We start from the raw sequence: 72089 nt of genomic DNA on the forward strand, positions 1-72089 counted from the left end.
GCGGCAAAGTGCCAAAACCCGGTGGACTGCCGGGTATGCATGCTCTCGAGCGTTTGCCCGATATACGGGGCGTTGCTGGCGAGGGTGCAAGCTAGACATTAATGTTTAGCTTCATCCAAGCGAACTGTGGCCGAGGCCGAGCTGCGACCATCGAGCTCGGAGTCCGACTCAGGAGATCGGAGTTTATGTTCGCGCTGGTGCAGGAGCCGTATCTCGGCGGGGACGGAATGGATGTGCTGCCTGAAGGAATGAGAATTTTCACCGACCGGCGAGGGAAGGCAGCCATCCTAGTGGATCATCACGAAGCCATCTGTATGCCAGTGGAGACCCTCACCACAGATTATGGCGTCTGGTCGTTAAAGGGAGTTTTGGCTCAATCTTCCTTTGCGCCGCATACTGCCAGTTCGATGCACCTCTGGAACCGTACCTCCGGTACATGGATGCGGTCCTGCTGCAGGCCAGCAGAACCCCCGCAATCCTGGGCCTCGACGCGAATGCAGTGTCCCCCATGTGGCTTAGCAAACTCTCTCGTCATGCCGAGGGGCAAGCTAACTACAGACGGGATGAGCTGCTGTCAGAGTGGATGCTGGAGGCAAGAGTCGCCGCCCTAAACCAGTCAACAGAGGTGTACACGTTCGATAATCACAGAGCTACTAGCGATATCGACGTGACAATCGTCAATGAGGCAGCATCTATGTGGGCCACATATGAGTGGAGAGTGGACGAGTGGGAATTGAGTGACCACAACATCATTACTGTTGTGGCCGAACCAACTACCGCGCGCGCAGTTGAGAGCATAGCTCCTGTGCCGTCCTTGAACTTCTCCAATGCACGTTGGCGATTGTTCAAGGAGGAAATGGTGAGTAGAGCAGCCGAACTTCCGGAAAACTTTTCAGAGTCGCCGTTGGACCAGCAAGTTTCGACCCTGCGCAGTGGGAAGGAAGTCGATTCGATCGCCCAACAGGAGAGCACGTTGGTGGACTGCCGACCTCTGCGATGCAAGGCGCGAAGTCCGGAGACTTCGTCGCCTACTCCAAGATGGAAGGCGTCGTGATGACGGTGCCGCTATAGAGCGTGTAGTGGTCGAGCTGAGGCGGGCCTCAGCCAACTACAAGAAGCTCATTGGGAGGGCGAAAATGGATGACTGGAAACGCTTCGTGGGAGATCATGCCGACGACCCATGGGGGCGCGTCTACAAGAATTGCCGAGGCCGCAGAAAGTGCACGGAGATTGGGTGCCACCGCGTGCATGCCGAGCTGATCACTGATTGGGGTGACTATGCACGAGTGCTCCTCCGCAATTTCTTCCCAGTTGCGAAGTCCGAAGCACCGACAGCCATCGCGGAGGAAGTCCCACCGGCCCTCGAAGTATTCGAGGTTGATGTATGTGTTGCCCGGTTGAAGAGCAGGCGCTCTCCCGGCTTGGACGGCATCAATGGCACTATCTGCAAGGCAGTCAGGCGCGCCATACCCGAGTACCTAGCATCGTTGTTTTCCCGATGCATCCGATTAGGATATTTTCCCGCCGAGTGGAAGTGCCCACGAGTTGTCTCGCTGCTCAAAGGGCCAGATAAGGACAAGTGTGAGCCCTCCTCATATAGAGGAATATGTTTGCTACCAGTCTTTGGTAAGGTGCTCGAGGCCATCATGGTGAATTGTGTGAGAGAAGTTCTTCCGGAAGGCTGCAGATTGCAGTTTGGATTTCGCCAAGGACGATGTGTGGAGGATGCGTGGAGGCACGTGAAGAGCAGTGTTGGTGCCAGCCCGGCGCAATACGTGCTCGGCACATTCGTGGACTTCAAAGGAGCATTCGACAACGTCGAATGGAGTGCTGCACTCCGCCGACTAGCCGACTTGGGATGCCGGGAGATGGGCTTGTGGAAGAGCTTTTTCTCCGGCCGAAGAGCAGTGATCCGAAGCAGTTCCGGTACTGTGGATGTACCGGTAACTAGAGGCTGCCCGCAGGGGTCAATCAGCGGCCCATTTATCTGGGACATACTGATGGATGTACTGCTTCAGCGTCTCCAGCCGTATTGCCAGCTGAGTGCATACGCGGATGACTTGCTGCTTCTCGTCGAGGGAAATTCCCGAGCTATGCTAGAGGAAAAAGGAGCCCAACTGATGTCCATCGTAGAAGCGTGGGGAGCGGAAGTTGGCGTTGCCGTCTCGACCAGCAAGACGGTAATAATGCTGCTGAAAGGTGCCTTGAGACGTGCGCCTACGGTGAGGTTTGCTGGAGCGAACCTTCCGTATGTGCGTAGCTGTCGGTACCTTGGCATCACGGTCAGTGAAGGAATGAAATTCCTCGCTTCGCCAGCGGATGACCGGAGACGTTGGAGCATTGGCGCGTGTGCTTCGAGCCGACTGGGGTTTCAGTCCTCGAGCCAGGCGGACCATATATGACGGACTCATGGCACCTTGTGTGCTGTTTGGTGCCCCGGTATGGTATGACACCGCCGAACAAGTAGCCGCCCGGAGACGACTAGCCTCCTGCCAGAGGCTAATCCTGCTTGGATGCCTTTCGGTATGCCGAACAGTGTCCACAGTGGCACTGCAGGTACTTGGTGGAGCTCCCCCGCTTGACTTGGCTGCTAAGTTATTAGCGGTCAAATACAAGCTAAAACGTCGATACCCGCTGGAGGAGAACGACTGGCTTTACGGCGAGGACATTGCGTGTCTAAGCTGGAAGCAGAGGAAGACTCGCCTAGATGAGTGTTTACTGCAGAGTTGGCAGAACAGATGGGATGATGACAGCGAACCAGGACGGGTGACGCATAGATTTATCCCATACGTCACTCTCGCCTATCGGGATCCAAGTTTTGGATTCTCGATGAGGACGTCTTTCCTGCTGACAGGGCACGGGTCTTTCAACGCATTTTTGCACGGGAGAACCCTCAGCGATACCACCGCTTGCGCATGTGGAGATCCATATGAGGACTGGATGCACGTATCGTGCGCTTGCCCCCTATATGCAGATTTACGGAACCTTGATGGACTTGGAATGCAGCGCTTTGGCGAAAACTGGACCTTCGAGAGAATCCTGAATGATCAAGAGAGGACTGAAGGGCTGGCAGTGTTTGCGGAGGAAGTGTTCCAGAGGAAGAGGGGTGTTTAGCCCCTATTTGCCCAACATTTAGCCCTACGTTTGCTGGAGTCGACGGAAGGAGGAGCCACCATCGGAGTAATGCCGATGGGGAGCGACAGCGGGGCGAGTGCCTTGAGCAGATGCAGTGCCTCGAGGAAAGGCAGACGAGGCAGGCGTAGAAACCATCTGGCCTCTAAGAGCTCGGCGCCAACGCAGGCGAAATTGGTTGCCCTGGCATCGAATGGAGTGCCAGAACCCGGTGGTGTACTGGAGGAGGCGTTTTCGTTGCTGGAGGACGCCCGAGCGGCTACATCAAACGCTGCCATCGATGCTGCCCCCCGCTCCCCCCCCCACGCTGCTGACCTGCCAGCTGCTGCCCCCGCTGCTGATCCCACTGCTGCCCCTGCTGCCGACCACACTGCTGCCTCCGCCTTTTCCACTGCCGTTAAAATTGTTGCCACCACTGCCGCTACTGCTGCCGCCCGTGCTGGGCAAGCAGCCATGATGGCAGAGCTGTCGGCCACCCAGCGCATGATGAGAAGCAGCTTCCGCAGCCTAGGATAAGTGGACACGGAAGAGCTCTCGTATGCTATCAGCCGCTACGATGAGCTAGTGTTGGCGTTAATGCTACGGTGTGGAGAACTGGAGACGCGGCTCGCTATGCCGCCACCGCCGCCGCCGTCGTCGAATCCGTTGAAGAATACGGCCGCCAATGCTTCCCAGATGCAGCAGGTTGCACCCACCGCTGCCCCGCGGACCACCAAGGTCCGCGAGACGTGGTCAGCGGTGGTGAAGTGCGACGGCCATGCGCTATCGGGGAAAGCTATAGCGGAAAAGGTGCGAACGATGGTTGCACCCTCTCTCGGAGTCAGAGTACATGAGGTACGTGAGCTCCGTCGAGGTGGTGGTGCGATCATTCGTACTCCTTCAGTTGGAGAGCTGCTGAAGGTGGTAGCATCAAAAAGATTCGCTGAAGTTGGACTGAATGTGGCACGGAATGCGGCTGAGAAGCGGAAGGTCGTCGTCTATGACGTCGACACAGCTATCGGCCCAGAGGAATTTATGAAGGAGCTCCATGATATCTTCGATAGCGAAATGACTCTGTCCCAGTTTAAGAAGTCCGTGCACCTGGTGACCAAGGCGTGGTCGGTAACTGACGGCGCCACAGTAAATGTGACGCTAGAGGTAGACGACCGGGCGATGGCGAAGCTTGATGTAGGTCGTGTTTACATCCAGTGGTTTTCATTTCGATGCCGATCACAGGTCCGCACATACGCCTGCCACAGATGCGTGGGTTTCGACCACAAGGTCAGCGAATGCCGGCAGAAGGACACTGTTTGCCGCCAGTGCGGGCAACAAGGCCACACCGCGGCAAAGTGCCAAAACCCGGTGGACTGCCGGGTATGCATGCTCTCGAGCGTTTGCCCGATATACGGGGCGTTGCTGGCGAGGGTGCAAGCTAGACATTAATGTTTAGCTTCATCCAAGCGAACTGTGGCCGAGGCCGAGCTGCGACCATCGAGCTCGGAGTCCGACTCAGGAGATCGGAGTTTATGTTCGCGCTGGTGCAGGAGCCGTATCTCGGCGGGGAAGGAATGGATGTGCTGCCTGAAGGAATGAGAATTTTCACCGACCGGCGAGGGAAGGCAGCCATCCTAGTGGATCATCACGAAGCCATCTGTATGCCAGTGGAGACCCTCACCACAGATTATGGCGTCTGGTCGTTAAAGGGAGTTTTGGCTCAATCTTCCTTTGCGCCGCATACTGCCAGTTCGATGCACCTCTGGAACCGTACCTCCGGTACATGGATGCGGTCCTGCTGCAGGCCAGCAGAACCCCCGCAATCCTGGGCCTCGACGCGAATGCAGTGTCCCCCATGTGGCTTAGCAAACTCTCTCGTCATGCCGAGGGGCAAGCTAACTACAGACGGGATGAGCTGCTGTCAGAGTGGATGCTGGAGGCAAGAGTCGCCGCCCTAAACCAGTCAACAGAGGTGTACACGTTCGATAATCACAGAGCTACTAGCGATATCGACGTGACAATCGTCAATGAGGCAGCATCTATGTGGGCCACATATGAGTGGAGAGTGGACGAGTGGGAATTGAGTGACCACAACATCATTACTGTTGTGGCCGAACCAACTACCGCGCGCGCAGTTGAGAGCATAGCTCCTGTGCCGTCCTGGAACTTCTCCAATGCACGTTGGCGATTGTTCAAGGAGGAAATGGTGAGTAGAGCAGCCGAACTTCCGGAAAACTTTTCAGAGTCGCCGTTGGACCAGCAAGTTTCGACCCTGCGCAGTATAGTACATAATGTATGTGATTAGCGCTGGGAAGGAAGTCGATTCGATCGCCCAACAGGAGAGCACGTTGGTGGACTGCCGACCTCTGCGATGCAAGGCGCGAAGTCCGGAGACTTCGTCGCCTACTCCAAGATGGAAGGCGTCGTGATGACGGTGCCGCTATAGAGCGTGTAGTGGTCGAGCTGAGGCGGGCCTCAGCCAACTACAAGAAGCTCATTGGGAGGGCGAAAATGGATGACTGGAAACGCTTCGTGGGAGATCATGCCGACGACCCATGGGGGCGCGTCTACAAGATTTGCCGAGGCCGCAGAAAGTGCAAGTGAAAGTGGGTGCCTCCGCGTGAATGGCGAGCTGATCACTGATTGGGGTGACTGTGCACGAGTGCTCCTCCGCAATTTCTTCCCAGTTGCGGAGTCCGAGGCACCGACTGCCATCGCGGAGGAAGTCCCACCGGCCCTCGAAGTATTCGAGGTTGATGTATGTGTTGCCCGGTTGAAGAGCAGGCGCTCTCCCGGCTTGGACGGCATCAATGGCACTATCTGCAAGGCAGTCAGGCGCGCCATACCCGAGCACCTAGCATCGTTGTTTTCCCGATGCATCCGATTAGGATACTTTCCCGCCGAGTGGAAGTGCCCACGAGTTGTCTCGCTGCTCAAAGGGCCAGATAAGGACAAGTGTGAGCCCTCCTCATATAGAGGAATATGTTTGCTACCAGTCTTTGGTAAGGTGCTCGAGGCCATCATAGTGAATTGTGTGAGAGAAGTTCTTCCGGAAGGCTGCAGATTGCAGTTTGGATTTTGCCAAGGACGATGTGTGGAGGATGCGTGGAGGCACGTGAAGAGCAGTGTTGGTGCCAGCCCGGCGCAATACGTGCTCGGCACATTCGTGGACTTCAAAGGAGCATTCGACAACGTCGAATGGAGTGCTGCACTCCGCCGACTAGCCGACTTGGGATGCCGGGAGATGGGCTTGTGGCAGAGCTTTTTCTCCGGCCGAAGAGCAGTGATCCGAAGCAGTTCCGGTACTGTGGATGTACCGGTAACTAGAGGCTGCCCGCAGGGGTCAATCAACGGCCCATTTATCTGGGACATACTGATGGATGTACTGCTTCAGCGTCTCCAGCCGTATTGCCAGCTGAGTGCATACGCGGATGACTTGCTGCTTCTCGTCGAGGGAAATTCCCGAGCTATGCTAGAGGAAAAAGGAGCACAACTGATGTCCATCGTAGAAGCGTGGGGAGCGGAAGTTGGCGTTGCCGTCTCGACCAGCAAGACGGTAATAATGCTGCTGAAAGGTGCCTTGAGACGTGCGCCTACGGTGAGGTTTGCTGGAGCGAACCTTCCGTATGTGCGTAGCTGTCGGTACCTTGGCCTCACGGTCAGTGAAGGAATGAAATTCCTCACGCACATAGCTTCGCTTCGCCAGCGGATGACCGGAGACGTTGGAGCATTGGCGCGTGTGCTTCGAGCCGACTGGGGCTTCAGTCCTCGAGCCAGGCGGACCATATATGACGGACTCATGGCACCTTGTGTGCTGTTTGGTGCCCCGGTATGGTATGACACCGCCGAACAAGTAGCCGCCCGGAGACGACTAGCCTCCTGCCAGAGGCTAATCCTGCTTGGATGCCTTTCGGTATGCCGAACAGTGTCCACAGTGGCACTGCAGGTACTTGGTGGAGCTCCCCCGCTTGACTTGGCTGCTAAGTTATTAGCGGTCAAATACAAGCTAAAACGTCGATACCCGCTGGAGGAGAACGACTGGCTTTACGGCGAGGACATTGCGTGTCTAAGCTGGAAGCAGAGGAAGACTCGCCTAGATGAGTGTTTACTGCAGAGTTGGCAGAACAGATGGGATGATGACAGCGAACCAGGACGGGTGACGCATAGATTTATCCCATACGTCACTCTCGCCTATCGGGATCCAAGTTTTGGATTCTCGATGAGGACGTCTTTCCTGCTGACAGGGCACGGGTCGTTCAACGCATTTTTGCACGGGAGAGCCCTCAGCGATACCACCGCTTGCGCATGTGGAGATCCATATGAGGACTGGATCACGTATCGTGCGCTTGCCCCCTATATGCAGATTTGAACCTTTAACGAAAACTGGACCTTCGAGAGAATCCTGAATGATCAAGAGAGGACTGAAGGGCTGGCAGTGTTTGCGGAGGAAGTGTTCCAGAGGAAGAGGGGTGTTTAGCCCCTATTTGCCCAACATTTAGCCCTACGTTTGCTGGAGTCGACGGAAGGAGGAGCCACCATCGGAGTAATGCCGATGGGGAGCGACAGCGGGGCGAGTGCCTTGAGCAGATGCAGTGCCTCGAGGAAATGCAGACGAGGCAGGCGTAGAAGCCATCTGGCCTCTAAGAGCTCGGCGCCAACGCAGGCGAAATTGGTTGCCCTGGCATCGAATGGAGTGCCAGAACCCGGTGGTGTACTGGAGGAGGCGTTTTCGTTGCTGGAGGACGCCCGAGCGGCTACATCAAACGCTGCCATCGATGCTGAGACGTGGTCAGCGGTGGTGAAGTGCGACGACCCTGCGCTATCGGGGAAAGCTATAGCGGAAAAGGTGCGAACGATGGTTGCACCCTCTCTCGGAGTCAGAGTACATGAGGTACGTGAGCTCCGTCGAGGTGGTGGTGCGATCATTCGTACTCCTTCAGTTGGAGAGCTGCAGAAGGTGGTAGCATCAAAAAGATTCGCTGAAGTTGGACTGAATGTGGCACGGAATGCGGCTGAGAAGCGGAAGGTCGTCGTCTATGACGTCGACACAGCTATCGGCCCAGAGGAATTTATGAAGGAGCTCCATGAAAATATCTTCGATAGCGAAATGACTCTGTCCCAGTTTAAGAAGTCCGTGCACCTGGTGACCAAGGCGTGGTCGGTACCTGACGGCGCCACAGTAAATGTGACGCTAGAGGTAGACGACCGGGCGATGGCGAAGCTTGATGTAGGTCGTGTTTACATCCAGTGGTTTTCATTTCGATGCCGATCACAGGTCCGCACATACGCCTGCCACAGATGCGTGGGTTTCGACCACAAGGTCAGCGAATGCCGGCAGAAGGACACTGTTTGCCGCCAGTGCGGGCAACAAGGCCACACCGCGGCAAAGTGCCAAAACCCGGTGGACTGCCGGGTATGCATGCTCTCGAGCGTTTGCCCGATATACGGGGCGTTGCTGGCGAGGGTGCAAGCTAGACATTAATGTTTAGCTTCATCCAAGCGAACTGTGGCCGAGGCCGAGCTGCGACCATCGAGCTCGGAGTCCGACTCAGGAGATCGGAGTTTATGTTCGCGCTGGTGCAGGAGCCGTATCTCGGCGGGGACGGAATGGATGTGCTGCCTGAAGGAATGAGAATTTTCACCGACCGGCGAGGGAAGGCAGCCATCCTAGTGGATCATCACGAAGCCATCTGTATGCCAGTGGAGACCCTCACCACAGATTATGGCGTCTGGTCGTTAAAGGGAGTTTTGGCTCAATCTTCCTTTGCGCCGCATACTGCCAGTTCGATGCACCTCTGGAACCGTACCTCCGGTACATGGATGCGGTCCTGCTGCAGGCCAGCAGAACCCCCGCAATCCTGGGCCTCGACGCGAATGCAGTGTCCCCCATGTGGCTTAGCAAACTCTCTCGTCATGCCGAGGGGCAAGCTAACTACAGACGGGATGAGCTGCTGTCAGAGTGGATGCTGGAGGCAAGAGTCGCCGCCCTAAACCAGTCAACAGAGGTGTACACGTTCGATAATCACAGAGCTACTAGCGATATCGACGTGACAATCGTCAATGAGGCAGCATCTATGTGGGCCACATATGAGTGGAGAGTGGACGAGTGGGAATTGAGTGACCACAACATCATTACTGTTGTGGCCGAACCAACTACCGCGCGCGCAGTTGAGAGCATAGCTCCTGTGCCGTCCTGGAACTTCTCCAATGCACGTTGGCGATTGTTCAAGGAGGAAATGGTGAGTAGAGCAGCCGAACTTCCGGAAAACTTTTCAGAGTCGCCGTTGGACCAGCAAGTTTCGACCCTGCGCAGTATAGTACATAATGTATGTGATTAGCGCTGGGAAGGAAGTCGATTCGATCGCCCAACAGGAGAGCACGTTGGTGGACTGCCGACCTCTGCGATGCAAGGCGCGAAGTCCGGAGACTTCGTCGCCTACTCCAAGATGGAAGGCGTCGTGATGACGGTGCCGCTATAGAGCGTGTAGTGGTCGAGCTGAGGCGGGCCTCAGCCAACTACAAGAAGCTCATTGGGAGGGCGAAAATGGATGACTGGAAACGCTTCGTGGGAGATCATGCCGACGACCCATGGGGGCGCGTCTACAAGATTTGCCGAGGCCGTAGAAAGTGCAAGTGAAAGTGGGTGCCTCCGCGTGAATGGCGAGCTGATCACTGATTGGGGTGACTGTGCACGAGTGCTCCTCCGCAATTTCTTCCCAGTTGCGGAGTCCGAGGCACCGACTGCCATCGCGGAGGAAGTCCCACCGGCCCCCGGCCCTCGAAGTATTCGAGGTTGATGTATGTGTTGCCCGGTTGAAGAGCAGGCGCTCTCCCGGCTTGGACGGCATCAATGGCACTATCTGCAAGGCAGTCAGGCGCGCCATACCCGAGCACCTAGCATCGTTGTTTTCCCGATGCATCCGATTAGGATACTTTCCCGCCGAGTGGAAGTGCCCACGAGTTGTCTCGCTGCTCAAAGGGCCAGATAAGGACAAGTGTGAGCCCTCCTCATATAGAGGAATATGTTTGCTACCAGTCTTTGGTAAGGTGCTCGAGGCCATCATAGTGAATTGTGTGAGAGAAGTTCTTCCGGAAGGCTGCAGATTGCAGTTTGGATTTTGCCAAGGACGATGTGTGGAGGATGCGTGGAGGCACGTGAAGAGCAGTGTTGGTGCCAGCCCGGCGCAATACGTGCTCGGCACATTCGTGGACTTCAAAGGAGCATTCGACAACGTCGAATGGAGTGCTGCACTCCGCCGACTAGCCGACTTGGGATGCCGGGAGATGGGCTTGTGGCAGAGCTTTTTCTCCGGCCGAAGAGCAGTGATCCGAAGCAGTTCCGGTACTGTGGATGTACCGGTAACTAGAGGCTGCCCGCAGGGGTCAATCAGCGGCCCATTTATCTGGGACATACTGATGGATGTACTGCTTCAGCGTCTCCAGCCGTATTGCCAGCTGAGTGCATACGCGGATGACTTGCTGCTTCTCGTCGAGGGAAATTCCCGAGCTATGCTAGAGGAAAAAGGAGCACAACTGATGTCCATCGTAGAAGCGTGGGGAGCGGAAGTTGGCGTTGCCGTCTCGACCAGCAAGACGGTAATAATGCTGCTGAAAGGTGCCTTGAGACGTGCGCCTACGGTGAGGTTTGCTGGAGCGAACCTTCCGTATGTGCGTAGCTGTCGGTACCTTGGCCTCACGGTCAGTGAAGGAATGAAATTCCTCACGCACATAGCTTCGCTTCGCCAGCGGATGACCGGAGTCGTTGGAGCATTGGCGCGTGTTCTTCGAGCCGACTGGGGCTTCAGTCCTCGAGCCAGGCGGACCATATATGACGGACTCATGGCACCTTGTGTGCTGTTTGGTGCCCCGGTATGGTATGACACCGCCGAACAAGTAGCCGCCCGGAGACGACTAGCCTCCTGCCAGAGGCTAATCCTGCTTGGATGCCTTTCGGTATGCCGAACAGTGTCCACAGTGGCACTGCAGGTACTTGGTGGAGCTCCCCCGCTTGACTTGGCTGTTAAGTTATTAGCGGTCAAATACAAGCTAAAACGTCGATACCCGCTGGAGGAGAACGACTGGCTTTACGGCGAGGACATTGCGTGTCTAAGCTGGAAGCAGAGGAAGACTCGCCTAGATGAGTGTTTACTGCAGAGTTGGCAGAACAGGTGGGATGATGACAGCGAACCAGGACGGGTGACGCATAGATTTATCCCATACGTCACTCTCGCCTATCGGGATCCAAGTTTTGGATTCTCGATGAGGACGTCTTTCCTGCTGACAGGGCACGGGTCGCTCAACGCATTTTTGCACGGGAGAGCCCTCAGCGATACCACCGCTTGCGCATGTGGAGATCCATATGAGGATTGGATCACGTATCGTGCGCTTGCCCCCTATATGCAGATTTGAACCTTGATGGACGTGGAGTGCAGCGCTTTGGCGAAAACTGGACCTTCGAGAGAATCCTGAATGATCAAGAGAGGACTGAAGGGCTGGCAGTGTTTGCGGAGGAAGTGTTCCAGAGGAAGAGGGGTGTTTAGCCCCTATTTGCCCAACATTTAGCCCTACGTTTGCTGGAGTCGACGGAAGGAGGAGCCACCATCGGAGTAATGCCGATGGAGAGCGACAGCGGGGCGAGTGCCTTGAGCGGATGCAGTGCCTCGAGGAAATCCAGACGAGGCAGGCGTAGAAGCCATCTGGCCTCTAAGAGCTCGGCGCCAACGCAGGCGAAATTGGTTGCCCTGGCATCGAATGGAGTGCCAGAACCCGGTGGTGTACTGGAGGAGGCGTTTTCGTTGCTGGAGGACGCCCGAGCGGCTACATCAAACGCTGCCATCGATGCTGCCCCCCGCCCCCCCCCCCCCCCCCCCCCACGCTTCTGACCTGCCAGCTGCTGCCCCCGCTGCTGATCCCACTGCTGCCCCTGCTGCCGACCACACTGCTGCCTCCGCCTTTTCCACTGCCGTTAAAATTGTTGCCACCACTGCCACTGCCGCTACTGCTGCCGCCCGTGCTGGGCAAGCAGCCATGATGGCAGAGCTGTCGGCCACCCAGCGCATGGTGAGAAGCAGCTTCCGCAGCCTAGGAGAAGTGGACACGGAAGAGCTCTCGTATGCTATCAGCCGCTACGATGAGCTAGTGTTGGCGTTAATGCTACGGTGTGGAGAACTGGAGACGCGGCTCGCTATGCCGCCACCGCCGCCGCCGTCGTCGAATCCGTTGAAGAATACGGCCGCCAATGCTTCCCAGATGCAGCAGGTTGCACCCACCGCTGCCCCGCGGACCACCAAGGTCCGCGAGACGTGGTCAGCGGTGGTGAAGTGCGACGGCCATGCGCTATCGGGGAAAGCTATAGCGGAAAAGGTGCGAACGATGGTTGCACCCTCTCTCGGAGTCAGAGTACATGAGGTACGTGAGCTCCGTCAAGGTGGTGGTGCGATCATTCGTACTCCTTCAGTTGGAGAGCTGCAGAAGGTGGTAGCATCAAAAAGATTCGCTGAAGTTGGACTGAATGTGGCACGGAATGCGGCTGAGAAGCGGAAGGTCGTCGTCTATGACGTCGACACAGCTATCGGCCCAGAGGAATTTATGAAGGAGCTCCATGAAAATATCTTCGATATCGAAATGACTCTGTCCCAGTTTAAGAAGTCCGTGCACCTGGTGACCAAGGCGTGGTCGGTAACTGACGGCGCCACAGTAAATGTGACGCTAGAGGTAGACGACCGGGCGATGGCGAAGCTTGATGTAGGTCGTGTTTACATCCAGTGGTTTTCATTTCGATGCCGATCACAGGTCCGCACATACGCCTGCCACAGATGCGTGGGTTTCGACCACAAGGTCAGCGAATGCCGGCAGAAGGACACTGTGTGCCGCCAGTGCGGGCAACAAGGCCACACCGCGGCAAAGTGCCAAAACCCGGTGGACTGCCGGGTATGCATGCTCTCGAGCGTTTGCCCGATATACGGGGCGTTGCTGGCGAGGGTGCAAGCTAGACATTAATGTTTAGCTTCATCCAAGCGAACTGTGGCCGAGGCCGAGCTGCGACCATCGAGCTCGGAGTCCGACTCAGGAGATCGGAGTTTATGTTCGCGCTGGTGCAGGAGCCGTATCTCGGCGGGGACGGAATGGATGTGCTGCCTGAAGGAATGAGAATTTTCACCGACCGGCGAGGGAAGGCAGCCATCCTAGTGGATCATCACGAAGCCATCTGTATGCCAGTGGAGACCCTCACCACAGATTATGGCGTCTGGTCGTTAAAGGGAGTTTTGGCTCAATCTTCCTTTGCGCCGCATACTGCCAGTTCGATGCACCTCTGGAACCGTACCTCCGGTACATGGATGCGGTCCTGCTGCAGGCCAGCAGAACCCCCGCAATCCTGGGCCTCGACGCGAATGCAGTGTCCCCCATGTGGCTTAGCAAACTCTCTCGTCATGCCAAGGGGCAAGCTAACTACAGACGGGATGAGCTGCTGTCAGAGTGGATGCTGGAGGCAAGAGTCGCCGCCCTAAACCAGTCAACAAAGGTGTACACGTTCGATAATCACAGAGCTACTAGCGATATCGACGTGACAATCGTCAATGAGGCAGCATCTATGTGGGCCACATATGAGTGGAGAGTGGACGAGTGGGAATTGAGTGACCACAACATCATTACTGTTGTGGCCGAACCAACTACCGCGCGCGCAGTTGAGAGCATAGCTCCTGTGCCGTCCTGGAACTTCTCCAATGCACGTTGGCGATTGTTCAAGGATGAAATGGTGAGTAGAGCAGCCGAACTTCCGGAAAACTTTTCAGAGTCGCCGTTGGACCAGCAAGTTTCGACCCTGCGCAGTATAGTACATAATGTATGTGATTAGCGCTGGGAAGGAAGTCGATTCGATCGCCCAACAGGAGAGCACGTTGGTGGACTGCCGACCTCTGCGATGCAAGGCGCGAATTAACGAGTGAAGCCTTCCAGTGTCTTCCTTCTGTGGTCCTTTGTGTTTCTTTTCCCTCTATTGTTTCTTCCCGATTTTAATTAAAAAGGTATTTCCCTTTAAGGTTGTGATTTTATTTTGATCTCACTCTCATCGAGTGTAGCTTAAGACTGACTTATTACAAAGGAGAATCAAGTATTATGTATGGCTCTGTGTTGTCGCGAATCTGCTGACCCAGCGGATTTGGGGAATGCCTCCGTTTTGCTGAGCTGTTTCCGCCTACACTGTTGCAACATGAGGGGACAACGAACTAGCGGCTCAGCGTGGAGGTTTAGGGGGGTGGGGAAGTAGTGGCGTGGACTGCTGATGTGGTCAGATGTGGGCCAACGAACTAATGGTTCTGGCGTGGAGGTTTAGGGGGTGGGGAAGTAGATGTAGATGTGGTAACTCCTCCCCCCCTTGAATAAAGTGACGGCCATAACGAAGGAATAGACGGAACGTAGTTGACTGAGGTAACAGGGTTGGGCAGGTAAGTAGTGTTTCTCCTTACTGCTAAAGCATACAGTATAAATATGACCAGGATGATACTTGATGCGTAGGTTAGGAATCGAAGGTTAATCGTAGATTCCTTGACTTGGAATATTTTAGCTTTATTCTCTTGAAGATGCAGTACTATTTTGCTTAGGCTTAAATCCTCCGATGTTGCATTTATAGATATGTTCTTCGTTACTGGTAGTGATAATTTAATCCTTTCTTGGTAGAACAATTCGCTGTCATCGTATTTGGTACCGTCTATAAATATGGAACAGTTTATGTGATTGATAATCGTCGTTCCCTCAATAGTGAACGGTTCAGCACAACTTGGTTCAGCCCTTAGTTGATTCTTGCTGATAATGACAATCCACTGTTGTTCCGGTTCTACTACCGCCTCGTCCGTGTTGATATTCTTTGCCTCGCAAACAGGGTTCATTCCTTGCAGCACTTGTTTTACGCACTCCCTGTTGTCCATGTTACTTTCCGCAGTTCCGGGGTCGCAGATGTAAGTGCCATGTATTCTTGAACATTTTTCTTGAAAACTTAACATATAATTAAATTTATCATCGTACAATATATATTTGGGTAGAGTGAGAAAATTCGTGCCATTGATAGGTAATTTAATTAGGTGAGAAAGTGTGTAAGTGTACTTATCAAATATTGGAATCTTTATATGAAATATTATTTTTGTTTTTTCGGATTCTATCTCTATGTTGAGTAGTCTGTAAATATGCTCTTCTGAATTAATAGAAAAATTTTGAAGTTTAAAAATCTGTGCAATATCTTTCAATTCTTGTATAGGTAAAATAAAATTGGGAATTATTTTGAATTTAGCCAATAGTATACTTTCAGCTATATCATGTATGTGGTTTTGGAGAATATCTATATTATTATTTATTATATTCAATATTTGTAAAATTCTAATTTTCTTATCTTCTACTATTAATTCCTTAGAAATGCCATTTTTAAAGTTATTAATGTACCTCTCAATTTTCTCCTGTTCTTTATAAAAATGATCAGACATATTATTAAAATTTACGATTATGTCGTTGTTATAAGAAATTTGTTGCCCGAGGTTCTTGTTAATGTTTTCTTCATTTTCAAATACTTGCTTAAATTTTGTCTCGATTTTAGCTGCGTCCTCTGCGTCCATGTTCCCAGTTACTTTCTTTATAACATTACCTAGACCGTCTATTAAGCCTCTCTTTTCTCTTCGGTTTGGGGTCAAGGAATAGATCTTTTCTCTTGCTTGGTCTATCTTTCTTTGTATGGGTGTTATTGAATCATTAGAGTCTTCATCTTGTAAATTTTGTAGACTTGATTCTAATTTATTCAAATTATTTTTTAACTCCGTTAGTTCTATTACATGGGCCACTGAACTATATGTTTTAATGGTCCTTGCTTCTCCCAGTTTGATCTCTGCTAGGGGGGTATTTTCCTTAACATGTTGAACATGGAGCAGTTGAGCTGCTATCATGTATAACCTGAAATGATATTATTATATATTTATCTACTATTTTGTCTGATTCTTTTTTTAATTTTTGATTTATGTATTTTCTGTCTTTTGTTCGTTGTAAAGGTTACCCCGTTATCATCAGCTACTTTGTGTTGGGTAAATCTGGGTGTTAGCTTATTTCTCCTATTTTCCTTTCTAAAAACAGTATCTCCTTCCTGTACCGCTATTGGTAATACTCTGTCCTCATTTAGTTTTAGAATTTTGTTGAGTTTTTGTCTTTCAAATTCTTCCTTTACTTCTACATATAAGTTGTTCTTATAACTTTCCAGTTCCCTCATGTAGTCTTGTTGACTGACTGCCTTATAATTTTGTTCGAAAATATGGGTTCGTCCTGTAAAAACTTCATATGGAGTCAATTTTGTAGACGAGTGTATGGCGTTGTTGTACGTTATAAATGTTTCTGTTAGGATACAATCATGGTCTAGGTTGAGTTTTAATGCCTTTTTCTTTTCGAAAATTATCCTATAAATTTCCGTCAACGATGAATGTAATCTTTCAACTGGGGCATTACTACTTGATTGTTGAAAAGATGTTACATGTAAAGTTATATTGTATTGATTACACAATTCTTTGAAAATAATTCCTGCAAATTCGGGGCCTTGATCGCAAACTATTGTTTTGGGAATACCATGGGTCTTGAAGAAGAACATCATATGTTTAGTGATGTTAATGGAATCTCGAGATGGAATAGTGTAACCTTCTGCAAATTTTGAAAATTTGTCTATTATTGTTAAAATGGTTTTATTGTTAATTGAGTATAGATCTATGTGTACAATGTCTAGTGGTTTATTAGGTGTTTCTGTTAGCTGAAATATTGGTTTCTGAGGTTGTCTATCATATTTGAGGGTTTGACAAATGTCGCATTTGTTTATCAGTTGGGAAACCCTCTCTTTTAAACAGGGGAAATAAATCTGTCGTTTAATATGACTAACGGTTTCGTCAATGCCCCTATGGTTGTTCTTGATATGGTAGTCAGATATGTATTCGACCTGTTCTTCTGGTGTTCGGAGTTCATCTAAATATGTTGTACACCTTATAATTTTATATGATTTACTTGGAGCGAAAAATGCTGCATAAATTTTTTGCACTGATTCGAAAATTGTATCAGTGGTATAAATTGCATGCGTCTTATTTGATCTTAGTGCCGTTTTTAATACGTCTATCATTGTCTGATCGTCGAACAGAGGTCTGGAAATAATTCGTCTGAGTTTATTTTTAAAAGGTGTTTCCAATAAGTCGTTTGCACAATCTGCAATCTTTAATATGATCTGAATTGCAAATTCATTTATTGGTCTGTTAGAGGTTAAAATTTCTGTATCTGAGGTTATTGGTCTGGCTTCATTAGTGTTGAGTTCGACAACAATTCTGCTTAATGCATCTGCCACCACGTTTTGAGAACCTTTTTTATAAATGACTTCACAGTCATATTCTAAGAGTTGGAGTTTCCATCTCACTAACATGGAATTAGGCTCTTTTAGGTTTTTTAACCAAACTAAAGGCTTGTGATCAGTGACCAGTAGAAATTTGTTTCCAAATAAGTATGGTCGAAAATATTTCACTGCCCACACTATTGCCAGTAATTCTTTTTTTATGGTGGCATAATGCGTTTCGGACTCCGATAGTGTCCTACTTGCATATGCTATAGGTCTATCATTTCCTACAGTTCCTTGGGACAACACTGCTCCTATTGCTACATTACTAGCATCTGTTGTTAAAATAAACGATTTAGTGAAGTCGGGATACTGTAGTATGGGGTCATTACATAAGAGTGTTTTACAAAATTCAAATGTTTTAATATAGTTATCGTCGATGGTCACGTCTGACTTTCCTTTAAGTTGCTGAGTTAGAGGTTTAGTGATTTTGGCAAAATCTCTGATAAATCTTCTATAGTAACCCAGCAACCCCAGGAATGACTTAATTTCTTTTCTGGTTTTAGGCATAGGGAAGGCTTTAATAGTTTCAATTTTCTTTGGATTCGGCTTAACGCCTTTTTCGGTCACTATGTGGCCAAGATATTCTAATTCCTTCTTGAGGAATTCCGATTTATCTGGCTGAAGTTTTAAATTTGCCAGAGTGAGTTTTTTGAAGATCGAGCTTAGGTGGTTGATATGTTCTTGTAAGGACGTCGAGAATACTATTATGTCGTCGAGATAAATCAGACAAAATTTGCCATTGAATTCTGCCAAGACATTATCCATCACCCTTTGGAAGGTTGCGGGTGCATTAGATAAGCCGAATGGCATTCGGATGAATTCGAAATGACCACCTACTGCGGAAAAGGCTGTTTTCGATCTATCTTTAGGCTCCACTTCAATTTGGTGGTAACCACTTGCTAGATCTAGGGCCGAAAAATACTGAGCTCTCCCTAGTTTGTCTAGAATTTCATTGATGTTGGGCATTGGGTATCTATCTTTGATCGTCTTGTCATTTAATTGTCTGAAATCTACAACCAGTCTCCATTTCTTCTTATTTGAAGCGTCCAATTTCTTTGGGACCAGAAAAACTGGAGCACTCCAAGGTGAATGGCTGTGCCTAATTATGTCCTGCTCTAGGAGTTTGTTAATTTGGTCGGTTATTTCTGTTTTTTCTGCAGGACTGTATCTGAAAGGTCTTTTGTGTACTGGTATTTCGTCAGTGGTTTTAATGCTATGTTTGACTCTATTAGTGAATGTTAATTTGTCTCCTTCTTTGTAGAATATATTAGGAAATTGTTTGCATAATTTTTTGAACGCCGTTGTTTCTTCTGAATTTAAAAGTTCTAATCTTAGGGTACTGAACTTTTCTTTTTCCTTTTCGGAGTTTGTCGTACCATAGTCTTTAATATCATTTACTATATAGAATTCGTCCGTGTTAAAGTGATTTACCTCTATTGGTGTTTCTAGGTATAATTTTTCTTGCTTCTTGGAATAGTTTACCACCTCCATACAACTGTAATAGTTGTGGGCCGTGTACAGGCCTCCGGTAATAAACAAATTTCCTGAAACCTTTTGGTCTTCAAATAAAAATGTACCCTCCTTAATTGTGACGGGTAGCATTACCAATATCTTGGATGCTTCTTCTATGTTAAATAATTCAGCTTTTTGTTTTACTTGCTGCAGTAATTCAAAATTGAATTTGGGTGTTGATAAGATTTTACTTGGTATATCTATTACTCCTAAAATTTTATTCAACGTGTTCATGCCTATAAGACCGTCAAAATAATTATGAAATTTGAAGAGAAGTAACGGAAAGGTATCGTTACAGTTGTGTTTAGTAAATAATTTTATTTTGGCTATCTTGTTTACTTTATGAGAGCCTAGTGCTGTTGTGATTAAGATTGGTGTATTTAGGGTTTGTTGGTTATGTTCCTCAATAAGTTCTGGATTAATGAAGGAAGAAGTGGCACCTGTGTCCACTAGAAATTTTAGTGGACTGGTTGGACCGAAGTTAATTAAAATGTACAATAAGGAACCTCCAACTTTAAATTTTTCTAAGTATCCCGTCTGTCCGACGAGGCTTTTAATTGAAAATTTTCATCATCAATATTATGTAACTCCTGTACACCTGCTGTCTCAATATTGTTAAGGGTCTGTCTTTGCTGTCCCGGATTTCCGTGATTTCGTGAGTAATTATTGTCTCTGTCATAGCGTTTTCTGTCCTCTTCTTTTGGCATAATAGCCCTCATTTTGTTAAAATTTCTGTCGTTGTCTCTGGGCTTTGAATAACTTTCTCTTTGATCCCTAGATCTGATGTTTCGGTCGAACTCCGATTTCTTATTATATTTCTCAACCCGATGTTCGTCATTTCTACGATAATCTCTCCCATTATAATTGTAATTGTTTGATCTCGAACTCTGTGTTTGTCTAGACCAATTTTCTCTCATAAAAATATCCCTTTCCTTAATTGCCACATCATAGGCTTCTTGGAGACTCCTAGGTCTAAATGCTCTGACAGTAGACCCCAATGGGCCTTTAATGCCGTGTATAAACGTATACAAGCATGTTTTTTCAAAAGATTCCTTTTTAAGATTTAGTGCTGCTGTTTCTATTCCCATGTTTTCCATGGTTCTACCGTAAGTTGCTTGGATGTCTAAAATTCGTTCGTAAAATTCCTGCAGTGGCAATCTCTTGTGAACAAGTCCGTGAAGTTCAAAGTTTAGAGTTTCTTCGCTTCTTTTGTCAGCGAATTTCCCTATTAATGCTTCTTTGATGTCATCCCAGTTTAAGCCTATGCCTAATGATATTAATAACGCCTTTGCTTTACCTTCTATCTTGTTTTTTATTGCTCTTAACAAGAACTGACCATACGGAGTTTTATCCGTGCCTCTAATGAGAAGAAGAATTTCCTCGATATTATTTATAAATTCGTTTAGGGTAGTTGGATCTCCATCATAGGGAGTAAGGTCGCGAATGCCATCCGGAATTTTTAGGGATAGGCAAATGTCCTGAGGGGAAATTGGAGGGGGTGGGGAAGAAAAGTTACTTGTCTCTGACGAACTAGTCATTGTGCTTGGTGCACTACTCGAAGAAGGTCTAATTCTGGGTGGTAGGGCAACCTGGTCTTCCCTAACGTCTGATAAGCTCGCACTCAAACGAGTACTACTTCTAGTCGCCGGAATAAGCTTCTTTACTTTAGCAAGTTTAGACATTTACTCTTTTAGAGAAATCCTTTAATTCTTAATTCTGTGTAATTGTGTAAAAAAAAAATTAAGTGTATGTATTTAATTAATAGTGTATATCTGTGTACGTGAACTTAATTAATTGTGTGTTTTTATGTATACTTAATTAATTGTGTGTTGAATATTTTTGTTTGCAGATGATGAACGATGGATTCGTGTTGAATCTGTAATTACAGATGCATTAGTATGTGTTTATAATTTCATATTTATATCAATCTTTATTGAGAGAGAGAGAAGAAAAATATATTCTTGTATTATTATTTTGTCTTAATTTGTTGGATTGTTTGCCTAAATCAGGCCGTAGGTGTTTTTTATCTCATACAGGTTTGATGGATCGTTTTGTTGCCGCATTGGATATTCGCCCTGAATACCAATGTCGATTGAATCAGTCTAATAATTGAGGGTCAACCACGTCACGAATGCCGTCGAACCAATTGTTTCTTATGAACAACTAGTGCAACCTCTTCGAACATCAGTCCAACAACTAGACACGCCAGTGTATCGTCACTGCTGAACTGTCTTCGAAGTGCAATCGACAACTAGCGCAACTTGTTCGAGTTTCAACCCAACCGCTAGACACGCCAGTGTATCGTCGCCGTTGAGCTGTCTCGACATGTATTGACAACTAGCGCAACTTGTTCGAACATCAACCCAACCGCTAGACACGCCAGTGTATCGTCGCTGTTGAGTTGCCTTCGAATTTGAATTAAACCGTCAGCGATCTGTTCAAACATCAACCCAACCGCTGAGGCCAACTTTCACACAAGTTTGACGCGATCCACTAACTACGCTCCAACATACGAGCCTCAATCACTCACTTGTATATTCTGATTCACAACATAAATATATTTTTAATATTTTCTGATTTGTCTAAATCATTTTACCAAGATTTTTATATTTTGTTTAATCACTATAATTGTTCTATTTGAACTTTTACATGATTAGATATTTAATTTCTTCTTTTATAAAAATTTCTTTAGTTATGTAATTTTCATTAAATATGATTGCATCTTTTTAACTCGCTTATTTATTTGTTGTGTATTTTGTGTGTTGTGGCAATTCATTTTGTGTATTGGCATTTTATTATTCTTTATTCTCTCACTCTACTCACTTAAGTACAATTGTGATGAAAAGGAGCTGCATCAGGTCCAGTTTCCGACTGCGCCAATTAACGAGTGAAGCCTTCCAGTGTCTTCCTTCTGTGGTCCTTTGTGTTTCTTTTCCCTCTATTGTTTCTTCCCGATTTTAATTAAAAAGGTATTTCCCTTTAAGGTTGTGATTTTATTTTGATCTCACTCTCATCGAGTGTAGCTTAAGACTGACTTATTACAAAGGAGAATCAAGTATTATGTATGGCTCTGTGTTGTCGCGAATCTGCTGACCCAGCGGATTTGGGGAATGCCTCCGTTTTGCTGAGCTGTTTCCGCCTACACTGTTGCAACATGAGGGGACAACGAACTAGCGGCTCAGCGTGGAGGTTTAGGGGGGTGGGGAAGTAGTGGCGTGGACTGCTGATGTGGTCAGATGTGGGCCAACGAACTAATGGTTCTGGCGTGGAGGTTTAGGGGGTGGGGAAGTAGATGTAGATGTGGTAACTCGCGAAGTCCGGAGACTTCGTCGCCTACTCCAAGATGGAAGGCGTCGTGATGACGGTGCCGCTATAGAGCGTGTAGTGGTCGAGCTGAGGCGGGCCTCAGCCAACTACAAGAAGCTCATTGGGAGGGCGAAAATGGATGACTGGAAACGCTTCGTGGGAGATCATGCCGACGACCCATGGGGGCGCGTCTACAAGATTTGCCGAGGCCGCAGAAAGTGCAAGTGAAAGTGGGTGCCTCCGCGTGAATGGCGAGCTGATCACTGATTGGGGTGACTGTGCACGAGTGCTCCTCCGAAATTTCTTCCCAGTTGCGGAGTCCGAAGCACCGACAGCCATCGCGGAGGAAGTCCCACCGGCCCCCGAAGTATTCGAGGTTGATGTATGTGTTGCCCGGTTGAAGAGCAGGCGCTCTCCCGGCTTGGACGGCATCAATGGCACTATCTGCAAGGCAGTCAGGCGCGCCATACCCGAGCACCTAGCATCGTTGTTTTCCCGATGCATCCGATTAGGATACTTTCCCCCCGAGTGGAAGTGCCCACGAGTTGTCTCGCTGCTCAAAGGGCCAGATAAGGACAAGTGTGAGCCCTCCTCATATAGAGGAATATGTTTGCTACCAGTCTTTGGTAAGGTGCTCGAGGCCATCATGGTGAATTGTGTGAGAGAAGTTCTTCCGGAAGGCTGCAGATTGCAGTTTGGATTTCGCCAAGGACGATGTGTGGAGGATGCGTGGAGGCACGTGAAGAGCAGTGTTGGTGCCAGCCCGGCGCAATACGTGCTCGGCACATTCGTGGACTTCAAAGGAGCATTCGACAACGTCGAATGGAGTGCTGCACTCCGCCGACTAGCCGACTTGGGATGCCGGGAGATGGGCTTGTGGCAGAGCTTTTTCTCCGGCCGAAGAGCAGTGATCCGAAGCAGTTCCGGTACTGTGGATGTACCGGTAACTAGAGGCTGCCCGCAGGGGTCAATCAGCGGCCCATTTATCTGGGACATACTGATGGATGTACTGCTTCAGCGTCTCCAGCCGTATTGCCAGCTGAGTGCATACGCGGATGACTTGCTGCTTCTCGTCGAGGGAAATTACCGAGCTATGCTAGAGGAAAAAGGAGCCCAACTGATGTCCATCGTAGAAGCGTGGGGAGCGGAAGTTGGCGTTGCCGTCTCGACCAGCAAGACGGTAATAATGCTGCTGAAAGGTGCCTTGAGACGTGCGCGGAGCGAACCTTCCGTATGTGCGTAGCTGTCGGTACCTTGGCATCACGGTCAATGAAGGAATGAAATTCCTCACGCACATAGCTTCACTTCGCCAGCGGATGACCGGAGTCGTTGGAGCATTGGCGCGTGTGCTTCGAGCCGACTGGGGCTTCAGTCCTCGAGCCAGGCGGACCATATATGACGGACTCATGGCACCTTGTGTGCTGTTTGGTGCCCCGGTATGGTATGACACCGCCGAACAAGTAGCCGCCCGGAGACGACTAGCCTCCTGCCAGAGGCTAATCCTGCTTGGATGCCTTTCGGTATGCCGAACAGTGTCCACAGTGGCACTGCAGGTACTTGGTGGAGCTCCCCCGCTTGACTTGGCTGTTAAGTTATTAGCGGTCAAATACAAGCTAAAACGTCGATACCCGCTGGAGGAGAACGACTGGCTTTACGGCGAGGACATTGCGTGTCTAAGCTGGAAGCAGAGGAAGACTCGCCTAGATGAGTGTTTACTGCAGAGTTGGCAGAACAGATGGGATGACGACACCGAACCAGGACGGGTGACGCATAGATTCATCCCATACGTCACTCTCGCCTATCGGGATCCAAGTTTTGGATTCTCGATGAGGACGTCTTACCTGCTGACAGCTCACGGGTCGTTCAACGCATTTTTGCAAGGGAGAGCCCTCAGCGATACCACTGCTTGCGCTTGTGGAGATCCATATGAGGACTGGATGCACATATTGTGCGCTTGCCCCCTATATGCAGATTTACGGAACCTCGATGGACGTGGAGTGCAGCGCCTTGGCGAAAACTGGACCTTCGAGAGAATCCTGAAAGATCAACAGAGGACTCAACGGCTGGCAGTGTTTGCGGAGGAAGTGTTCCAGAGGAAGAGGGGTGTTTAGCCCAACATATTCGCCGTGTGGTTAGCGGGCGAGAATACTCCCAGAGTCCGCTATTGCTTGTCGTAAGAGGCGACTAATATAGCGACAGGTACCTCTAACCATGCTTGTCGGAGCAAAAGGAGGAGGCCCACCGAGCCTCTCTTTCGGTACCACGGGTTGTGCAGCTATCCAATACTGCACATTGAGGTAGGCCCCCTGGTGGGAGTATCGTGGTGGCTGTGGTTGGTACCCATATCGGCCAGCAAGTACTTGAATTGCTAGCGGGGTGGTCGCTATGTACATAGCTAAGCTTCTAGTCCGGGACGCTTGTCTGGCGTATGCAGACACATGCACCATATGCTCACTTGTGGGTGTATAGGGTGTCGTGGTTGTAATCCCTTCAGTGTGGAACGCGCCACGTAAAACAAGTTCGGAGGGATCCGAAAAGTCGTCGTTGCCCTTGACTCGCTGGGGTCCAAGGTCCACAGCGGTACCGTTAACTCACGGTCTTTCCGCTTTGCCCTTCATCGCTGCTGTTGCTAGGCCGCTCCCCTACACGAGATTTGTGGGGAGTTTTAAGACTCTTCACATCTCCCCCTTCCTTCGGAAAGTTTTAAAAACTGTTGGTCCCGGCGGTCCTCCGCCCCGGTGTCCCTTCGTATAGGCCGCTTCCCTGTTCCTTTCATCCGGTGCTGCTGTCGATTCTGCTCCATCTCTTCGACATTCAAATTCTCCCGCCTTCCACTCACCGCTCATCCCTGTTTCCGTCTGTGCACATCACCGAACTCTTGTTATCGATATCAACGCGTCGTTGCCAATGTCGATATTCCGGCGTTGCCATTTCGTGCCGATCGCTACCTCCAGTGTGGCCGCATACGAGCATCCTATCGATCGAGAGTCGCTATCGGGGTGCTCCCATCCCAATTGTTTCCTCACGTGCTTCGGTGTAGCAGCTCAATGAAAGGTAAGTCTAACGTTTTCTTGCGTATCGCCATATTAACAAATCCTCTCTCGCTTCCAGCTCCACCAACATATGCATGCCCCCTTCATGCTCCGGGCGGCTGCCCCTGGCCCCGCGCCCCCCGGAGGCCTGCCTGTGCTGTCAACTGAGGCCCGCCTGCGTTCTGCGAGTCCCGCGCCTGCAGCAGCCCCGCGTCGTATTCCGGCCCGCGCGCCTGGCCCCGCGTCACTCCCCTCGCGCGTTATCACGGCTGCTGCGAAAGATGCCCGCACCCATTTTTTTGACTGTTACTGTGCCTGTGTTGTTTACAAAAAACCCAGACATACGGTTTTCTATTGCCGTCTGGCGTTCTTTATTCGGCGACTGCTACCCTTACCTCCCCGCCCCTCCGTACCTTAAGGCGGTAGCGCTGCCCGCCAAGCTCGAATAACTTGGCCCAGTGCACTCTTCGCTTCCGTGCTCCTTGTCGAGCCGCTTCCTCGGCCACCCGGAGCGGCTAGTCTTCCGTTGGCACCTCCCTCCACTTCTGCCCGTCCAGCGACGCCTGCCTGCAGTGGCATGGGCGCGGCGGCGGTTGCCGCGCTTCCGGGCACGACGTTTGCCTCGGCAGCCTTGGTGGTGGCGGCGCCTCACCTGGTGCAGGCCAGCTCCACTTCCTCTTCTCCGGGTTTGCTTCTCCCGGGCTCTCCTCCCTCGGGACCTCCTTCTCCGGCCTCTTACCCTCTGCTCGGGCGCATAATCGCGGATCGCGTGACTCCTGGTCCGGCGTTCTCCAGCCGATCGCTTCCGCCTCTTCCCAAACCCGGGCTTCCGGCGCGTCCTCGGTCTCCATCGATGCGGGCCACGTCCACGTCACCGACTGTTGGTGCCACAGACGCCCTCCCATCTCGATCGTGCAGACCACCTGGCCGACGTGTGCCTGCGGAATCTCCCACGCCTGTTGCCTGTCATATCGTGGGCATTCCCCCTGCTGGGGTGGTGGTGTCGGCGTGCGACGTTGCGGCGGTGGTGTTGACGGCGTGCGCGTCGGCCGTGGTGGCGTCGGCAGCGGCGCCGGCGTCGGCTGCGGCGGTGTCGGCAGCGGCGCCTGAGTTAAGTCCGTGATCGAGGGTGGAGCCTTTTGTGAAGATATGATGTGTAAATGTATGAAGGTTTTTAAGTTTCAGCAGATATTTGTAGTGTGAAGATTTCCAATAAAGAATACGACTGACTTTCTTGAAGTTCAAAATCAGAGTGAGGTTTATTGTCAGAAAGTGGCTACTCGAATACTCCGTTTCCATCTTATACATAAGTACATAGGTTCTTAATTGTAAGCATAATGAACATGCCGACTCGGCATGTGGCTGGCTAGCTGGGGACAATGTTGCAGTGCGACTTTTGTGCAATGTCAGCATTCGGCCGGAATGTCAGCATTCGGCCGGATGCGGTGTTCCAGTTGCCGTCTTCCCGGTTGAGTGTCCGACGATTTGTTTAGAGGCGTGGGGGTTTAGGGGGTGGGGTGGTAACTCCTCCCCCCCCAGTTCGAAGTGACGGCCATAGCGAAGGTATGGATGGCGCGTAGATTGGTACGTGATGATCCTCGTGGATGTGGACGATGTGTTTCGTTCGTCGGTGCAGCCATAAGATGACTGCTAGGGACGTTACCAATCCGAGCAGAGTGTAGAGTGTCCAGGTGTGCTGTATAGTATTGTGATGGACGGCCAGGATTTTATCCATTGTTTGGGTGGCTTCGAGGTGCAGTTTTTCTAGGCTTAGTACCGTAATAGTGGTATTCCTAGTTACTTTTCGCATGGGGGGAAGATCAAAATCCGTCTGTTCAGGGAACGTGTCAACCGTGCCGTCGTAATCGATACCGTTAATCTGTATTGTTTCGTTAATGTATCTGATGATGGCTGACCCCATTATTGAGAGCTCGGAGCCGTTTGTTAGGGATACCTTCAGTTTGTTCACGTTGAATGCGAAGATGTAACCTCTCTCTGCCTCGAACACGTCGGTGATGGGGCCGGTTTCCCGTACATCGCAGGAACTGTTTTCTCCGTTCAAAAGGTGTTCCAGGCATGTGTTGTTCTGTGGTGTATCAACGTAGAAGTTCTCGTCGCACAAGAATGTATTATCCAGTTTGGGGCATTTACGGGTCATATGAAATTTCTTATTATTAATATTATAAGCTAGGTAATTTGGGGTTATTACAAAACATGTGTTATTTATTGGTAATGGAACTAGTCTGGCGAGGGTATGAAAAGGTTGTTTAAAAATTGGGACTTTGATATTAAAAATAATCTTTTGTTCGTAGTTTAGTGTATTCATTTGTAGGAAATTGTATATACTTTGTTCATTTTTGACTGTGATATTTTGTTTTTCCAGTATTGTTTTTATTTTATCCATTTCTTGTTCATTTAGGATGAACTTGGGAATTATATTTATTTTCGCCAATAGCATACTTTCTGTTATGTCGTTTAGGTGGTTAATGAATAATTCTATGTTATAATTAATCCTATTTAAATATTGTATTTCTTCCAGAAGGGTATCTTGTAAGTTTAAGTGTTTGTAGATTTTGTTTTGTGAGGTATCAAAGAATTTACTTATCAAAATTTGCTCATTATTTATATGGTCCGTGATATTTTCGAACCGGATAAGTATTTCGTTGTTAAACATTACTTGTTTTTGGAGATTGTCATTACTGACCTCGGAATTTTTCTTTATATTGTCAAGTTCTTCATGTATTTCTTTATTGTCGTTGGCATCCATATTGCCGGTAACCACCTTTACTAGACTCCCCAATCCGTTAATCAAACCCCGTTTGTTTCTATATGAAGGTGTAAGGGCTTTGAGCTTTACTTGGGCTTGGGTTAATTTGGCTTTTAAAATTGTGACGGAGTCCGTCAACGTGGAATCGGGGTTAAATTTATTAATGGTCAGATGGAATTGTTCCATACATCTGCTGTAGTCTTGTAGGTTGATTACATGACTAATTATTTTGTACCTCTCAATTAGTAAGGCTTTCCCTAGTTCTATCCTGGCTATAGGGGCGTTATCATTTAAATAATGGACATGGATAGCCTGAGTTGGCACAAGGGTGAACCTGAAATGGTAAGTTAAAAGGTAGTGGGGTCAGTTATTATCAGTGTTGGGTACGTTGTTGCTTTTGTCTTTTTTCAAAACTGTTTTTCGAATTTTTGATTTGTGTAGTTTTTGATTCTTAGTAGTTATCAATGTATGACCTTTGTCGTGTTTGACTTTGTGAATCGAAAACCTGGGTGTAATCTTCTTACGTCTGTTTTCCTTCCTAAGGACTAAAGTGTCTGGTTGTAGGTCTACGGGGTCTGTTCGGGTTTCATTTAATTTTAGGGTTCTCCTAACTACGTCATTTGAAAGTTTGTCCGTGATGAGGGGGTACAACTTCTCGCGAAATTCATTTAATTTCGTTAAGTAGTCGTGTTCGTTATTGAACTGGATTGCTTGGTTGAATATATGAGTACGTCCGTTAAATAGTTCAAAGGGGGTATGTTTAGTCGCAGAATGAATAGCGTTATTATATGTGATTAAGGTTTCGGACATTATCTCGTCATGTTCGCTATTGAGTTTCTGTTGTTTCCTGACGTCAAGTATTATTCTGTAAATCTCAGTTAGTGTCGAGTGAAGCCGTTCAACGGGAGAGTTACTAGAGGATTGTTGAAAGGACGTAACGTGCAGGTCAATGTTAAATTGAGTGCAGAACTTATTGAACATATCGCTAGCGAATTCTGCTCCCTGATCATAGATCAGCTTTTTGGGAATACCAAATTGGGAAATGAAATGTTTTAAGGCTTTAACTACGTTAATACAATTCCTATTAGTTATAGGGTAGGCAGCCGCAAATTTAGAAAATTTATCGATAATAGTAAGGTTATAATTTTTGTTAATAGTATAAATGTCTATATGTAAGATGTCCAACGCTTTTGAAGGTAGTTCGGATATTTGGTAGGTGATCTTTTGAGGTTGTCTGTCATATTTTAATTTTAAACATGTTTCGCATTTTCGAATTAACTGAGTTATTCTCTCCTTCATATGTGGGAAGAACTGTTGTCGTTTTATGTATAAATATGTTTCATCGATCCCTCGATGGTTACTATTACAGTGATAGTCGGTTATAATTTTTTCGATCTCCGTACTATCAGTAATTTCGGGGAGGAAGATCAAACATCTAATGAGTTTAAATTGACTGTGGGCTGAGAAGTAGGTTTGGTAGGCTTGTTCCACCATTTGAAAAATGTGGTCGGGGGCAAATACCGCGCATGTCTTGTTTGGTTTTAACGACTGCCTAAGAATGCAAACTACGTCGTCATACTGAAAATTGGGTTTACAGAATTCCCTCCTAAGTTTGTGTTTAAACGGGGTCAGTGTGGCGTAATTTGTATCTGGGGTTATTTTGAACAGGAGCTGAATATTAAAATCATTAAGGGGTTTCTCTGAGATGGGGCAAACATTTTGAGGAATTGATAGGGCTTCGTTATGGTTGACAGAGGCCTCTGGTCTACTGAGAGCATCAGCAATTACGTTTTGAGAGCCTTTCTTGTAGACGACTTCGAAATCGTACTCCTGAAGCTGGAGTCTCCACCTAACTATTTTAGAATTTGGTTGTTTGAAATTCATTAACCAAGTTAGTGGTTTGTGATCGGTGATTATGGTGAATCTCCTGCCAAAGAGGTAGGGTCTGAAGTATTGGACCGCCCATATAATGGCCAGCATTTCCTTCTCAATTGTGGAATAATTTGTTTCCGCAGCCGACAAGGTTCTACTAGCAAAACATACGGGCCTATCACTATGCACCGGCCCTTGGGATAGTTAGTGTAAAAGGTTTTGTAAAGTCCGGGTATTGGAGGATTGGGTCGTTAGAAAGTAAGGTTTTGCAATATTCAAAGGCCTTTTTGAATTCATCATCTATTATGATCGATTTATTGTTTCCCCTTAATTTTTGTGTCATGGGTTGGGTAAGTCTCGCAAAATCTCTGATAAATTTTCTGTAATATCCCAACAACCCTAGGAAAGACTTAATTGACTTTTTACTGTGGGGACATGGAAAGTTTTTTATAGCTTCGATCTTATTGGGATTTGGCCTAACACCTTCTTGTGAAACGATGTGGCCAAGGAATTCTGTCTCCCGCCTGAGGAAGTAGGATTTTGTGAGTTGGACTTTAAAGTTGGCAGATCTGAGTCTTCCAAAAATAGTTTTCAAGTGTATGAAATGTTCTTGTAAGGAGGTTGAGAAAATTATTATATCATCTAGGTAAACTGGGCAGATAGTTCCGATAAGGTCTCCAAAAATAATGTCCATCACCCTTTGGAATGTGGCTGGGGCATTTTTGAGGCCAAACGGCATTCTAATGAACTCGTAGTGACCCCCCTCTACTGTAAATGCAGTTTTGGGTGTGTCGTCGGGATTCATTTCTATCTGATGGAATCCACTTGCCAGATCAAGTGTGGAGAAATATTTGGCTTTGCCCAATCTGTCTAAGATATCCGCGATGTTAGGTATTGGATATCTATCGGATATAGTCTTCTCGTTGAGTTTTCTATAATCGATAACTAGACGCCATTTTTGCTGTCCCGTAGGAGTGATTTTCTTTGGGACGACCCAGACGGGGGCGCTCCACGGGGAATAACTGGATTTGATAATGTCCTGATTTAACATTGCCTCTATTTGTTTTTTGACCTCCTCCTTATGAATGTAAGGATATCTATAAGATTTTGTATGAATGGGGGTGTCGTCCGTGGTTTTAATCGTGTGTGTAATCTTGTTGGTGAAGGTCAATGATTTGTCTTCATTGTAGAAGATATCTAGATAACTTTTGCAAAGTGAAAGTAGGCTTTGTTTCTCTTCAGAGGAGAGGTGATCGACGCCAAGGGCTTGTAACGACGCTGCGGAGTTTTGGGGCTGTGGGGTGTCTGAAGTGATACTGAAAAGTTCAACATTGTTGGCTGTGAAGTATGGCATGCCTTTTATCGGGCTCTCGAGGTACAATAACTGATCCCTCTCGCTATAGTTTGTGATAACGAAATTAGCAATATTGTTTTGGGCATTATAAATCCCGTCTGTTATTATTAAGTCATCATTGATTGTAATTGAATCGATGTAGAAGTCGCCCTGTTTGGTTTCCACTGGTAGTGGCAAAATAGTTTTCGTATGTCCAGAGATATTAAATACGTTTGAAGTTAAGTTACTGTGGGTCCATAATGGTATAATGGTACTTGGGGTTTTTAGATTTAGGTTAAGTAAATCTATTTCTGTTTTTAGGTAAGATAATAAGTCCATTCCTATCAATCCGTCAAAATAAGAGTGGAACTTGAAAGGTAGAAGGGTCATTTTGCCCGTGATTTGGAATTCCGGTGGAAATGGTATAGAGACGTTTTGATAGATTTTAAAACTGTTCAGGGCTGTTTTGAGTGTTATGGGCGTATCTAAGGTCACACAGTTCTTAGGGTCGACATATTTTGGGTCGATGAAGGAGTGTGTAGAGCCTGTGTCAATTAAAAACTTCAGGGGGTTTGTCTGGGATAGTTTGATTTTTATAAAAGGAAGCGAGGGGCTGTGCGTGGCTGGGCTTATGTACCCTGTTGGTTTCCCGAGGCCGTTTGCTGAAAATTTGAATCAGGTTGAGGGTTCTCCTCTATATTATTCAAACTATGTGAAGGTGCTCGAAAGGGGTTTGATGTATTGGCCCGGTTGTCATTGGTGCCGGATTGGGGTGTGCGATTGTGTGAATTAAATGGTCTATTTTGGCCAGAGTAAGAGTTAGAGTTAGAGTTAGAGTATGGTCCCCTACGGTCATTTCGGTCGTTACGTCCGCTGCGGTAATTGCTGTCGTAGCTATTTCGGTAGGTTTTATTGTCTGATCCATTGGGTCCCTGCTCTGGTCTGTTGGTTCGCTTGTTTTGTGCCCTATATAAGGTCTGCTCTATTTGGCATTGCTCGTACGCCTGGTCAAGTGTAGAAGGGGACTTTATCCTGACGAAAGTCTTGAGAGGTTCCTTCAAACCAGTCATAAAAGCATTGAGACAAACCTCGTTGTAGACAACCTTTTTTGCATCTACAACAGTGTTGTTGTGTTCGCTGTTCTTGAGTATGGAGAAGAGTTGGCTTCTCACCTTTGATATACCAAAGAACAGTTGGCCCAAGGTCAGGTTGTCCGAAAATGTGTTAAGCTCGCTTAACAAGTTGGCCTCGCTTTTCTTGCTCGAGTAAAGGCGGATGAGATTGCTTTTAATCTCATCCCAAACCAAGGGGGTATTCGCCAGTTCCAAGGCTTCGTCGGCCCTATCAATGATTTTGTTCCTGATGGTCCTCAGAGTAAGCAGGCCATACGGTGTTTGGTCAGCTCCCCTGATGAGCATCAGGATTTCTTCTACGCTAGTGATAAACCTATCCAATAGACGAGGTGTACCATCAAAGGTTGGCAAATGCTCAACAAATGCCATGATATCTTTAGGCTTGAACGTAGTTGAAATTAAGGAGCTAATACCACTGACAGTGGGCGCCAGAGGGGATGGAGTGGGACAGGCAGAATCGTTTCCCGAGTCCATTATGGGGGTTTGGGAAGGTATTGATTTGGGTTCTTCCGAAATCGGGGGAAGGGAGTCAGGACGTCTAACGGGATGTGGGGGCCTATTAGTGTTTGGTGGAACTCCAACAACTGAACGTGTAGTTTTCCTAAGGTTGTAAACGAACTTTTTTGACATTAAATTTGAGGTTACTTAATATATTATGTATGATTGAAAAATAATGAACAAATTCCTTGTTTACTAGAGTGTATGGGTGTGTAGATATGATGTGTATAGGTGTCTGTCTTTGGCTTTATATTTTCCCTTTTATGTTCTGCAATGTGATTGGTATTAGTATTTGTTTGATATACAAAATTACACAATGAAAGGAAACAAAATATATCTGTATATGTCGACTTCTTTAATACATTTGTTTTGGTTATTTTGAATGTGCAATACATGAGCGTACCAACCCATTGTAGAAGAGTGAAAGGCGAGAACACTTGACGATACTCAAGCGTTTTCCCCATACCTCGGCTACCCAGACATGGGTGCGCCACTACACATGCAGCGTCGTTGTCGCTGTGGTACGCAGAATGAGCCTCGCTTGGTTTGAAATGATTTTTGCTTATGTTTTGATTTTTCGCCGACGTATGGCAGTGTACGTTTTGAGTGTACAATGTATTAGAGAGCCTTTGGTGCTTCGTTTGTTTACCACAGTGGCATGGTGATCAGCGTTACAGTACGTGAATGTATTGGATTGTAGTTGATATTGTATGCTCAAATATATAAGTGTATATAGAGGCTTTGGCGATGCCGTGATGATCAGCGATAGATTCCACGTCAGCGCGGCAGTACGGTACACTTGCACCTTTTTTTTTTATAAAAATTATGACGTTTGGCAACGTATGGACATACCGATGGCGTGATGATCAGCGATAGATTCCACGTCAGCGCGGCAGTACGGTACACTTGCACTTTTTTGTAAAAATTATGACGTTTGGCAGCGTATGGACATACCGATGGCGTGATGATCAGCGATAGATTCCACGTCAGCGCGGCAGTACGGTACACTCGCACTTTTTTATAAAAATTATGACGTTTGGCAGAGTATGGACATACCGATGGCGTGATGATCAGCGATAGATTCCACGTCAGCGCGGCAGTACGGTACACTTGCACTTTTTTATAAAAATTATGACGTTTGGCAGAGTATGGACATACCGATGGCGTGATGATCAGCGATAGATTCCACGTCAGCGCGGCAGTACGGTACACTTGCACTTTTTTTTGTATATTTATTTATTTTATTTTTCTCTCTCTTTTTTTTCCTGTGTTTGAATGTATGTTTGAGTTTCATTTGGTACTTCACAACTTCAATTTTGTTTTATAAAAATTTGTTCCTAGTCACTTTCAGTCGACATCTTGCATATAGTTTGCTTCGTTTCTTACATGTTTACTTACAGGTAGGTGATTATTAATAGGTAGGACATCCTACCGGCTGCGCCAGTTAAGTCCGTGATCGAGGGTGGAGCCTTTTGTGAAGATATGATGTGTAAATGTATGAAGGTTTTTAAGTTTCAGCAGATATTTGTAGTGTGAAGATTTCCAATAAAGAATACGACTGACTTTCTTGAAGTTCAAAATCAGAGTGAGGTTTATTGTCAGAAAGTGGCTACTCGAATACTCCGTTTCCATCTTATACATAAGTACATAGGTTCTTAATTGTAAGCATAATGAACATGCCGACTCGGCATGTGGCTGGCTAGCTGGGGACAATGTTGCAGTGCGACTTTTGTGCAATGTCAGCATTCGGCCGGATGCGGTGTTCCAGTTGCCGTCTTCCCGGTTGAGTGTCCGACGATTTGTTTAGAGGCGTGGGGGTTTAGGGGGTGGGGTGGTAACTCCTGCGCTGGCGTCATCCGTGGTGGTGTCGGTGGCGGTGACTGCGTCGCCGTCATCCGTGGTGGTGTCGGTGGCGGTGACCGCGTCGCCGTCAACGGCAACGGCGGCTGCGGCGGCGGTGGTCGAGTCGGCGGCGGCGTCAACGGCAATGGTGGCTGCGGTGTCGGCGGTAGCTGTCTTGCCAGTGGCTGCGTGGGCTCCGGCTGCTCCGTGGCTGGTGCCCACAGTGCTTCCTCCTCCTCTTGCAGCCGAGCCAAACGCTCCTGCCATGCGGCCTCGGCGTCGGCGACCTTTCGCGCGTCCACCATCTGCTGGAAACGCCGCAGGGTGGCGACTCGTGCCTCCATAAATCGTCTCATATCCACCGGATCCTCGGTGATGACCTCGGCCACGCCCTCCGTCTCCGCCATTGGCTGGTCGTCCTCGAGCTCGATGTCCGGAATTTCCTCAAGGTCCCTCCGGGATGAAGATCGCGACACCAGGGGTGACGCCAGGAGCTGGAGGTAGAAACCGGAATCCCTACTCCATATCCCCCCGGGCTGTTCCCCGGCGCCGTTCTCTCGTACTTCCCGGACGTGAAACACGTGTGCTGCCATGGTTATCTCAAATTGAAAAGACCAGCTCGAGCCGCGCTCTCCGCGACGAAACCTCGGTTTTGCTTCTGCTCCTTGTGCCGTTATTCCGTGGGCCTGTACCGGTAACGGATCTTTTCCCGTCCGTATACTCGCCTCCCCCGGAATCCGCAGCTGTGTGTGTGTGTTAACCGTTAACGGTTCTTGGCTGCGTACCCTCCCTGTCCCGCTCTCGCGCTCGGACGGGCCTGTGTGTGTGTGTGTTTCTGACTTCTGCTTCGTATCGATACCTTGTATCGTCTTCCCCCTTTCCTCCCCAACGATTTGATTTGTGTTTTTTTTTTTTGTTTTTACTCCTCGAAGTCTCCTGGCCCGTCGGCGCCCGAGTTACCTCCGGGGGAGCTTCGCGGGGTATTCAAATGCATAAAAGAGAAGAGCTGATCCAGAAGGTAGCCACAGTGATCTCCGGAGAGCTTCGTGGGATATTCAGATGCAGAGAAGAGAGGAGCCGATCTTGAAAGTAGCTACGGCTGTCAGGGAATTCGATCGGATTGAATATTGGATACGTCTACAAGTGTTTGTCTTTATTTTTTGGTCTTAAATAAGCTAACAGTGAATATGTATATGTGTATTACAATGTTGGAGTTCTTAGAAATAAAGTATCTGACGCAGCAGAAATAATGTTAACAAATATGTATATGGGATTGTATGCGCTGCGTTGTCTGTGCGAAGGGAATGCGGTGTAAGCTTTTTGGCGGATGTCGGCGGCTGACTCGTCGTTGATGTTTATGTTGCGACTTTGTATCGCAACGCTTCCCGGTTCGATGTCTTCACTTGTGAAGGCGCGGTGGTTTAGAGGGAGGGGTGGTGTATTGTACTGATGGGTCGGTAACTCCCGCGCTTCCCGGCTTCAGATCGCTGATGTGAGCACTCTTTTCTTTCTTGGTCGTTTTGTGTTCTAGGACGCATATAACTGGTGACGTGAATTTCTTTATCGTGTACGGCCCGTCAAATCTTGGGGCCAATTTTGCCGCGAAACCTTCGGCTGCCTTTGACAGGTGGTGCTCTTTGGCCCATACTGTGTCCCGCACCTTGTGTTTCCACGGCCGTCTTCTGAGATTATAGTGACATGCCTGATCCTGTGCCGCCTTCTCCATATTTCTCCGCACCAGTTCGAAAATTTCCTTCAATTTTTCCGCATTTTCCGCCGGTGTCTGGATGCACTTTCCGGTCCCGGTCGTTTTTTCGTCAAACAACGCGTTGGGCAGCCTCGGCTCCCTTCCCTGCGTTATGAACGCCGGCGAGTATCCTGTGGTCTCCGCCACACCTGTGTTGACCGCCAGCTGCAGATCCGGCCAGTGCTCGTCCCATGTCCTCTGATCGGCACCTGCGAATTGTGCGATCATTGTTTTGACGGTCCTGTTGGCCCTTTCCGTAGGGTTCTCTTGCGGAGTATATGGAGCCGTGAGCTGGTGTCCTACCCCCAGCTCCTTCAGAAACTTCCTGAACGCCCTACTTGTGAACTGCACGCCGTTGTCTGTGATCATCACTTTGGGCACTCCGTATCTGGCCACTATCCGCTCTCGAACGGCCTTTTGCAGCGTCTCAGTGGTCGCCCTTCTCACAGGGACGATCTCGGTCCACTTTGAAAATCTGTCCACCAGGACCAGCAGCTTAGAATTCCCATGCTTCGATCGTGGCAAAAGGCCCACGAAGTCTGCGCACACGGTTGCCCATGGTTCTTCCGGCACCTGTGTTAACATCTTCCCGACCGCCTGTAGCTGGCTGGACTTGTACTTCATTCAGCTCTCGCAGTTTCGCACATACTTCCTTATGTCCCGATGCATTCCCGGCCAATGATACCGGGCTGCAATCCTGGCAATCGTCTTGCGGCTTCCCAAGTGTCCCGCAGTTGGCATGTCGTGGTTTTCGGTCATGACAAGCTGTCTCTGCCCGACCGGTACACACATCTTCCATGATGCCACCTCCTCGTTGCCCGCCCGATGCGGTATGTGCCGATACAGCTTGCCGTCTTCCTCCAGATAGTCCGGAAATTTTTCTGGCTGCTGCTTCACTTTTCTTCGCATCTCCTCCAACCACCTACATTCCTGCTGCTCTCTCGGTTGTCCGTCGTCCTCCACGCTCACTCTTTGGCTCGTCTCCTGCAGTGGTTGTCTTGAAAGCGCGTCAGCGACGATGTTCAGCTGGCCCTTCCTGTACGAGATTTCGAAATCGTACTGTTGCGGCTCCAACGCCCACCTCGCTATCCTGCCGTACGGACTCTCGATGTTATGCAGCCATTTCAGAGCCATATGGTCCGTGATGACCTTGAAGTGATAACCCTCCAGGTACGGTCGCAACTTCCTGACCGCCCATACTATTGCTAAACATTCCTTTTCCGTTGCCGAGTAGTTCCTCTCCGCTGCGTTCAGCGTTCTACTGGAGTAGGAGATTACTCGCTCGCCTCGCTCGGAATGCTGTGTAAGGATTGCCCCCAGCCCATAGTCGCTGGCATCCGTCTTCACGTTTTCGTGAAGTCTGGCACGTTTCGGCGACCACGTTTCGGCGACCAGTCTGGCCTTGACGGCCTCGAATGCGGCTTGGTGGGCGTCTTCCCATTTCCATTTTGCCTGCTTCTTTAGGAGCGCATTCAAAGGCTGTACCAGCGTCGCAAAATCGGGCACGAAGCGTCTGTACCACGATGCGACTCCCAAGTATTGCCTCAGCTCCTTCACGTTTCCTGGCGGCTTCAGTTGCGCTATTGCCGCTACCTTCTCAGGACCCGTTCCAATACCTTGATTCGTCACGCGGTGACCCAAGTATTGTAGCTCCTTCCTAAAGAATTTGCACTTATCTACATTCACTTTCAGGTTCGCCGCCCGTAGCCTCTTGAACACCTCCTTCAAGTTGCGCATGTGTTCCTGCAGCGTCCGTCCGATCACTATGATGTCGTCCTGATATGCGAACGCGAGCGGCATCATTTCGGGCCCTATTACTTGGTCCAATGCCCGTTGAAACGTTGCCGACACTGAGTGCAGTCCGAATGGCATCACTTTCCATTGGAACAGGCCCTTTCCCGGCACCGTAAACGCCGTATACTGCCGGCTGCTTTCTTCCAACGGAATTTGCCAGTATCCGTCCTTTAGGTCTAGACTGCTTATGTACTTCGCCTCCTTTAGCTGGTCCAGGATGTAATTTATCATCGGCATCGGGTACGCATCCTTTACGGACCTTGCGTTTATCTGCCGGAAATCCACGCACAGTCTCCATTGCCCTGTTTTCTTTCTCACCATCACTATCGGTGAGCTGTACGGGCTTCTAGACGGCTCGATACATCCTTTTTCCAGCAGCTCGTCGACCTTGGCGTTGATCTCCACTTGCATCTTGGGGTTTTTTGGGTAGTACCGCTGCTTGACCGGTTGATCGTCCTTCATCGTTATCCGGTGCTCTGCCACGGTTGACGTCCCTTGAACGTTTTCTAAACTAGTCAACTCCGACCTCAAGAATTCGTCCACGTCCTCCTCTGAGAAGTCAACCCTCTCCACGACTGCCACTGAGAGCTTTTCCTTTGGCCTGCCTTGTCCCGTTGAGCACACTGGTATTGTTACGGTCAGTCCGGCGCACTCCACCCGTGCTCCCACTCTTGTTAGGAAATCCCAACCCAATATCAGTGCGTCGATTATGTTGTGTAGGATCAGCAGTTGCATCCGAACGGTCCTCTCGCCGAGACCTATGTCGACTTCGATCATCGATGTGACATCTTCGTACCGTCCATCTGCCATTCTAACTTCTCTTCTGGTAGGTAAGACTTCTCCTGCCGCCTGCAACCTGTCCGCCAGCTCCTCGCTAATAAAGCTGGCCGTGGCTCCAGTGTCCACCGTGGGTCTATCTCTACTCCGTCTATGAGCACTGTGGCGGACAGTTGCCTTTCTTCCGCCTTCAGATTGCCCATTAATTTTGAGGGGCAGCATCTTGCGAACCCTGGTTTCCCCTCTGAGGCTGGGGTCGCATGGCGTTTCCCGATCTGTGGCAGCATTCCGAAGTCCTTGGCCCGATTCTCCCGCAGGTCCAGCAAAAGTTGATTGGCCGATTCCTGCACTCCTGAGACCAGTGGCCCTGACCACCGCATCTTTGGCAGGCTTGTGCTGGGTTTGGCACGAAACCGCGCCGCACTGGGTCCGGTTCTCTTCTGTTGTTGACGTTCCTCGACGGGCCTGCGGTGTCATCCTGGCACCTTCTGCACACCGCGTTCTGATCTCCCCTCGGGAAATCTCGCTGGTGGCGGGCTCTATTATTCTGCTCTAAATCGAACCGTTCCCTTTGGGGTGTCCAGCTCTTAGAACTCGTCGGCCAGAGCCATCAGGGCATCCAGATGTCGGCACTCATACGGGCGTATGAACATGCGTAAGGCTGGCGTGCTGTTTTCCCTTATTCTTGCCAGCGTCTCCTTCTGCGACATTCCTAAGGGCCGCATCAGGGTCTGCATGTCCACCATGTAGTCCTTAAAGTTTTCGCCGTGTCGCTGCTTCCTCTGCCTGACCTGGTCCGCCAGCTTTGTCATGAACCCTCTAAGCAGGAAAAATTCCTGGAAGCTTTGTATGAACTCGACCCATGTCTCCCAGAACTTGTTGTTGGCAATAAACCACTTCAGGGCTCTGCCCGTTAGTAGTTCCGGCATCGCTCTTGGGATCTGGTTGATGTCGAGTCCATATGTCATTGCTGACCATTCCACCTGTTCCAGGAACTCCAGCGGCTTCTCGTTCCCGTCGTAACGGAAACGGAGCCTGTCACGGCTGGCTTCCCGCCGCTCCCTTCTTTCGCGGCTGCTGTCTCGGCATTCCTGTCCGACCTCCTGCCTTTCAGATCTGCTTCCGCTGGCCTCCGCCATGCTAGCGAAGTCGAGGCTCCTCACCGGGCCTTCTACGCCTGTGACTTTCACCTCTACGGCCGGTCTCCTTCCATACTCCTTTTCCAGTGCTTCTATGATTGCGACCGATTCAGGCTCATCTGCGGTCTAGTCGAAGAACTCGGACAACGTCTTCCGCATTTCCTCGACCAAACCTTCCAGCTTTATCCCGAGTGCTCTCGCTATGGCGGGAAAATCATCCTTCTTTAAGCTGTACAGCCTCGACTTCCCCATCTTGCTTTGTTTTCCTTTTGCCCGGACAATCACGCTTGGGCGCCAGATGTAACGAACTGATTTTCTTTATTTCGCTCGCTACTGATTGCAGCGGCTAGCTCAGAGAGTTCGTGCGTTCGTCTCACCAAATTCATGATTTGTGTGATTGCCCGACCATGGAAAAGCAACGGGTTCTTAATATAGCCGTTTATTCTGCTGCTTATATTATATTTTGGAAATCTCACTACTCCTGCGGCGCTTCCCTTGCAACACCTTGCCTCCGTGGTACTGCTGGCTTCTTGACGTGGACGACGAGTCGGCCCGGCCGGGACTAGGATATTATGGGGCACGGTGTATCGTCCTGGGGCGAGGCAACGCTCGTCCTGGAACCACTTGTACCGACCACTGACTCCACTGTCCTTCTCAAACCCGCTGCGTCGCAGTCGTATCGCTAGAAGACCACCCGCCGGTCGGTCTGGGTTTAGGATGTTATGGGGTTAGGGTGTATCGTCCTGGGGCGAGGCAACGCTCGTCCTGGGACCACCTATACCGACCACTGACTCCACTGACCCTTATGGACACGTCGGGTTCTTGCCTTAGCTTCTGAAGGTCCTTCTGCCGGCCGGAGTGGATGTTATGGTGCAGGGTGTATCGTCTTTGGGCGAGGCAACGCTTGTCCTGGGACCACCTTTGCTAGCCACTGACTCCAATGATCCTTACGACACGTCAGATCCTTCTCCTCCACGCCCTGGATCTCCACTTGCTTGTGGTGATTCGTCCTTCTGAGTCCTTCGGGCTTCTTGCCGCCCGATGCTTGCACTGCTCCTTTTCTTCTCGTTTGACCGCGCGTTCACACTTCCGAGATCCTTCTGTTAACACTCCGACGCTCGGACTCCTTCCGCACTCGATCTCACTGTCTCATTAACTGTCCTCCAGCCGTGCTCGCGCCTACCCTTTGTAGGCCGCAGGGATCCCGTTATTTCCCTTTTTGCGCACGGCCCGCTCGGGTACAAGGTCCACGTATTGTGCCGTTGATTCACGGTGCGTCCTCTTTGCTCACGCACCGTTACCGTTTGACCTGTCTGCCCTTGACTCGCTGGGGTCCAAGGTCCACAGCGGTACCGTTAGTTCACGGTGCGTCCTCTTTGTGCCCGCACCGTTACCGTTCGACCTCTTCGCCCTTGGCCAGCGGAGTCCAATGTCCACCGCGGTACCGTTAACTCACGGTCTTTCCGCTTTGCCCTTCATCGCGGCTGTTGCTAGGCCGCTCCCCTACACGAGATTTGTGGGGAGTCTTAAGACTCCTCACAATATTTTCATATGACAATAATATTCTTAGGTATATTTATAAACTTATATGCTAAATACAGAGACAGAGTCAAACTAATTATCATTATGACAAAAGTTGTAATTCATATAATTTGGAAAAAGTGGGATTCATGGGATTCTATCACTTCTCTTGTTTGTAAACGTGTGATATTGTTGGTGATATAAATCGTTTGTGTAAAGTCTGCTAGATTGTTAGAAATTAGGAATTCGTCTATTTGCATGGTACAATTTTTAATTTTAATTATTTTGTTTCCTGATATTAATATTTTATTGTTTGTACAATCTTGATTAACAACTTTTTCATGAATATTCCATGTTATAAGCATATTTTCTTCTATATAATTTATTTGGAAATTTTTATGGGTTTCAATATATTTGCACTGGGTAAGTTATTAAGTGGAGTGGGAGGTTGGCAATAATATATCCCTCGCCGTTGTCTCCCAGTGTAGGTAGCCGATTGGCTGTTGCTGGTTGTCCAGTGGGGGGCCGGTTGGCCGTCCTGTTTCTATGATGAAATAGGATGATTACGTTGGAAGGAGACTGTCCTTCAATACCGCTGGCCTAGAGACTCAGCCGGTATATTTTGTAATAAAAAGGTTTAACGGCTAAGTGCCGGAGTTTCGTTATATGAGCTTGTGCTCTTTATTAATTGAATATCAAATCAGAACTGAACTTAAGAACTAACAAAAGCTCATGCATGACCGGATGCCCGTGGCAGACCGCTGACCATGCACATTTTGCAGAAGTCATACGATCGCTGCTAGCCAATGGGACAAAGCCACGGCCCATAAGGGCGCAATATGTTGGCTCAGCTCTCGGGCCAATTAGGGTGGACCCAATTTGGGGTGGACCATACATGAGTGGAGTAATAATTATAATATTAAATGCTTAATATTAATAAATTATGGGTAATAAAATGATTAATATTAATAGGAGGAATAAAAATAGGCCTGCTGATGCTAACCTGGGAGTTCGTTGTTAACTGGTATGCTCTTGTTTGATGAGTCCAATAATACATTTGTCAAATATTACCCTATTGGTGTTGTTTAGCTATTGAGCTTTTTCAATAGCTGTTGCGAATAATAAAAAAGCGAAGAAAGTTTGTTTTTATTACGACAGTTTTTATTTTGCGAATTGTTATTCTTTTACGATAGCGACAATGGACTGCGTAAGTTTGGTCTTTTCCGAAACACAAAGAATTGGCAACTGGCGGGCAGGCAGCCGAAATGCAGCGCCCAAGCTTAACCTAGCTACCTAACAACAACAAACAAGGAATGAGCGCCGTACAGATAAATGCGGAGGAGAACAGCGATTTGCACTATGGGCATCGCAACTGATACCACTGACTAATTTGGCTTATAATATTAAAGAATATGTGATTAGTCTACTGCACAGTTTTGGCGGCTGCATGACCCAACAGGTGTCTTTATGAAATACTTGGTTATTGAATATGTATAACTTATCGAATATTTGCTCGGTTGGAATATAATTATATTCATTCATCTGGGTACGGAACAATTTAAAATATTGGAATTTTTTTGACTTCGCTAGGAACGTGGGGAGTAATCAAAATTTCGTTCGTGTCTGTCTTAAGCCAAGTTGACGTTCTTTAGCATTTTTTCCAAATTAACGTGTTTTTAATAATCGTGTTTTAGTAACTTTGTGTTGAAGATTCCTAGTCTAGTTAATTGCATACCTAACTCTATATCTTCTATGTATTCTGTGAACTGTTGTAGGTTGAATATAAGTATCGCCATTTGTTGGTTTAGTTCTTTTTCTAACTTGAGCTTATTAATTTTGTCTATACCGCTGTTGATTACGTCGATAATCATGTTTAGATCATGAGTTTTCATGGAGTCTTCTGACATGTTGTTAATTCTTTCCTCTAGCTCTTCTCTGTCGCCTTCATCTAATGTACCAAATAAGTATTTATATGCTTTCCCTACTACGTTCAAAAGACCTCTTTTGCATCGAATAATAATTCTTAATCCATTTATTTCTCGTTTAAGTTTATCGACTAAATACTGTATCTGTGGTATGTTGGGATAGTCGTTTGTTTCAGTTACTAGATTTTCGAACATGACGGAGCGTAGATTTAATCCAAATTGTGAAGCGAGTCCATGTAGTTTTCCTCTTTTTGATTCTTGCCGCTGCGTGTGTGTGCTTTTCCTCGTTCTCTTCTCGATAGACACGCACGGCCACACTACTATCAGGGCCACACTCGATCTCAATGTTATTGAAATCTCACAATCGATTACAACTCGTCCTATCGATAAGTCTCGTGAACAGTTATAGTAACTTATGTAGTTACCGCTTTATTTAATTACTTAGTGCAATATATAATTGTTTTATACCGTAAGCTTGTTGCGCGGCGGAGTTGAAGTTTCAGTGTGTCCAGTCTGACGATATCACAAGATATCGTCCTCCAGGAAAGGTCTTGGCGTTAGTACCTGTTTTCGCCGTGATGCCAGACCGGGCTTCAGTCTGGGCGCCACATCTACTCCCCCTCCAGTGACTTCGCCAGGTGGTGAAGGTAACGGTATAAATTCTGGAGCTGCAGGTGCAGGGCTCTGTGGTGTAGGTGGCTGCGAAATCTGTTGGTCAGGCGGTGGATCCTCGTGGTGGTCTTCGCAAGCGTCAGCTTCAGCTAAGAAGGCAGGCTTGAGGAGATCGACTGATATGGCCTTCTCTTGTCCATGAATGCTGATGATGTAGAACTTGTCATCAACCCGGCGTATTACCCGATGAGGTCCCGTGTAAGGCGGCTCGAGTGGTTTCTAAACAGATGCCACTCGCTTGAAGACGTGCGTACAAGTTCTCAGGTCCTTACAAATGAAAACAGGTGGTTTAGCGTGATGCGCTGCAGGAGTAGGTCGGGCTGCCCTGATATGTTGACGTAGTTGCTCGGTTAGTCGGTGATCCTTGCTGAAGGCGGTTGGAGTGTGCGATTCAAAAAATTCGTTGGGGATACGAATAGTGGTGCCAAAAAGCATTTCGGCTGGCGATGACTGGAGGTCCGCCTTAAACGCCGAGCGCAGCCCCAACAGAACTGTAGGCAGGAGATCCGGCCATGCTATGTGAGACTTACACATCTGGGCGGCCTTGAGGGTTCGGTGCCATCTCTCCACGATGCCATTTGACTGATGGTGATATGCGGTTGTACGAATCCTTTCGGCTCCAATTAGTTTAGCCAGCTCAGCAAACAATGAGGATTCAAATTGAGTTCCCTGGTCCGTTGTTATAGTGAGTGGGCAGCCAAACATGCAGATCCACTGTGTATACAGAGCTGTCGCGACAGTCTCCGCGGTGATATTGGATAGTGGAATAGCTGCAGGCCATCTGCTGAAGCGGTCGATGATGGTAAGACAGTAGCGTAAGTTACGGATTGTGGGAAGTTCAATCAGATCGACGTGAATGTGCTCGAAACGATTGTCAGGAACATCGATCTTCTCCACCGGGCTGCGTGTGTGGCGATGGATTTTGGCCCGCTGGCAAGGAACGCATTGTCGAGACCAGAGGGTGGCATCACGGTTAATTGCTGGCCAGACAAACCGCTGTTTAAGTAATTTTGCAGTTGTACGGCCGCTGGGATGCGCCAATCCATGTACTGCATCAAAAGCTTGGCGTCTCAGACTTTTGGGTAAATATGGCCGCTCGCGTCCACCCGAGATGTCACACCAGATGTCTAGGTTGTCGATGTTCCTAACTTGTAGAACCAGGGACGTGGTTTGAGAGAGCTCAGCCATTTCATCGTCGGTTTGTTGGGCCTCGAATATCGCTTGAGCACTGAAGCTAGACGGCATGCTTATGGTGTTGATGCGTGAGAGGGCGTCTGCCACTGCGTTGTTTTCCCCGGGATTGTACACTATCTCCGTTGAGAATTGGGAGATAAAATCCAATTGGCGGAGTTGTCGAGGCGATGCTTTGCTTGCTTTCTGCCTGAAAGCGTATTGTAATGGTTTATGGTCGGTTTGGATGATGAATGGACGACCCTCTAGAATGTGCTTGAAATGGATGATACCAGCGAAAATAGCCAGGAGCTCGCGATCATACGTGCTGTAGCCTTGCTCTGCCGGAGATAGTTTCCGCGAGAAAAACCCGATGGGACGCCAAACGTTCCCGACTAGTTGTTCGAGAGCAGCACCGATCGCTGTATCGGAGGCGTCCGTTTTAAGGGCGAGGTGAGCCGATGGGGAAAGGAACGTAAAATTCCTTGCTTGCAGGCCTGGAATGCACTCTCCGCAGGGCCGGTCCAGGCTATTTCGCGCTTGTCATTTTTGGTTGCGCCTTTTAGGTAGTCTGTGAGCGGGATTTGAGCCTGAGCTGCGTTTGGGATGAGGTGTCGGTAATAGTTGACCATTCCCAAAAACCGGAGCAATTCCATGATAGTTTGAGGCTTGGGAAAATTGTTGATTGCTTGCGTGCGCTCAACAGGGGGCTTGAATCCGCTCGCGTTGACCCTAAGAAAATAACCTCACTTTTACCAAATTGGCACTTTTTAGGGTTAATTTGGAGGTGGTTCCTCTGCAAAATCTCAAAGATTGTCTGGAGGTGCTTCAAATGCTCCTCATGTGTTGTGGAGAACACGATGATGTCGTCCATATAGCATCCTACGAATGGAATGCCACGAAGCAGGTTGTCCATGTGGCGCTGGAAGGTTTGCGCTGCATTGCGGAGTCCAGGTGGCATGCCGACAAACTCGAAAAGGCCGAACGGTGTAGTGACGGCTGTTTTCGGAATATCATCTGGAGCGACTGGGATCTGGTGGTAGGCACGCACCAAATCGATTGTGGAGAAAACCGAGCATCCATGCAGACGTTGAAGAATGTCTTCCCCATGGGGAATCGGATAGCGATCTGGAATAGTGGACGCATTAAGTTTGCGATAATCCCCAGTAGTACGCCATTCGTTGCTCCCCTTGGGGACCAAATGAATAGGACTGGCCCATTGACTGCTGGAGGGACGAAGCACTCCTTGCTGGAGTAAGAGATCGAAATCTCGGCGTGCCGCTTTTAATTTTTCGCCTGTAAGCCGTCTTGGCTTGTCGAAAACAGGTGGGCCAGTTGTTTGAATGCAATGCGCAACCTGATGCGCAATGTGGGTTGCTAAAGGCACATTAGGACGTGTGATCTGCACAAAGCGACTAAGAAGATTGGAGTACGGGCGATCTATTCCACTGGAACTTTGCACGTTGATTGTAGAAACGTTGTAGAGTTTTGCTTCTGCAACTTCTCCTTTGGTCGAAACAGCTTTTGAGGGATCCATAAGCCGTTTACCCTTGAGGTCGAGGATGAGGCCGTGGTGCGTGAGGAAATCTGCTCCGATGATTGCTGATTGGACGTTCGCAACGACGAACGACCAGGTGAAGTTACGCCGTAGGTTGAGACCAAAAGTTAGATTTAGCGTGCCGTAGGTATCAATTATAGACGTGTTGGCCGCATAGAGTTTGAAGTTGTCTTTGCGACGATGCAATCCCTTGATTATCGAAACAGGTATAAGTGAGATGACTGATCCGGAGTCGATAAGGAATTTTATGTGGGTATTACGATCGATTATGTGAAGTCGGTACTCCTTTGAGATGCGAGTGCTTGGAGGTCTGCTGTCACCAGTCGCCTGAACAGATGACAGCTTCTTTAGTTTCCCTGCTGTGGCACCCAAGCACAGGGCGAGGAGCATTTTCGTGCATTAGGTCCGAATTTGGCATGATAAAAGCATACACGTGGTGCTCGGAGTTGCTGCTGGTTGCGATCGGCTGAGCGAGAATGGCTGGGAGGCTGCATGTTCTGCAGAAGAGTTAAAGAGGCCTTGATGGCAGCGATGTCGCGTTTCAAGTCGTCCACGACACTTGTGCCAGCAGCCGGCGCGTATTCGCGGGTGTTATCTCTGAATTGTGCCGAGGAGGACCCAGCAGCCATGACAAAAGAATCGGATTCCTCTTCCATGAGATCGTCAGCGAGTGCAGTTTGCTGTTCCAAAGTTGCTGAGCGTAGGAGCTTCAAGCCCCGTTGTACGTGCTGCGGTAGCTGAGAGAGCCAGCGGACTCGCAAGACGTCTGCAGACGCGCGACCATCAGCAAGTGATGTCATTTGCCGAAGGAGCTGAGAGGGCTTCTTGTCCCCAAGGTCAAGCTCCAGTAAAGCGCGCTGCAACTGTCTGTCCGGCGACTCCGTAAATCGCTGGATAATAATCTCCTTCAGGTGCTCGTATTTGTTTACTTCCGAGGGTTGCGCCAGAACATCAGATACTTCAGTCATTATATCAGCATCCAAAGCACTGATTAAATGGTAGTAGCGCGTGTTATCTGAAGAAATGCGGCTGCATTGAAATTGCGATTCGATCTGCACAAACCATAACCGCACATTTTGCTTCCAAAATGGCGGTAGCTTGATGGTGGCAACCGACTCGACGACAGGAATAACGGTGCCTGCGCTGTTGCCGCGTTGAATTTCACCAGAGTCAGGCGAAGTTGGCGGTGCAGGCAAACAATCTCCGGTGTTCTGCATTTTGCTTATTGCGGGGTCACCAATATAGTAACTTATGTAGTTACCGCTTTATTTAATTACTTAGTGCAATATATAATTGTTTTATACCGTAAGCTTGTTGCGCGGCGGAGTTGAAGTTTCAGTGTGTCCAGTCTGACGATATCACAAGATATCGTCCTCCAGGAAAGGTCTTGGCGTTAGTACCTGTTTTCGCCGTGATGCCAGACCGGGCTTCAGTCTGGGCGCCACACAGTTAACCATCGATAGGGCGCCTATTTCAAAATATCATTCCCTTCTCCGACAAACATTAGTATTATCTTTGATATATTTATACTCAAATAATGGTATTCGTAGTTGGTTAGAATTTCCATCGTTCCTGTTTGGAATATAAGATATCCAATCTTCGCACTTATTGGATTTACTTCGACATTTTTGCATTTAACCGTTGTGATAAGTGAAAATATGCAACTAAGCATTATTAGAAAATGTGTTGTGTACTTTGCGCTTCTTTGTCTGGTCTGGAATTATGGTATTTGCTCTTATTAAACTTTTTCTGTTTCTTAAATTTTAACTTGTAATGAACGATTTTCCTGCCGCGGTTTGTTTCCTCAAAATGTTTTTAATGTAGTTAATTAATTCCAAAATACAATTGGTTGTTTCTTATCATTATTTGATTTTATTTATACGTGTACTTCTTGCTCTGTTCTTATTTTATAACTGCAACTTAGCGTGGTCTGCAGGCCGATCGCTCGTGACAGCCAAGTGCTGACACTAGCAAATTCTGCAATATGTATGTATGAGGTTCATACTCGATAACCAATGGGAATCAAGTGCGACCCCTAAAGGCGTACATTGCTGAGTTTGCATATTTAGGAATAGGATGGAATTAAGGATCTAGCGTGGTCTTAAGTTTACTTACTTGGTTGTCTTATTATTATGATTCATATTATAATTATTATTAATATTATTATCATCATTATTATTATTATTATTATTATTATTATTATTATGTTTGTATATACTACATCTCCCTCCTTTTGAAAAATAACGTAATAATATGAAGTTATTTTCAAGTATATAATATTTTTTTTTTTTTTTAAATATGTATTTACAAAGTAAAAGTTTTGTATTATAATCTTTTTATTAGTTTTTTATTTGTGGTTGGCCAACCAAATAAAATGTTAATTAAGATGATCCAAAATTTTTGTTTTAAACATCAGAAAACTAGAATAAAAAAAAAAGATTATTGAAGAAATTTTTTTAGGAGAGGCCACAATTTATAAAGTTCGACTGCCGGATAAATCCATAATACTCTTTAAATGGACTGGCAAGAAATAAAAAACGTGCTTCAAGAAATTAAAACGACTTTCGACAAGTCTTATAAATGCATGACACCAAATAGAGAAGTGCAAAAAGACACTCTCAACAAGCATGCACAGATATTGGTAAGATGCTTTAATGAAGCACGCCAATTAATTCCCAGAGAAAGAAAAAGACTAACATAAAATCATTTATCCCAATCAGTAAAATTTCTAAACAGGTTCCGTGAGAACTTGTTAAACGTCAAGTACAAACATAACTTAAATGTTACTATCCCAACGATTTTAAGCACACCTATCGGTGTGATCTGAGATCGGTGAGGATATCGAAAGTGTAGGAGAATCGGAAATAGAAATAAAAGAAGAGGATCTCCACGATCTTCAATTCCAGCGGTAATAACAATACCCGAATTACTTGAAGAAGAACTTTCAGATTCAAATACTTCAAGTATACAGGAAACAGCCAAAATGACAGACTCTGCCGCAACATCAAGGGAATATGTGCGACAAATTTCGTCCACAATACCTGAGTTTGACGGCAAAAAGTTAAATAGATCTGACAAAAGGAGATCAGGAGATGCTAGCGGTAGAGGTAATCAAGACAAAGATACTTGGATACAAAGTTGAAAATGAAAAGACCATTATCGATATAATAAATGTATTAAAAGCATCGGTTAAAGGCGAAGGCCCGATGTCATTAAAGCGAAAATGCTCAGTACACAACAGCGCAGTAAAACTGCAGCGCAATATACCACAGAGATAGAAAACCTACGTGGGTTGCTCGAAGCAGCCTGTTTAGCTATTGAGCTTTTTCAATAGCTGTTGCGAATAATAAAAACCGAAGAAAGTTTGCTTTAATTACGACAGTTTTATTTTGCGAATTGTTAAGATAGCGATAATCGAATGCGTAAGTTTAGTCTTTTCCGAAACACGAAGAATTGGCAACTGGGGGGCAGGCAGCCGAAATGCCGCGCCCAAGCTTAACGTAGGTGGCTAACAACAACAAACAAGGAATGAGCGCCGTGCAGATAAATGCGTGCGAGAGCAGCGGTTTGCACTATGGGCATCGCAACTGCTACCACTGATTAATTTGACTTATAATATTAAAGAATATGATTAGTCTACTGTACAGTTTTGGCGGCTGCATGACCCAACACAGCCTATATAGATGATGGTTTAGATTCAAACAATGCAGACAAATTCGCTACAAAGGAAGCCATATCTGCAATGACTAAGAATTGTGGGCACGATAAGCTCAAAACCATATTGAAAGCTGGAAATTTCAACACAATGAATAGCGTGATTGAAAAATACATACACTGCTGTACAGAAATGACCGGCAATTCAAATAGTGTATTATTCTTTAATAATAGAAGCCACTATCGAGGTAATAATTACCGAGGAAATTACCAAAACAAAGGTAATGGCCGAGGAAATTATAACTCATACAATAACAATTATAGAGGCCGAGGTGGTTACCATGGTGGAAACAGAGGACGAGGTGGTAACCAAAATTATAATAGAGGTGGAGGTTACTCAAGAGGTAACCAAAACCATAACTATAACACAAATCATACCCTTGAGCGACAATCTATAGTAAAACTATACAAAATTAATCTCAATTTAAGCATTTTTATACGATTAAAGAATATGAGTACCAATTCATGGGTAACTCTTTTAATAGATACAGGTGCAGAAATTTCCCTGCTTAAATGCAGAAACAATAATATTAACGATTTAAATCCAAAAAACACAACAAATATATCAGGAATAGGGCAAGGGACAATTCAGTTTCTAGGTACACTACATTTAGAAATGTGTATCGCTAATGCAGCAATACCATATGAATTCCATATCGTACCTGACAATTTTCCTATACCAGGGGATGGTATAATTGGCTTGGACTTCATTAAGAAATACAATTGTATTTTGGAATTCCACGACCAAGAAGATTGGTTCACTTTGAGGCCCAAAAATTTCAGGAACATAAACATTCCTATTATACATTCACTAGATAACGTAATAATTTTGCCAGCTAGATCAGAAGTGATTAGAAAGATTAAGCTAACATCTACTGACACACATGTCCTCATCCCCAACCAGGAATGGCAACCTGGCATAATAATAGCAAGTGCACTCGTAAACACTCAGAACGTCTTGATTCGAATTATAAATACAACTGAAATAGACGCTATAGTTAGCAGCGCAAATATAAAAAACGAATCATTGGATGATTATGATGTATACAATGCAAATATAGAAAATAGTGCACATAGAACTTCAGAAGTATTAAAACTTCTTAAATTTCCATCGTTATTCTAAAGCGATTTAACAAAATTATGCACCGAATATAGCGATATTTTTGGTCTTGAAACAGAAACCATATCAGCTAATAATTTTTATAAGCAAAAATTGAGAATAAATGACAAAACTCCAGTCTATATCAAAAACTATAGAAAGCCAGAAAGTCAAAAGCCAGAAATTCAAAGGTAAGTTGACCAAATAATAAAAGATGGCATTGTCGAACCATCTATTTCAGAATATAATAGCCCACTTCTCGTGGTGCCCAAGAAATCACTGCCTAATTCGGCAGAAAAATGATGGCGATTAGTAGTCGATTATCGCCAAATCAACAAGAAACTGCTAGCAGATAAATTCCCACTTCCAAGAATAGAAGATATTCTTGATCAATTAGGACGAGCAAAATATTTCTCGTGCCTAGACCTGATGTCAGGATTTCATCAAAAAGAATTAAACGAAAGGTCAAGAAATATAACATCATTCTCAACTTCAACAGGAGCATACCGCTACACGCGATTACCATTTGGTTTAAAAATAGCCCCAAATTCTTTCCAAAGAATGATGACTCATTCTTTCCAAAGAATGATGACTCTTGCATTTTCAGGCTTAACGCCTTCGCAAGCATTTCTGTATATGGATGATTTAGTAGTCATAGGCTGTTCTGAAAAGCACACGCTTAAAAATCTAACCGACGTTTTCAAATTATGTAGGCAACATAATTTAGAACTACATCCAGAAAAATGCACTTTCTTTGTGAAAGAGGTTACTTATTTAGGTCACAAGTGTACTGACAAAGGTATATTGCCAGATGACTCTAAATATGAGGTAATAAAAAATTACCCCCAACCAGTAAACGCAGACGAAGCTAGACGATTCGTGGCATTTTGCAATTATTACAGAAGATTTATTAAGAACTTTTCGGAGAAATCACGCCACTTAACGAGGCTTTGTAAAAAGAATGTTCCATTTGAATGGACGAGCGAATGCAAAGATGCATTCGAATATCTCAAAAGGGAATTAATGAAGCCAACACTTCTTCAGTACCCAGATTTCAGCAAACAATTTTGCATAACCACAGATGCTAGTAAACAAGCATGTGGAGCGGTATAATCTCAAGACCATAACGGTCAACAGCTACCAGTGGCATACGTTTCAAGAAGCTTTACAAAAGGCGAAAGTAATAAGTCCACTACAGAGCAGGAGCTAGCAGCTATTCACTGGGCAATAAATCACTTCAGACCATACCTATATGGTAGGCATTTCTTAGTACAAAGTGACCATAGGCCACTATCATATCTTTTTTCGATGAGAAAACCCAGTTCAAAATTAACCAGAATGAGACTAGACTTGGAGGAGTTTAAATTCACAGTAGAATACCTCAAGGGGAAAGATAATAAAATAATGTTGCAGACGCTTTGTCTCGAATAACCATCGGAGAACTTAAAGCAATGAATAGACAAATACTAAAGGTCACAACAAGATCTACAACAAGACAGAAAAATACCTGCGCAGGTGAAAAATTGCATGAACCAAATAAGAAAGAAAATATAAAAATGCCCAATATTCATCAGATAATCAATAACATTGATGCAAAAAAATATGTTATACTCAAAATAGACAAGCACAAGTGTTTTGATATGACTAATTTTTATTCTAATGAAATAATCGATTTAGATCAATTTTTTTTAAAGGCTTAATGAAGAAGCAGAAGCAAGAATAAATAGCATCATTCAAACACAATTGTCACCAAGTGAAGAGATCTTCGAATTTGTCACTATAAAGAATTTTAAAGAAAAGGGCAATAAAATACTAAAAAATTTAAAAATAGCGCTATTAAACAAGGTGACTAAGATAGATAAAAATGATAAGGGTCAAATAAAAGCAATACTGTTCAGGAATTTCTAGAACCCTGAGGAAATTAAAAAACTATTATTATTGGCAATAAGTAAATATGTTAAAATATGTTTAAAATGCCAACAAACAAAGACAACAAAACATACTAAAACACCTTTGACAATAACAGAAACGCCAGCAACAGCATTTGATATAGTTTTGATAGATACCATTGGTCCACTGCCAAGATCAAAAAACGGAAATGAGTATGCTGTTACTATCATTTGCGATTTAACAAAATATTTGGTAACAGTACCTATTCCAAATAAAAGTGCAAGATCAGTTGCTAAGGCTATATTCGAAAATTTTATTCCAAAGTACGGTCCAATGAAAACATGAATGCTCAGTGACTTCGTTCTACTGTTCCTAATGTCTGGTGATGGTGTGCTGTCGAAGTAATATTTTTTATCTTCATATATTTGCACGGGTCGCCTATAATTTGGTTTTTATATTCCGTTCCCATGTCCGTTATGATTGTTTTTTTTTTCCTCTTTTTAACAAGCACTTATGTTTGTCTATTTTGAGTATAACATATTTTTTTGCATCAATGTTATTGATTATCTGATGAATATTGGGCATTTTTATATTTTCTTTCTTATTTGGTTCATGCAATTTTTCACCTGCGCAGGTATTTTTCTGTCTTGTTGTAGATCTTGTTGTGACCTTTAGTATTTGTCTATTCATTGCTTTAAGTTCTCCGATGGTTATTCGAGACAAAGCGTCTGCAACATTATTTTATTATCTTTCCCCTTGAGGTATTCTACTGTGAATTTAAACTCCTCCAAGTCTAGTCTCATTCTGGTTAATTTTGAACTGGGTTTTCTCATCGAAAAAAGATATGATAGTGGCCTATGGTCACTTTGTACTAAGAAATGCCTACCATATAGGTATGGTCTGAAGTGATTTATTGCCCAGTGAATAGCTGCTAGCTCCTGCTCTGTAGTGGACTTATTACTTTCGCCTTTTGTAAAGCTTCTTGAAGCGTATGCCACTGGTAGCTGTTGACCGTTATGGTCTTGAGATTATACCGCTCCACATGCTTGTTTACTAGCATCTGTGGTTATGCAAAATTGTTTGCTGAAATCTGGGTACTGAAGAAGTGTTGGCTTCATTAATTCCCTTTTGAGATATTCGAATGCATCTTTGCATTCGCTCGTCCATTCAAATGGAACATTTTTTTTACAAAGCCTCGTTAAGTGGCGTGATTTCTCCGAAAAGTTCTTAATAAATCTTCTGTAATAATTGCAAAATGCCACGAATCGTCTAGCTTCGTCTGCGTTTACTGGTTGGGGGTAATTTTTTATTACCTCATATTTAGAGTCATCTGGCAATATACCTTTGTCAGTACACTTGTGACCTAAATAAGTAACCTCTTTCACAAAGAAAGTGCATTTTTCTGGATGTAGTTCTAAATTATGTTGCCTACATAATTTGAAAACGTCGGTTAGATTTTTAAGCGTGTGCTTTTCAGAACAGCCTATGACTACTAAATCATCCATATACAGAAATGCTTGCGAAGGCGTTAAGCCTGAAAATGCAAGAGTCATCATTCTTTGGAAAGAATGAGTCATCATTCTTTGGAAAGAATTTGGGGCTATTTTTAAACCAAATGGTAATCGCGTGTAGCGGTATGCTCCTGTTGAAGTTGAGAATGATGTTATATTTCTTGACCTTTCGTTTAATTCTTTTTGATGAAATCCTGACATCAGGTCTAGGCACGAGAAATATTTTGCTCGTCCTAATTGATCAAGAATATCTTCTATTCTTGGAAGTGGGAATTTATCTGCTAGCAGTTTCTTGTTGATTTGGCGATAATCGACTACTAATCGCCATCATTTTTCTGCCGAATTAGGCAGTGATTTCTTGGGCACCACGAGAAGTGGGCTATTATATTCTGAAATAGATGGTTCGACAATGCCATCTTTTATTATTTGGTCAACTTACCTTTGAATTTCTGGCTTTTGACTTTCTGGCTTTCTATAGTTTTTGATATAGACTGGAGTTTTGTCATTTATTCTCAATTTTTGCTTATAAAAATTATTAGCTGATATGGTTTCTGTTTCAAGACCAAAAATATCGCTATATTCGGTGCATAATTTTGTTAAATCGCTTTAGAATAACGATGGAAATTTAAGAAGTTTTAATACTTCTGAAGTTCTATGTGCACTATTTTCTATATTTGCATTGTATACATCATAATCATCCAATGATTCGTTTTTTATATTTGCGCTGCTAACTATAGCGTCTATTTCAGTTGTATTTATAATTCGAATCAAGACGTTCTGAGTGTTTACGAGTGCACTTGCTATTATTATGCCAGGTTGCCATTCCTGGTTGGGGATGAGGACATGTGTGTCAGTAGATGTTAGCTTAATCTTTCTAATCACTTCTGATCTAGCTGGCAAAATTATTACGTTATCTAGTGAATGTATAATAGGAATGTTTATGTTCCTGAAATTTTTGGGCCTCAAAGTGAACCAATCTTCTTGGTCGTGGAATTCCAAAATACAATTGTATTTCTTAATGAAGTCCAAGCCAATTATACCATCCCCTGGTATAGGAAAATTGTCAGGTACGATATGGAATTCATATGGTATTGCTGCATTAGCGATACACATTTCTAAATGTAGTGTACCTAGAAACTGAATTGTCCCTTGCCCTATTCCTGATATATTTGTTGTGTTTTTTGGATTTAAATCGTTAATATTATTGTTTCTGCATTTAAGCAGGGAAATTTCTGCACCTGTATCTATTAAAAGAGTTACCCATGAATTGGTACTCATATTCTTTAATCGTATAAAAATGCTTAAATTGAGATTAATTTTGTATAGTTTTACTATAGATTGTCGCTCAAGGGTATGATTTGTGTTATAGTTATGGTTTTGGTTACCTCTTGAGTAACCTCCACCTCTATTATAATTTTGGTTACCACCTCGTCCTCTGTTTCCACCATGGTAACCACCTCGGCCTCTATAATTGTTATTGTATGAGTTATAATTTCCTCGGCCATTACCTTTGTTTTGGTAATTTCCTCGGTAATTATTACCTCGATAGTGGCTTCTATTATTAAAGAATAATACACTATTTGAATTGCCGGTCATTTCTGTACAGCAGTGTATGTATTTTTCAATCACGCTATTCATTGTGTTGAAATTTCCAGCTTTCAATATGGTTTTGAGCTTATCGTGCCCACAATTCTTAGTCATTGCAGATATGGCTTCCTTTGTAGCGAATTTGTCTGCATTGTTTGAATCTAAACCATCATCTATATAGGCTGTGTTGGGTCATGCAGCCGCCAAAACTGTACAGTAGACTAATCATATTCTTTAATATTATAAGTCAAATTAATCAGTGGTAGCAGTTGCGATGCCCATAGTGCAAACCGCTGCTCTCGCACGCATTTATCTGCACGGCGCTCATTCCTTGTTTGTTGTTGTTAGCCACCTACGTTAAGCTTGGGCGCGGCATTTCGGCTGCCTGCCCCCCAGTTGCCAATTCTTCGTGTTTCGGAAAAGACTAAACTTACGCATTCGATTATCGCTATCTTAACAATTCGCAAAATAAAACTGTCGTTATTAAAGCAAACTTTCTTCGGTTTTTATTATTCGCAACAGCTATTGAAAAAGCTCAATAGCTAAACAGGCTGCTTCGAGCAACCCACGTAGGTTTTCTATCTCTGTGGTATATTGCGCTGCAGTTTTACTGCGCTGTTGTGTACTGAGCATTTTCGCTTTAATGACATCGGGCCTTCGCCTTTAACCGATGCTTTTAATACATTTATTATATCGATAATGGTCTTTTCATTTTCAACTTTGTGTGATAATGGACCAAGTATCTTTGTCTTGATTACCTCTACCGCTAGCATCTCCTGATCTCCTTTTGTCAGATCTATTTAACTTTTTGCCGTCAAACTCAGGTATTGTGGACGAAATTTGTCGCACATATTCCCTTGATGTTGCGGCAGAGTCTGTCATTTTGGCTGTTTCCTGTATACTTGAAGTATTTGAATCTGAAAGTTCTTCTTCAAGTAATTCGGGTATTGTTATTACCGCTGGAATAGAAGATCGTGGAGATCCTCTTCTTTTATTTCTATTTCCGATTCTCCTACACTTTCGATATCCTCACCGATCTCAGATCACACCGATAGGTGTGCTTAAAATCGTTGGGATAGTAACATTTAAGTTATGTTTGTACTTGACGTTTAACAAGTTCTCACGGAACCTGTTTAGAAATTTTACTGATTGGGATAAATGATTTTATGTTAGTATTTTTCTTTCTCTGGGAATTAATTGGCGTTCTTCATTAAAGCATCTTACCAATATCTGTGCATGCTTGTTGAGAGTGTCTTGTTGCACTTCTCTATTTGGTGTCATGCATTTATAAGACTTGTCGAAAGTCGTTTTAATTTCTTGAAGCACGTTTTTTATTTCTTGCCAGTCCATTTAAAGAGTAATATGGATTTATATGTGCAATCGAACTTTATAAATTGTGGCCTCTCCTAAAAATATGTTATCTTCTATTACCTGAGTTATTTTCACATATGGTAAGATAACACCTTTGCCTTTTCTATTGTAGTGCAATGTAATAACTGACCTGCGCACAAGTCGAAGGTTTCCCTATATTCCTCTTCTAACTCATATACGCTTATATACGTATGAAATATACTTAAGATCTGTATCGATCTTAGATTGAACAAAGGTTCCCTCATTCGAGTTTCTTCAATAATTTTTTTTCATTCTAGTTTTCTGATTTTAAAACAAAAATTTTGGATGATCTTAATTCAAAATACATTTTGTGTGGGTTTTTTATTTTTTTTTTTTTTGGTTTTAAAAAAATTTATTTTTTTTTTTTATATGGTATATGTATCCTTAAGTATTTCTTTATGCATTCATCTTTTTATTCTTAAATTTTTAAATCTTATCCAAATTATTCGCGCTGCTTATAGAACGCTTCTTTATTATTATTATGTCTGACTATTGTCAGATCCAAACAAACAATATAATTTTTTCTTATTTTTTGGTTTTGGTTTATTTTACGTTAAAAATATTTTGTTTTACATTTGTTACATTTTTGTTACATTGTTACATTTTCCTACCTAATTGTTGTATGGCTTTACGGGCCATTCTTCTCATCGGACAAAAAAAGTTCCGCTCAATGTTACAATATTTTGTGTAATATTTATATGCATGAGGGTGGTGTGCCACGCAGGGCAACAAAAAAAATATTTTTTTTCCGCAGCTCCTACTTGCTTCAGAAATATTTTTGGCTGCAGATCCTCCTTGCGTCAGCTGGACGTCGCGGTGTTGGCACGCTGACACTCCCTCGATGACGTAGTGAGCGGGCTGCTCAACACGTGGATGATGATGTCTTCATTTGGGGTTATGTGCCGGGGCTGCAATGACTGCACGTATGTTCACAATGTGGTGTGAACAATGGTGCCTCGCAGTCGTTCGGGCAGCTTTTCTTAAATTCCGGCAGGCTTTTTGGTCAGATCGCTGTTTCTCCACAATTGCCGCCGTCTTGGTTGATAAGCATCGAATGCCGGGCATGCTGATTTTCTCACGTTCAGTCCTTGCTGATGGAAGTTGGAAATTATCATTTTTTTTTTTATTAATATTTATTAAGTGAAGAATCCGTACATCATAATATTGTATCTTAACATCACAGTGTGGAGAAATATTCTTATGAATTACCAAACACTATACAAATAAAATAAGTGAAGTAGGAACATAAATGAAGAGTTTTTACTGTTGCCCAATTGTCTTGGCGAAGCCTTGCCGTTTGAGTCGTCTCAGAGGTCGAGCGGGGATGAGACGTCTCGCAAGAAGACTGCTATGGCTCAGTAATCTGTCACTATATCGACTTGTATGTCTCCCAATTTGAGTCTCAACAGTGCGAATACGATCCAGGGACAGTTGGTTATTTGTCGTAATGCGCGATTTTGCATCACCTGGATACGATTATAATTCGATTTGGCTGCAATTCCCCAAATCTGGATCCCGTATAACCATATCGGTACGATACAGTGCGCATACTAAGCTCTTTTGCACATCATCGGGAGAGTGTTTCTTCTATTTATTAGCCATCTCAGCTGTTGTGATCTGTGACCACATTTTTTTACTGTGATTTTGAGATGCGGCCCAAAGGTGAGCCGTTTATCCAGGGTGATACCTAGATATGTTGCTTGCAGGGGCTGATTCAGGGTAACTCCTTCTAGCCGGATTGGAGGGGTGTTCGGGATAAGCGTTTTTAATGTGAAGCATGGATTTGTTGTTTTCAGTGGGTTTATTTTTAGGTTCCACCGTTTCACCAGGCTGCCCGAGCATTTATATATTCTTGTAGTCCGTTAGCTGCTTCTCTGCTGTCCCTAGAGTTATATACAACTGCGATGTCATCTGCATATGTTGCAATAAGAGTCCTTTTCGGTGCTGCCTTGTTTTCGAAACTCGGGCAAGGGATATCAGCAGCGTACAAGGAATATAGTAGCGGTCCGAGAACACTGCCCTGTGGGACTCCAGCTCTCATTGGGTATATAGAGGAGTAGCTATTTCTCACCGTGATTTTAAATTGTCGTTTTTCCAGATATGACTTTAAAATACAGATGTAGGGCGCATGTAGAAGGGTCTTTATCTTGCATAATAATCCAACATGCCAACATGCCAACATCGAACATGCCATTATCGAAGGCTTGTCGCATATTTATAAAGACAGCGTTGGAGTACTCGCAGTCATCAAAAGCCTGTAATATGTGTTTCACCAGTCTGTGGACCTGTTCAATAGTTCCGTGTCCCTTTCGAAATCCAAATTGATGATCCGGCAAGATATTGCCTTGTCTTATAATGTCGTTGATCCGATTGGCAATAAGTAAAAAAAAAACTCAGCTGCATTTACCAACGCAGACTGCGGCGTCTTACAAGCGCTACATTATATAATTAGATGATAAGAACCTATGTTAGAATGAATAAAAGGCGAAGCCCTCGCAGCAGCGAGTCAGTTAGATTCTAACACCCGAATTGAACTCATTAAGTGTACGCACAAGTTTATAGTGTGAACAATGTGTCTTACAATTTTTTCTTATATATAGTAACATATCTACACCCACAACTCCCCAATCACAACCACACACACTATTGTAAACAATCACACACACACATTAATCTCTAAGTACGAAATGTATTCAAAGATCGAGAGCCCTTCGATTATGCTTAGCTTTCATCTACGCGCAGCAAAGTGCAAAAGTCCGAAGTCCAAAGTCTAGACTCTGGGGCGAGCCAATGTCCACGTCCCCTAAACATTCGATCACTTGGCGAGCCAACTGAAATAACAAAAACTTCCGCCCACACAATCGTCTCAGGATTCTCAAATTACTCCTATTTTTCGGGGCTCCTCTCTTAACGGGAGAATAGACACCTCTCTTTCCGGGAGAATAAACGTTGATAACCTTATTCTCTTAAACTTCGCTCTTAAGCTATCCCAATCCGCCTATATAAACCCAATCATGTCCCCATACATCAGTTCAGTTCTGAGTACGTTATCAATCGCGATAACACTGCTAAGCCCACTTCAACCTCGAAGTCCATTATCCAACCTAGTGATAATCCAAAGGCTCTAGTTCTTCCTTTACTGGAAATAATAAAACGTTTAATAATAAATAAAATAACCTCCTGTGTTCTTTTTTTATTAAACACTCGGTCTGAATTCGTAAATGGCGCAGTCGGTAGGATAAATAGAAAAAGTTGTACGAGTTGTTTACAAATATCAATCTAGTGACAAAAGATCCTTGTACGACCAAGCGTATCTTTTAAGATTGAACCACGCGAATCGGCGCTAAAGTGAACATAATATCGTAATACAATTAACTCTTTTTATCCGCAAAAGAACTACGTATAATCGGAGGTTGACACATAATAGTCAAACCTACTGCATACGGTTAACGAAAGTGTAAAAACAAAAAAAAAAAAAAATCAACAACCATGGCAACCGAGCAAGTAAAATTGTTATCGGAATCCCACCTTAATCAAGCCTTAAGCCAAATAAGGCAAATACCAATATTCAGCGGTAATACCCAAGAACTCAGTGCCTTTATCCGAAGGATCGAGTTCATACTTCAGCTTTATCCATCAACGGACATCAGGCAAAAGCATGTATTCTTCAGCGCAATTGAAATGCAACTTGCAGGAGATGCTCAACGTGTATCCCAGTTATCCGGAGCAACAACCTGGCCAACCCTTATGAATGCGCTCATCAGCGAGTATAAAACCCAAACACCATGTGAAGAACTACTTCGTCACATTTACAACACACCCTTCAACGGAAGTATCCGTAAGTTCGTCGAAGAATTAGAAATAAAATCATTCACGATATCGAATAAACTTATGCTAGAAAATGATATCAATAATACTGTATTATACACAAATGCATTAAATAAGACAATCAAAGATGTAATCATGAGAAAATTGCCCGATAGGTTATTTATGACTCTTGCTAGATTTGACATTACGACAGTATCTAATCTCAAACAAATAGCGCAACAAGAAGGCGTATACGAAATAACTTTCAATGACAGAACAAGATCCCAAAATTATTCCGATCATAACAAAACCCAACCCCAAACCTCTAAGAATAAGGGAAACTATCAAAATTTCGTGAGCAATGCTATGCATAACACAATTAAGTCAAATCCAAGCACTACTCCGAAACCCTGCGAACCAAATCCAAAGTTTGCAAGAGAACTCACACAAAAATTAAATACAGGAAGAGTCCAGAATCCATTAAATTTTCAACAAAGAAATAATAGTGCCCCAAACCCTCCCGTCAAACGACAGAGAGAAAGTGATAGTGCCCAATACAGAATGGATACAGGATGCGAAAATTTTCTTCAACCAGCCTCGGAATCAGAAAGCGATTTAGAGGAGGAGGAAACCCATTCTTAAAAATCACAATGAATAATATTACTCTCAAATGCTTAGTAGACACCGGTTCGTCAATTAATATTATGAAACAAAATTTCTTTAATTTTCCAATCAAACCTTCTAAAGTTAAAGTCCACACTATTAATGGCATTATAATGTTGAATCAAAGCGTTTCATTGCAGTCAAGCAAACTTTGTCCCATTAAACAAACATTCTATATTCAAAACTTTTCAGAAAAATATGACTTACTATTAGACAGAAACTATTTAGAACCAACTAACACTCAGATTAATTATTCAACACAAACAGTCACTATAAATGGCTACATATTTAAAATGTGGTACGACCACATCCAAACAGATGAATCCAAGGCCATCAATGAGTGCCCCAAGTCATCTAACTCAGAGGAAACCCCTCTACATACCCCAAAAAAGGAGAAAACCCTCCGGAAAATTAAGCGGAAACCCCACTTAAAATCAGATGAGTCAAAGGTTACCAATGAGTACCCCAGATCATCCAATTCAGAGGAAACCCCTCTACATATACAAAAAAAGGAGAAAAACATCCAGAAAATTAAGCGGAAACACCACTTAAAAACAGATGAGTCAGCATCCAATCAGTGCCCCAGATCATCTAACCCAGAAGAGTCCAAGACTACCTATGAGCGTCCCAAGACTTCTAAATCTGAGGAAAACCCTCTTATTACCCCATACCTAGAAGAAGCCCTTCTAGTAACATCCTCTAACTACGCCCTAGATGACGAGTTAAGAGAATCTAACGTATTTAGATTAGAACATCTAAATACAGAAGAAAGGGAGCAACTTTCCCACGTTTTGCTTGAATACCGTGATATTCAGTACAAAGAAGGTGAAACTTTGACCTTCACGAGTACGATTAAACATTCCATTCATACAAAACACGAAGACCCTATCTATAAAAAACCGTATAAATACCCTCAAGCGTTTGATCAAGAAGTCAACAGGCAAATCAACGAAATGATAGAACAAAAAATAATTAGGAAATCTAATTCCCCCTATTGTTCTCCAATTTGGATTGTGCCAAAGAAAAGTGATGCTTCTGGTAAACCAAAATTTCGATTAGTCATAGACTATCGTAGTCTCAATGAAATAACCATCGACGACAAATTCCCTATACCAGTAATGGACGAAATATTAGACAAGCTTGGACGCTGTCAATACTTCACAACCATTGATTTAGCTAAAGGTTTCCATCAAATTCAAATGGACAAGCAATCAATATCCAAAACAGCATTTTCAACAAAACATGGACATTACGAATATACTCGTATGCCTTTTGGTCTGAAAAATGCACCAGCAACATTTCAACGCTGCATGAACAATCTTCTTGAAGACTTAATTTATAAAGATTGTTTAGTTTATTTAGATGATATTATCATTTATTCCACTTCATTGGAAGAACACATAATGTCTCTAAAAAGGGTATTTGATAAGCTAAGATTAGCTAATCTAAAATTGCAACTTGACAAATGTGAATTTCTGAAGAAAGAAACAGAATTTCTCGGTCACATTATCACAACAGACGGTATAAAACCAAACCCTAACAAAATAAATGCAGTTATTAATTTTCCTATTCCTAAAACCACAAAAGGAATAAAATCATTCCTTGGACTCTGCGGATTCTACCGTAAGTTCATTCCCAATTTTGCAAAAATAGCAAAACCTATGACGTCCAAATTAAAGAAAGGAACAGTAATTAACACAAAAGATAATGATTACATGTCCGCCTTCGAGAAACTAAAAGTACTCATCACATCCGACCCAATTCTAATATACCCCAACTTCGAAAAGAAATTTTCACTGACAACAGACGCTAGTAATATAGCCATAGGTGCTGTATTATCCCAAGAACATAAACCCATCTGCTATGCAAGCAGAACTCTAAACGAACACGAACTTAACTATTCGGCTATAGAAAAAGAACTATTAGCTATAGTATGGGCAACAAAATATTTTAGATCCTACCTATTCGGTAGAAAGTTTGACATATTAAGTGATCATAGACCACTTGTATGGCTAAATAACATAAAAGATCCCAATATGAAATTACAGAGATGGAAGATAAAACTTAACGAATACGATTATAATATTCAATATCTACCCGGTAAAGAAAATCATGTAGCTGACGCTCTATCTAGAGTTCAAATTAAGGAAAACTTCCTAGGAGAAGATGACCCAGCTTCCCTGCTCACAACAGCTACTGTGCATAGTGCACAAGAAGACAACCAAAATCACATTTCAATAACAGAAAGACCTCTTAATTATTATAACAGACAATTCGAATTCATAAAAGACAATTTTGACGACGTCCAAATAATAAAATATTTCCATAAAACCAGAATTAAAATCAGTTATAAAGAAATGACTGATACCCTTGCTAAAAATATCATTAAAGAATATATTTGCACTAAGAAAAGTGTTATTTACTTTCCTGATGAGATCGACTTTCAAATATTTCAAAATGCGTATATTCAAATCATAAGTCCCGACAGTTTCACTAAAACTATGAAAACCAGCATAAAACTAATAGACATTCAAACATACGCCCAATTCAAGGAAATCATTCTCAAAACACATAAAGAATTATTACACCCTGGTATAGAAAAACTCACACTTCAGTTCAAAGAACTTTACTATTACCCTGATTACCAAAAACTTATCCAAAACATCATAAACGAATGTGAAATCTGTAACATCGCTAAAACTGAACATAGAAACACAAAATTAATCCTTGAAACAACCCCAGAATCTTTTAGTCCCAGAGAAAAGTACGTCATGGATTTTTACTTAGTAAACAATAAACAATTCCTATCATGCATTGACATTTATTCTAAATACGCCTCCCTGATAGAAGTAAATAGTAGAGATTGGCTTGAAACTAAAAGAGCTATTTTACGCATATTCAACGATATGGGTAAACCCATAGAAATAAAAGCCGACAAAGACTCCGCCTTCATGTGCATTGCACTTAAAATTTGGTTAGAATCAGAAGGAGTAACTTTAAGTATAACAACAAGTAAAAATGGAATCTCTGACGTTGAGCGATTTCATAAAACCGTTAATGAAAAATTAAGAATAATAACAAGCGAAAATGAACCTGAAAACCAATTCACAAAATTTGAAAAAATACTTTACATTTACAATCACAAAACAAAACACAACACAACTGGTCGAACCCCAGCAGACATCTTCATTTTTGCAGGAACCCCGGCCTATAACACTCAACAAAATAAAGTAAACAAAATTGACAAACTCAATGAAAATAGACACGACTTTAACATAGACACAAACTTCAAAGAATCCCCTCTAGTTAGATCAAAAACGACTAACCCATTCAAAAAGACAGGAAACGTAAGACAAATAGATGATAAACATTTCGAAGAAACAAATAGAGGTAGAAATATAACACATTATAAGTCTAAGTTTAAAAAGAAAAAGAAAATTAATAAAAGTAAATATAATAACGATAATTCCAGGCTTACTCCCGAGCATGATATTCATGTTATGCCTCCTATCGACAATTAACACACAATACCTAGAAGTAACCCCTATCCAGGCCAAAAACGGTTACCTAATCTTTCAAACCGGATCAATAGATTTACCGATAAACCACGAATATCATCACTTATCTATTAACTTAACTAAAACAGAAAATACTTATGAAGAACTTATTAAACAAGCTCAACATTTTAATAACTCACCACAAATACAGTATCTAGTAGAAAAACTTAACAGAGAAATGAACGGTATACGAATTGTAAAACGTAGTAAACGCGGTCTTGTTAACTTTATGGGAACAATTTACAAATACTTATTCGGTACCTTAGATCAAGAAGATAAAGAAGAATTACAACAAAAAATAGCCGACATCTCTAAAAATAATGTACAAATAAGCGAACTTAACCACGTAATAGAAGTCATTAACCAAGGAATCGAATTGACCAACCATTTAAATAATAACTTTGAAGGAGAACAAATGATAAATCTAATAATTTTCAATTTACAACAATTCACTGAATACATTGAAGACATAGAGCTTGGTTTGCAACTGACACGCTTAGGTATCTTTAATCCAAAACTTTTAAAACACGACTCATTAATCCACGTCAATTCTGAAAAACTTCTTAATATTAAAACTTCAGCTTGGCTTAAATCTGATACGAACGAAATCCTGATAATATCCCACATTCCAAGAGAAATAACCAAAACACCCGTTTTTAAAATAATACCCTACCCAGACGGAAAAAGTTACATATTAACCGAAACAATACATGACAAATATTTTTCACACAATAATCAAACATACACGGCAAGTTCTCAAAGCTTAGTTGTAAATAAGTGTATAATTGGTATATTAAACCAGGTCCCAACACAATGTAGATTCAGTAAAACACATTCTGATTTTGAAATAAAATATGTAGAACCTAATATAATCACAACTTGGAACCTTCCCAAGACTATCCTAAACCAAAACTGTATCAATAGGGAAACTATAATAGAAGGCAATAACATGATAAAAGCATTTAATTGTTCGGTCCAATTAGAAGAAATATTAATTACCAACACAATGTTAGACTATACTCAAACTATCTATGTAAACAATAATGTAACAAAACTTGAACCACTCGAATACATCCAGGCAAAAGAAATAATCAAACAACACAATCAGACGAATAATATCTTTCAAATAATAACACTTGCAACATTAATCATGATAGTTATTATTGTAATATTGTACTTTATCTATAAATATAAAACTATACCTCAAAAGTTAATTGTAAAATTTAAAAATCAAACGCAAAAAAATGAAAATATTATAAGTCCTGAAAAAGACAATACTGCACCCCCCAATACCCCTGTATTGTACCCTACTCTAAACGCCTGAGGACAGGCTTTTTTCTTAAGGATGGGGAAGTAACATATCTACACCCACAACTCCCCAATCACAACCACACACACTATTGTAAACAATCACACACACACATTAATCTCTAAGTACGAAATGTATTCAAAGATCGAGAGCCCTTCGATTATGCTTAGCTTTCATCTACGCGCAGCAAAGTGCAAAAGTCCGAAGTCCAAAGTCTAGACTCTGGGGCGAGCCAATGTCCACGTCCCCTAAACATTCGATCACTTGGCGAGCCAACTGAAATAACAAAAACTTCCGCCCACACAATCGTCTCAGGATTCTCAAATTACTCCTATTTTTCGGGGCTCCTCTCTTAACGGGAGAATAGACACCTCTCTTTCCGGGAGAATAAACGTTGATAACCTTATTCTCTTAAACTTCGCTCTTAAGCTATCCCAATCCGCCTATATAAACCCAATCATGTCCCCATACATCAGTTCAGTTCTGAGTACGTTATCAATCGCGATAACACTGCTAAGCCCACTTCAACCTCGAAGTCCATTATCCAACCTAGTGATAATCCAAAGGCTCTAGTTCTTCCTTTACTGGAAATAATAAAACGTTTAATAATAAATAAAATAACCTCCTGTGTTCTTTTTTTATTAAACACTCGGTCTGAATTCGTAAATATATGTCGGAGCACAATTATTACTTTCCATTTCACGCAGCGAGTTTCGAAGGCACCGAAGGTCTACACACAATTAATTTGTGTCACTCACTTCTTCTCCGTGCTAACCTTTGAACCACACTCGGCGACATCGACCACACGCTGCCGCCGCGCTGAAACGGGAGATGCTAAAGCTACAAAAATACAGCCGACCAATAGCAACGCAGTATACAATAATGCAATATGAAGAAATACCAATGATTTCCCAAAATGATGAAATTACTATTCTTGTGAAATATTCTAGCACATAAACTAGCTTACAAAAGTATGCACCGACATATAAATTAATTACTTTCCAATGCTGTAAGGTGGGGGGAATCCCTCGCCGCCGTCACTAGTAATTTGCCGGTTGGCCGATGATCTTTTGATGCCTTCGTCCGAAGGCGGGGGTGGTGGTTTCCACTTGAAGATTTATGTCGATTACGTTGGGAAGATGACTGTCTTCCTTTTGGCTACTGGCCTAGGGACTCAGATAGCTATGGTAGGTTAAAATGATAACGACAGATTGCCGGAGTTAGTTTTATGAGCTGGTGCTCTTTATTCATTGAATGTCCAAAACGAACTAAAACTTAAAAGCTAACAAAGAAGAGCTTCATAGCGGTCTCTGCCAATGTGCAAAGCTTTTGCCGGCTATGCATGGGCTTCCGGCCAAATGCTTGGTCAGCAATTTGACCGGAGCTGGGGTGCGGACGATCGGTCCAGTTAACTTAGTTAACTATTCCCCCCTCAAGATTAAGGCCGCCCTCGGCCGACCCTATTTGGGTGAGGATTTCTTTAAGTTGGGCTGCCGATCTTCTAGCCCTTGTGGCACGCAGGCAGTATAAACCAAAGCAGATAAGAGCGCATAAAATTGCTCCTGCAATTAGCGCTATCTGACTTAGTCGGAATCCGTCGACTTTTTCCTCGAATCTTATGATTTGCTCCAAATTCCTTTCACTCAAGCGGTGAAGATATGGGAGGCTCAGGATGTCATGTTTCATTGATATATTCAGGACAGGGGAGTTAGCTACTCCCGGTGCCCGTTTCTGGAACGTGTCGTGGTTTATGAAGACGGTCTCATTGACCATAGCACTCTCAATGAATGTTATTAAGTGCGTGCCTTTAATGTGGATGTTGGTTCCATTGTCCACGCGCACTAGTGCTGGTCTATCGTTGATGACAATCATCCCTTCGTCGACGTAAGTGATCGGATGCAGGTCGCTCTGCTGCGTAGTGCAATGCGCCATGACTCCAGCGTGGAGTTCTTGGGCACACGAGCTCACCATGGATAACTGGCAGAACATCGCCCCAGGTGATATGGAGCAGTTCTTCACGGTGCGGACTTCTCCATTGCACTGTGCCACCACATTATCCTCTAACCTCAACACCGTATCGCGGTGTGCCACCGGAAGGATGGTGATCTTGTTGCAGGCCATCTTAATCTTGGGGAACTTAATAATGAAGTGTAATATGTTAGGAGATTGTAAAATTTTAACGGACGCAACGGACAAAATTTCCCTTATGGGGGTGTCGGTGGGCTCCTCGATCCAAACTTGTTCCAGATCTGCATGATCCAAAATGCTTGGGTTGACTACGTTAATTTTGGCGAGTGTGACAGTTAGCATCAAATTCTGCAATTCCATAACAATCATCCTATTACGAGTTAATAACATCTCGAATAGGTGGCCTGAATCAATTTGCGCATTTTTAGAGAATTCCAAGATTTTATTGACGGTGGTCGTGAGTTCATTAATGCGAACTTGTGTTTTAGTGTTAATTTCAATTTGGCTATTGTGCGCATCAACTAAACGTGCTTCTGTGAACTTTATTTTTTCAAAATCTTCGGCGTCAGGTGTCCCAGCGACAACCTTTAACGCAGTTCCCAAGAAGTCCAGGCTCCTGGCAACTCTGTGATGGATGCTCAACGAATTAAGCATATCACGGAGATGAGCGATATCAATGCTCAGAAGCTTTCTCATGTGAGACTGGGGGAACATATCGAGCATGTTTTCAGTGTCATCAACTACCCGCCTATACTCAGAGATGTTAGCTGAGTGTCTAACGTAGGCATATTCTTCCCAGACCAAGACTTGACCGTCGACGACGGTATGGGCCGATGTCACGGCCAGGAAACAGAGTAAAAGCGTTGGAAACGACCTGTAAAATGTGTGGTTGAATAATACATGTCCGAATTAGGGTTGCCCACCACCAATAGATATAAAAAAACGTATGCCGAGCGGCTATGAATAATAAAAGGTATAAAAAAGTAACGCCAAGCGGCTATGGATAACGAAAAATAATGAAAACTTATGCCAAGTGGCTACGAATGAAAAAATGAAAACCTCGAGTGACTCGCATCTGGGTCTTGCTCGGGTTAGCTGAGGTTGTCCTTGTGAACCACCCTCCCTTTAATTAGGACTGTGGTCCCCAAGTCCGCCTCGATGGTCCTCTCCTCACATAAGGGAGTGAGTTTGTTGCCTAGTCGTCTGTTTGACTTTACTAGGACTTTGTCACCGACCTGGAATACTTTGTTCTGCCGAGAAACGTTTTCTCGGCTTCTGGTCGCATTTTGGGCGTTCCTAATTTTTTCTTGGACATCCTTTTGCGTTTCTTCCGGACTTGCCCGCATAACCTCGGCCGGTTTCTTGGCAATGACAGAATGGATGGACTTGTTGTATCTGGTAGTTGCCAGCAAGATCAGCTCCACCGTGTCATTTATGCCTTTGTCGATTTTTAGGCATCTAGCGATCTCAATCAACGTGCTGTGGAAGCGTTCCACCTGTCCGTTGGAGACACTATGGAGGGGCGGTGCATTCGAGATGCTGACGCCGAAATGGTTTTCCAACATGGCCATTATTGTGTGCGATTTCAATGAGGGTTCATTGTCGCAGTATATGGCTTTGGCTTTAGGGAAAACATTCATAAGTTGTAACAGGGGTGGTTTTAGATCCTCTATTGTTCTAGATTGTATCGGTTGAACCATGGCGAATTTCGAAAACTTGTCCACGCAGGTGAGGAAGTATTTCTTATCCGTTGAGAAGGTTACTTTTTCCGGGCTTGTAAAACATTCGAGCGCCGGATTCGTCGATGCGTGCTTTCCACCTCTTGATCTTGGCGTTAGGATTGGATTCCGATACCGCAAACGTCAAGGGTTGGTGGTCGGTAAAGATGTTTATCTCTTTGACCGCATAAAGGTAGTGTCGCAATTTGGCTTATGCCCAGACTATGGCTAACAGCTCCCTTTCGTTGGTAGCATAGTTAACCTCTCTGTCGCTCAATGTCCTAGAGATCATTGTAATTGGACGTCCCTCTTGGGACAGCACTGCGCCAATGCAGTAGGCCGAAGCATCTGTCGTTAGATCAAATGCTTTCTTGTAATCAGGGTATCTAAGGATGACGTCCTCAGATGCCAGGATATTGTGTAGTTTTTCGAAGGCACGTCGCTGCGCTTCGGAAAATTCCACCTGGATACTCCTGGACCTGTGTCGGCTAACACTCCCGTTCTCACCCCTCAGTATGTCTGAAATGGGCCTCGCTATTGATGCGAAGTCTTTAATGAAGCATCGATAATAGCTGGCCAGGCCCAAGAATGACCTTACCTCAAATACGTTTTTGGGTTCTGGAAATTCCTTTATGGCCTTAACTTTTTCTGGGTCAGTCGCCGCGCCATTGTTGGTGACGATGAACCCCAGGAAGCTCACGCTTTTCTTAAAAAAACGCGACTTTTCTGTCGATATTCTCATGTTAGCATCGTACAGGCTCTTCAGAACCCAA

The 72089-nt window shown here is 44.9% G+C and overlaps 2 protein-coding genes across 2 annotated transcripts; both read right to left on the reverse strand.

Annotated features, from left to right (window-relative positions):
• Positions 1-26641: 26641 nt before the first annotated feature.
• LOC120285346 (arp2/3 complex-activating protein rickA-like) lies at positions 26642-35391 on the reverse strand. The gene is made up of 2 exons (XM_039297475.2): positions 34695-35391; positions 26642-26777 (listed from the first exon to the last, which is right to left on the reverse strand). Exon 1 carries the CDS (start codon positions 35389-35391, stop codon positions 34696-34698), a length of 696 nt encoding a protein of 231 aa, XP_039153409.2. The 3' UTR covers positions 26642-26777; position 34695.
• LOC120285344 lies at positions 31955-34689 on the reverse strand. The gene is made up of 2 exons (XM_039297472.2): positions 34355-34689; positions 31955-33224 (listed from the first exon to the last, which is right to left on the reverse strand). Exon 2 carries the CDS (start codon positions 33086-33088, stop codon positions 31955-31957), a length of 1134 nt encoding a protein of 377 aa, XP_039153406.1. The 5' UTR covers positions 33089-33224; positions 34355-34689.
• Positions 35392-72089: the final 36698 nt, after the last annotated feature.

The sequence above is a fragment of the Drosophila simulans genome, chromosome X (genome assembly GCF_016746395.2).
Source record: "Drosophila simulans strain w501 chromosome X, Prin_Dsim_3.1, whole genome shotgun sequence".
In the NCBI taxonomy this organism is placed as follows: Eukaryota; Metazoa; Arthropoda; class Insecta; order Diptera; family Drosophilidae; genus Drosophila; species Drosophila simulans.

Bases quoted from the DNA above. Each gene is read 5' to 3' on its own strand.
- LOC120285344 (XM_039297472.2), bottom strand. From the start codon at position 33,088: ATGTCAAAAAAGTTCGTTTACAACCTTAGGAAAACTACACGTTCAGTT.
- LOC120285346 (XM_039297475.2), bottom strand. From the start codon at position 35,391: ATGGCAGCACACGTGTTTCACGTCCGGGAAGTACGAGAGAACGGCGCC.